Genomic DNA, 72,089 nt, shown 5'->3' on the forward strand with positions numbered 1-72,089 from the left:
TAGAAATGGCGCAGCAGAGGTCGACGTGTATCCCCACGCAGCATGTTTGACCCAGGGGTGCCCCAGGGTTGGTAATGGGGTCATGCATAGTTGAGATTGACCGTATTGTCATAAAAGAAGTTCAGTATCAATTAGAAGTGAATCGGTGTAGAAATGAAGAAGTTAAGTAAAAGGCAATTTTGGGTGGGTGTGGCCTATGTGGGTGGGGCGCCCCAGAGTTGGTAATGGGGCTATGCATAGTTGAGATTGACCGTTTTGTCATAAGAATAGTTCAGTATGAATAAGAAGTAAATCGGTGTAGAAATGAAGAAGTTATAGTTAAAGGCAATTTTGGGTGGGTGTGGCCAATGTGGGTGGGGCGTCTCAGGGTTGGTAATGGGGCCATGCATAGTTGAGATTGACTGTATTGTCATGCATAGTTGAGATTGACCGTATTGTCATAAGAGAATTTCAGTTTCAATTTGAAGTGAATCAGTGTAGAAATGAAGAAATTATAGTAAAAGGCAATTTGGCGTGGCTGTGGTCTATGTGGGCGGGGCGCCCCAGAGTTGTTAATGGGGCCATGCAATTAGTTGAGATTGACCGTATTGTGAAAAGAGAGGTTCAGTATCAATTTGAAGTAAATAGTTGCAGAAATGAATAAGTTAATGTAAAATAACGTACAAAATGAGTGAAAATCTCTGACCCGCCCGCCCAAACCCTCATAACTTTTGACCCATGGGTCAGATCAAAATTCCAAATAGTGCAGGGTCGCACATATGCTCATAGCTACCATGTGTGTTAGTTTCAAGGTTCTAGTGCCTAAGTGTAGGAGGAGATATTGGCCAGGACGGACAGACAGATGGACGGTGGAGATAACCACAACATCCCCATGCTTTTCAAAAAGCGTGCGGATAATGAAATAAAAAACAGAACGAAAATATAGAGGTGCGCAAGCTCACATGCCTGGTTACTGTACTCGTAAAATTCAGGAATACGTATTGAGTTATATACGACAGAAAAGTCACACGTATGGATGGAAGAGTGCAAATCTATATACCCCTAGCTATTAAGCCAATGAAAAAAGCATTCATTTATTTTCCATGATTGTGTTGAGCTCGACTATTATATATCAAATATATAGTGGAGCTATCATACTCACCCCGGCCTTGGCGTCGGCATTAGCATCTGCGTTAGCGTGCAAATGTTAAAGTTTTGTACTACCCCAAATATTTTCATTGTGCCTTATGACATATTGCTTTCATATTGCATACTTGTTAATCATCATGACCCCAACCTATCAACAAGAGCAGACAACTCTATCAAGCATTTTGTCATAATTATGGCCCCTTTTCCACTTATAATATGCAGCAAATGTTAAAGTTTGTGTACTACCCCGAATATTTTTAATGTCCCTTGACATATTGCTTTCATATTTATGCCCCCCTTCGAAGAAGAGGGGGTATATTGCTTTGCTCATGTCGGTCTGTCGGTCTGTCGGTCCGTCCACCAGGTGGTTGTCAGACAATAACTCAAGAACGCTTGGGCCTAGGATCATGAAACTTCATAGGTACATTGATCATAACTCGCAGATGACCTCTATTGATTTTGAGGTCACTAGGTCAAAGGTCAAGGCCACGGTGACCCGAAATAGTAAAATGGTTTCAGGATGATAACTCAAGAACGCTTAGGCCTAGGATCATGAAACTTGATAGGTAGATTGATCATGATTCGCAGGTGACCCCTATTGATTTTCAGGTCACTAGGTCAAAGGTCAAGGTCACAGTGACCCGAAATAGTAAAATGGTTTCCGGATGATAACTCAAGAACGCTTAGGCCTAGGATCATGCAACTTGATAGGTAGATTGATCATGACTAGCAGATGACCCTTATTGATTTTCAGGTCACTAGGTCAAAGGTCAAGGTCACAGTGACTCGAAATAGTAAAATGGTTTCCGGATGATAACTCAAGAACGCTTAGGCCTAGGATCATGAAACTTGATAGGTAGATTGATCATGACTCGCAGATGACCCCTATTGATTTTCAGGTCACAAGGTCAAAGGTCAAGGTCAAGATGACCCGAAATAGTAAAATGGTTTCCGGATGATAACTGAAGAACGCTTATTCCTAGGATCATGAAACTTGATAGGTAGATTGATCATGACTCGCAGATGACCCCTATTGATTTTCAGGTCACTAGGTCAAAGGTCAAGGTCACGGTGACCCGAAATAGTAAAATGGTGTCCGGATGATAACTCAAGAACGCTTATGGCTAGGATCATGAAACTTCATAGGTACATTGATCATGACTTGCAGATGACCCCAATAGATTTTCAGGTCACTAGGTCAAAGGTCAAGGTCACAGTGACAAAAAACATATTAACACAATGGCTGTCACTACAACGGAGAGCCCATATGGGGGGCATGCATGTTTTACAAACAGCCCTTGTTTGCATACTTGTTTACCAACATCACCCCAAGCTATAAACAAGAGCAGACCACTGTATCAAGCATTTTTACATAATTGTTGCCCCTTTTATACTTAGAATATGCATATTATTTATAAATATATGTTCAAGTTTGCGTACTTCCCCAAATATTTCCTATATCCTTTGACATATTGCTTTTATATGTTGCATACTTGTTTACCAACATGACCCCAACCTATAAACAAGAGCAGACCACTTTATCAAGCATTTTTATATAATTATGGCCCCTTTTACACTTAGATAATTGAAAATTTTGCTTAATTTGCCATAACTTCTTTATTTATGATCACATTTTATTATTACTTTGACAAAACAACACTTGGAATACCACAATGGATTCCATCCAAACAATTCCCCACACCCCTCCCCCTGAGAATCCCTTCCCCCTCCCCAACCTCCCCCCAATTTTTTTTTTAAACATCATCTAATAAATTACCCCACCCCACATTATACTCTCACCCCCTACCCCCCTACCCCCCCAACCCCCTTTTTTATTTTTGAAAGATTGTCTAATAAATGACCACACCCCACATTATACCCTATCTCAATCCCCCCCCCCCCCAAACAAAAAATAAATAAATGTTTTTTTCCTTTTTTTATTTTTGAAAGTTCATCTTATAAATTATTGATTATGAACAATTTCCCCATGATGGCTTATGTTATATTGTCAAGCACTCGAATAGTCAAACGCGCTGTCCTCTGACAGCTCTTGTTATTTGACACTGTATACTTGTTTGAAGCATTACATTATTTTACTGACTATTCCTTGGTATGTACATGTATTAATTATTTATTTCAGCAAGTGCAGTAAAATGACCCCGATTTCGGAGCTGACCAACTCCCAGCCCACAGACCTACAGGGACTGTCAGATGAGCTGGAAACTGTCATGGGGGGAATCAAAAGCCTACAGATAAATCAGGAGGCCAGTGTTCAGTCATTGCAGAGAACATACAAGGAACATGGGGCAGTCATGATAGAACAATTGCATGGCAATTTAAATACTAATATAGATAAGTGTTGTAATAGTTCTGTGGGTACATCAAACAAAAATTTAAAAGATAAAATGTGTTGGAGTGTTCTTTCTATCTTGAATGAATTTGATAATATTACTGTGAAGGAACTAAATAAGATGAAAGATGAAGTTATAAGCATAAAAGGGTCAATTACAAGTTCTATTCATAAATGCACCAGTCTTCACAATGACTTGTTGCAATTACTTGAAATCGTTCAGAAAATTGGAGATAATAAGGAGCTCTGCCTTATAGCCAGCATAAAATGTAAGCATATAATACAGCAGGCATTGACACTGCTTGGAAAGTCAGGCAAGGTGTTTAAGGTCCAGGGGAAGTCTAAGTACAATGTGAGAATACCAAGTGATTCAGTTACATGTGAGATCTCAGGCATATGTGTTCTTCCAGATGGACAGGTCCTGGTTGTAGACTGGAGAAATAAGAATGTCAAGCTGCTGAACCAGCAGTACCAGGTGGTGAGTCACTGGGATGTGAATGCTTGGCCATTTGACATTTGTTTGATCGCACCGAGTGAGGTTGCTGTGACTGTGAATGCTATCAACATACATGAGGTCCAGTTTATTACTGTCAACCAGGGAAAGCTTGTTCCTGGCAGGAAGTTTCAGTTACAACATGAATGTAGAGGTATTGCCCATCAAAATGGAGACCTTTTTGTCACCTCTGGTATAGAACTGTACAAATACACGCTGAATGGCAAACTGATCTGCAGACTCTATAAAGCTTTGGGTTATAATACAGGTAAGAATCATGGTGAATCCATCCTGATAACATTTATATTATGTACAGGGATTTTTCTAGCCATTGTGGGAAAAGGAGTCTAGTCAAATTGTGTTATTTTAAATCCATACAATGACAAATTTGGGAATTTTTATTGACTAAATGAACCGAATTGGGATTTATTTTTTTAATCAACAGATATTGACCCATAAGGCCTTTATCTTTTTTTTTTAAATCATATAAATTATAGTTATATACTTTGTGAGATGAAAATAAAATAAAATTCAGATGTCATAGCAGAAAACCCGCTGATGTATTATAAAATTTTTGTCCTATAATTCATATGTGCCCTTTGAATACTACATGTACAGTACATTGTAGCCAAAACAAGATTCAGAAATATTGATTTATAAACATGAGTAATGAAGTATTTTGACTATCACTACATGGCATGTCTATAAATAGAAACTGTGTTCCTGGGAAAGAGACACTTTCTGACCTGGTCTTAATTTTGTGGTTGTTTAATGATTGTACATGTACAATATGTTTGATAGATTGAACAATTTCATAACACCATATAACAAAGGTACTCTTGTGGTTGTATTCTTTTATGAAGCGTTCAAATGTATGTATTAATTATATTGTAATTATAGTAGTACAGTAATTTAAACATTTTGCTGTTGAAATTGGTTTGGTAACAAACTAGCTAGAAAAGTTTCAATAACTTTTGTTTTGAATATTATTTTTCTTGTTATAAACACTTGAAGAACACAAATAACGATGTAACACGGCACATGAATAATGTCTGCTTTGGTCAATTTCACTCATTTCAGAACATAGTTATCATATGTATACATGTGTGGGAAATATATTCATGCTGCACATAGTAACATGGTATAAACATGTTGATTGAACTGTGCAATTGTTTTTGTATGTGTAATTGTTTCCATCTGTGTAATTGTTTTGCTTCAATTTATATCTAACTCACCAGTCGCAATTAAACATGTCAAACGTTAACACAATACTGTAGCTCTGCTACTGAAGTTAATTGTCACTCGTAGCTATTGAATCATTGAAATGTATGCATATATTTTAGATGTGTAAAGGCCTCTTTATAGCAACATATGCGTAATACAATATCACTGCAGTATGTTTAATAAGATTATTTAACATTTACAGTAATTCAATATCTTGATGTTACTCTGTTTTGCAGTAGACAGGTGTGCTGTGAGTCCCACAGGAGACAGGCTGTACATCACCAGCTGGTACCCGCACAAGCTTCTCACCCTGGCCAGGGATGGCACACTCCTGGCTACATACACAGACCCAGCACTACGTAACCCACGTGGTCTACATGTGACCCCTGCAGGCCAGGTGCTGGTCTGTGGATGCTGGTCCGCCAATGTACTACAGGTGGGCTGGGAGGGAGAGAGTAAGCTGGCAACGCTGGCTACTCAGGAGGATGGAGTGTGGAACCCACGGTCAGTCTGCTACAGCAGCAAAACATCATCCATCATTGTGGGACTGTTGGTGGACGACAACATACTGGTGTTCAGAGTGGAATAGTGTGTACATGTATGTATTAGTTGTTGTAATTAGTGATTAGTATTTCAATGAAAATGTGTTGGTAAGCATATAAACATAGTAGTGTGTGATGTTGCAATACAACATTGTGTGTGTAGTTAAAGATACAAATAATTTATGTGCACATATTGTTATCTGATTATACAATGTGAATGTTTTTGTTGGAACATAAGATGTAATGCATATTATGTTATGTTGTCATAACGTTTTTGTCATTATGGTCCTAAATTTTAGTTCTTGTAAACTTTCCATGAAACAACAAAGCATTTCACATGAAATTTTAACATATAAATGCACATGTACATAGCAACTAGGGCTATTTTTAGACTTTCATTTCTATAAATACCATGCCATGTAAGAAATGTAAATGGATGAATACTTTCATTTATAAAATATGAAATTGTTTAAGTAATCTTTCGAGTAGTATATATTAATACTTTTCGCAATATTTACAGATAGGTAACACTTTTTATGCCCCCTTTCGAAGAAGAGGGGGTACATTGTTTTGCACATATGTGCGTATGTCCGTCCGTCCACCAGATGGTTTCCGGATGATAACTCAAGAACGCTTAGGTCTAGGATCATGAAACTTAATAGGTACATTGATCATGACTTGCAGATGACCCCTATTGATTTTCAGGTCACTAGGTCAAAGGTCAAGGTCACGGTGACTCAACTTAGAAAAATGGTTTCCGGATGATAACTCAAGAACGCTTATGCCTAGGATCATGAAACTTCATAGGTACATTGATCATGACTCGCAGATGACCCCTATTGAGTTTCAGGTCACTAGGTCAAAGGTCAAGGTGACTTGACAAAGTAAAATGGTTTCCGGATGATAACTCAAGAAAGCTAACGCCTAGGATCATGAATTTTCATAGGTACATTGATCATGACTTGCAGATGACCCCTATTGATTTTCAGGTCACTAGGTTAAAGGTTACAGTGCCAAAAAATGTATTCACATGATGGCTGCCACCGCAACTGACAGCCCATATCGGGGCATGCATGTTTTACGAACAGACCTTGTTAAATGTAGGATTTATTAATTTGTCGTATTTTATGTTGTTGAACATTTGTTATTTATTTTTTATTACATTTATATAAATATGTCTGAGTCCTAAATATAAATACAATAAATACATCAATCTATTCTGCTTTTCCAGTGGCTGCTGAGTCAGGACAACAATGATGAGGATGTGGTGGACAAGAATGACCTGAGTACGCAGAAGGTAAAATAGACGTTTTAATTGAAAGGCCTTTTCTTGGCTACTTTGGGAAAAAAATGCGATTTTGACATTTTTTGTGCGAAAAGTTCATTGATTTCAGCAAAACTAATATAATATAACTCTTTCTAATACTTTAAATTATGAAAATAAAATCATAGTATGATAGTAATATACTTTTCTAGATTTAATTGAAATATAATTGAGATATATTAATCATAAGGCACTTATTAAAAAAAGAAAAACGCTATTCGTATGGGTCCGTTTCACTTGCCCATAAATGTACAAGGAAAAGGCATGCTTGTTTATTTCCTATGTATTATGAATGCAAAACAGATGAGGTGGAAAAGAACAGTATGAATTTACATAAGGTAAACTATCCTTTTTAATTGTTTGTAAACTGTAAACCATTCATATTTGTCTGCATGAAATTTCCTGGTTGAAAAGACTTTCGTGGACACAGTAGTTAAGCGTGGATTGCTCAGTTTGGACAAATAAATGAGGAATTTGTGTCAGTGTGTTTGTGTTAAATTTGTGGATCTGTAAAGCCTTACAATCAATACACAATAATGTCCCAATTAAAATAATGATTTGACTGTGTACCTCCGTATTAAGAATAATAAAGATGAATTGGACAATACTGATACGATTTCACAAAAGGTAAAATGACTTATTTTACTTGAAGATCCATAACGCAAACCCTTCTTCAGATCGGGGCTTTCCAAACCTGAGTAACAGAGAATTTCAAAATGGAATTCAAATTAAGCATTGTTCTGTGAAAAGGGGGCTTGATGCATTCAAATTAATTCAGGGACAATATTTTCTGCTTTTGAGGAATTTTTGTTTAAAGGAAATTTCTTCTAAACAAAAATGAAATCTTAGCTGAAATTGTCGTCCCAGGTTAGCCTGTGAGGACAGCACAGGCTTATATGGGACGACACTTTATGCACATGAATTAAGCCCAATTTTCCCAGAACAAGGCTCGAGTTCTTAAGTCGAAATTTATTTGAAAAAAATGCAATAATGTATGTACAATAAAAAATGTATGAAGAGAACCTATTCATGTATTAGGACTTGTTCACAGATTAGTAGAATGGCAATTTTTTACTAATTATAATATTCAGCAATAAATATTAAGATTGTATTAAAACTAAGGAATACACCTGACTAAGAAACGAAAAAATGAATAAAATAAAGCATTACAAACACTAGGTCAAAGGTCAAGGTCACAGTGACAAAAACATATGTTTCATATTGGTTTCCTCCACATTACAGCAACTGCTCAGCACAGAAGATGACTGTCTGATGAAAAGGCTCAGCCGTATTACAGTCCAGTGATGAGGGGGGATGATGCGGTCGTTCCATGTCTTAAGATCACATCATGAAAGACATTTTAGCTGACACTTGGAAGGGAGAGAACTGAAGATCTGCAACAGCAGTGAGTTGTTTACCTGAAGTTACTGTTTAATTAATTTAGCTGACATTAACAAGGGAGAGAACTTTTGATCTGCACCAACAATGAGTTGTTGCCCTTGTTGTTATTAAGTTTATGAAGCTGACACTAACAAGGGATATAACTGTAGATCTGCACAAGCAGTGAGTTGTTGCCCTTGTTGCTATTAAGGTTATGAAGCTGACACTAACAAGGGATATAACTGTAGATCTGCACAAGCAGTGAGTTGTTGCCTTTTAGTTGCCTTCTAATTATGTCTGCCACTGTTTGTTGATTTACTTTTAAATGTTTGTCTATTGAAACATGTATCTAAAATAAAACACCTTTGGGGCATTTTAAAAGCTAAGTGATTAATTGAATAAGTACCATAAGAAAACATTACATTTTCCATAATATTTGTGTTGTTATGCAGGACAGAACTGGCAAACACAAATAAATGAGTCGTGCTGTGGGAAATTGGGGCTTAATGCATGTTCTCGAATTGTTATTCCATATTCGTCTGCGCAGTGCTCAGACTAATAGGGACAACACTTTCCTCTACAAAGGTATTTTTCGTTGAAAGGAATTGCCCTTTTTATAAAACTCCAGTCTAGTGGGAAAGTGTCCTACCTGATTAGCTTATGTGGACTTGACATGCTTATCTGAGACGACAACAATTAATATTAATGAACTGCATATTGGTTTACGAAATAACATCTCTTCAAGTTGAGAAAAAAACGTTATTATAAATTTACAGTTTAATATAACATTGACCAACACTTTTAATGATTTAATACGAAATGGTTTGATTGAATAAATTGTCATGCTTTGTATGCTCCCCCAACATTTATTTTGGGGGGGGAGCACATAGTCGCCGCTTCATCCGTCCGTCCGTCTGTCCGTCCGTGCACAATTTTTGTCCGGTCTATTTCTCAGCAACTATTGACCGGAATTCAATGAAACTTTATGGGAAGCTTTGCTACCAAGAGCAGTTGTGCATATTATCAGCGGGTTATGGTCAGATCTTGTCCGGGCTAATTGTCAGCAACTAAAATCTGGAATTCAATGAAACTTTATGGGAATCTTTACTACCAAGAGGAGATGTGCATAATATCAGCCGGTTCTTGTCGGAAGATTTTTCACAGAGTTATGGCCCTTTGAAATTTTTTATAAACTGTATATATAGTGCAATTCATGTCCGGGCTATTTCTCCCCAACTACTGACTCAGGAATTCAATGAAGCTTTATGGGAAGCTTAAGTACCTTGAGGAGATGCCCATGTTATTTGTGGGTTCTGGTAAGATGATTTATTAAGAGATTTATGGCCCTTTTAAATTTTTAAGTTGCTAAACCATCCATCGTATTATTTTGTCCAAAGTTATGCCCCTCAAGACGTTTCCTTTTATCTGAATATACCAAAAAACCTTTGGTGAGCATCACCCGTCTCCGACGGTTTCTTGTTTGGACAAGGAACCAATGAAATGCCTGATTTAAAATTGATGAGAATGAAATGTATCAGTTGAAAACCTTCACATCCAATCCAATTAAGAGGCATAGTTTGTTATAGAGTGTTATATGAACCTTTTTGTTAGCTTGTCTTTTTTTTCAAATGATGAGCTAATGTCAATCACCTTGGCGTCGGTGTCGGCGTCCTGTTAAGTTTTGTGTTTAGGTCCACTTTTCTCATCAAGTATCAAAGCTATTGCATTCAAACTTGGTACACTTACTATCATGTGGGGACTGGGCAGGCAAAGTAATATAACACTGGCGTACATTTTGACAGAATTATGTGCCCTTTTTATACTTAGAAAATTGAAAATTTGGTTAAGTTTTGTGTTAAGGTCCATTTTATTCCTTAAGTATCATAGCTATTGCATTCAAACTTGGTACACTTACTTACTTTCATGAAGGGACTGGGCAGGCAAAGGTAGATATCTCTGGCGTGCATTTTGCCAGGATTATGTGCCCCTTTTATACTTAGAAAATTGATAATTTGGTTAAGTTTTGTGTTTAGGTCCACTTTATTCCTATAGAATCAAAGCTATTGCTTTCATACTTGCGACACTTACTAACTATCATAAGGGGACTGTGCAGGCAAAGTTATGTAACTCTGACAGGCATTTTGACAGAATTATGCCCCTTTATACTCAGCAAATTGAAAATTTCGTTAAGAATTGTGTTTTGGTCCACTTTATTCCTAAAGTATCATAGCTATCGCTTTTAGACTTGGAACACTCGCAAACTATCATAAGGTGACTGTACAGGACAAGCTGCATAACTCTTGTTGTCATTTTGACGGAATTATGGTACTTTTTTGACTTAGCAACTTTAAATATATGGTTAAATTTTGTGTTTACATCCACTTTACTTGTAAAGTATCAAGGCTATTGCTTTCAAACTTCAAATACTTTCATACTATCATGAGGGTCAACTCTCAAAGTCAAATAATTAAATTTTGCTAAAATTGCCATGACTTCGTTATTTGTGATCAGATTTGATTGATACTTTTACAAAACAACTCTTACCTGACATACTACAATAGACTCCACCCAAACCATCCCCCATGCCCGCCCCCCCACAATCCCCCCCCCAAAAAAAAAGGTAATTTTTATTTTTATTTTATTTTTTGAAAGATCATCTTTTAAATTACCACACCCTCAAACTATACCCCCGACCCCCCCATTTTTATTTCATATTTTTGGAAGATAATGTAATGAATGACCACACTCCCAGACTATACACCGCTCTCCTCCCAACCCCTCCAATTTGTTGATTGGAGTATTGAGATAGGTCCCTTCTCCTTTAAAAAGAAAAATAGATGAGCGGTCTGCACCCGCAAGGCGGTGCTCTTAACTGTTTCATATCACCCATGGTGCTGTTGTTTTCAGGTGAGCATGAGCATTGTTATCGAGTTGACATGGCAATGGCAACAGTCGGACCCCAGGAGCCTCAGTCCAGGACAACCCTTCCCCTCCCCCCGACCCATAGGTCCTCCCCTTTGATCTCCTGCCCCATAGCGTCATTGAACAATACCGGTCTGCTGGAATATCTGAGCATGTTGAGTTTTCACAAGCTGTTCTCAACAACTGTCATCTCCGTGTTGATCGATCTGCACTCGAGCCTGAGTAGTTTGTTAAGTTCCAGTGCCGAAGAATAAAAAGTTGGATAACTTGTTCCATGCTTTGTGGGACTAACAGAGCAACAGCGAATAATGGGAGAAAATCAAGAAACAGTTGAAGAAGAGTTAAAATTCGAAGCATAAGCTATCCACGGGGGCTACTTCTGATTTCAATAGTTGTAGCATAATGGACCATCCTGATTTGTCCTCTAATGCGTCCAAAATGTTCAAAGTGAAAGTGCTTTTTACGCAGTTGCTGACAAAAAAAAACTTTGTTATGAACACTCATAGCATGATTAATACATCGGGTGTGGTTCAGGCGTAAATTCTGCACATCATCGTTTACAAGGTGCTTAAGGTGCACCCATCAGGGTTTGTTACGATCACTTCACACTCCAAGACAAAACGGCCTCGCATTGAATAGACACTAGATAAAGCGTTGAAAAATGACAGCAGTTTTGTTGTGTGGTCCAGTATGCCCTTTGACTTTCAACCCGACATTAGGTAGAACTCTAACTAGGCCCTCAGCAATATCAGCGAGGCCAGCACTTCGTCTCACCTTCTTGAGCCTCAGGTGAGACCTAACAGTTTTATTTATTTTGAAAATTGGGGCTGATTATTCAGTCCCATTCCTAATCTCAAAACGTCTATATTTTAACATAATTACTTGCTAAAGTTCCCAATTGGCGGTTTGCCATGACAAAGGACACTTTTCACAGAGCTAGCCCCTAGTTCTAGCACATGTCTAAGTCTTTTAGAAGAATAACTGGCTTCATAGTTATTTCACTAAGTTTTATTACTATTTTGAAGTTAAAGATGTTATAAAAAAAAATTATTTTTTTAAAAAAAAACTGTGAAACCATTTAATTTTCGTCAGTTCGAAATTGTGTGTTGAAGAAAAATGACTATTCATCAGCACTTCAATTTAATAATTTATGATTAAAAATATAAAGAAAATTGTTTCAGTCCATACCCGATTTGTTGGTAGTACATTTCCGCGATAAATTGCGGTGGGAAAAATGGGAAAACCCTTGAGAGTATAACTTGCAGGAGGTAGACCATGTTTAGCACATATAAATTTACTAGTCTTTTATTTCTTTTCTTTCGAAGAAATGGGGGCATATAGTGATCGGACTGTCCGTCTGTCTGTCTGTCCGTCTTTCCGTCACACTGTGGGTTTAGGTTTCGAAAAATGCTCATTATTTCTATGTCCCTTGAGATATAACCTTCATATTTGGTATGCATGTGTATATGGACAAAGCCTTTCCATACGCACACAAATTTTTACCCCTGTGACCTTGACCTTGAACTTAGGGTCCGCGTTTAGGTTTGGAAATCTGCGTTTAGGTTTCGAAAAATGCTCATAACTTCTATGTCCCTTGAGATATAACCTTCATATTTGGTATGCATGTGTATATGGACAAGGCCTTTCCAAACGAACACAAATTTTGACCCCTATGACCTTGACCTTGAACTTAGGGTCCGCTTAGGTTTCGAAATCTGCGTTTAGGTTTCGAATGATGTTCATAACTGCAATGTCCCTTGAGATATAACCTTCATATTTGGTATCACTGTGTATATAGACAAGGCCTTTTCATACGTGCACAATTGTTAAACCCTGTGACCTTGACCTTCAACTTCGGGTCCGTGTTTAGGTTTCAAATCTGCGTTTAGGTTTTGAAAAATGCTCATAACTTCTTGTTTGAATTCCACCTTAAATCTAGTGATAGGCGTCTTGCTTCCCAATTATCGGTGCAATTGTAGATGATGGCGTGCATTTTACACTAGTTTTATTGGCACAGGAAACGCTTACTGGTATTTATTGGTGTCTTCTAGAGCATAACTGTTTTGGTGTTATTAATGACAATCAATTTAAACAAGGTCTTTTCATGTTGCATTGTAACAAGAATAAAAAATAAAAAATACTTGTCGATTATTTAATTGGCACTTGGTAAAACTTACAAAAAGAAGACTTTCTATGTCCCCTTTCAAAGAAAAGGGGGCATATAGTGATCAGACTGTCCGTTTGTCTGTCCGTATGTCTGTCTGTCTGTCACATTTCGCGTTTAGGTTTCGAAAAAAGCTCATAACTTCTATGTCCCTTGAGATATAACCTACATATTTGGTATGCATGTGTATATGGACAAGGCCTTTCCATACGCACAAAAAATTTTACCCCTGTGACCTTGACCTTGAACATAGGGTCTGCGTTTAGCGTACGAAATATGCGTTTAGGTTCCGAAAAATGCTTATAACTTCTATGTCCCTTGACATATAACCTTCATATTTTATTGTGCATGTGTATATGGACAAGGCCTTCCATACACACAACATTTTTTACCCCTGTGACCTTGACCTTGAACTTAGGGTTCGCGTTTAGGTTTCGAAATCTGCATCAAGGTTTTGAAAAATGCTCATTACTTCTATGTTCCTTGAGATATAACCTTCATATTTGGTATGCATGTGTATATTGACAAGGCCTTTCCATTCGCAGAAAATAATTTACCCCTGTGACCTTGACCTTGAACTTAGGGTCCGCGTTTAGGTTTGGAAATCTGCGTTAAGGTTTCGAAAAATGCTCATAACTTCGATGTCCCTTGAGATATAACCTTCATATTTGGTATGAATGTGTATATAGAAAAGGCCTTTCCATATGCACACAATTTTTTACCCCTGTGACCTTGACCTTGAACTTAGGGTCCGCGTTTAGGTTTTGAAATCTGCGTTAAGGTTTCGAAAAATGCGTCCCTTGAGATATAACCTTCATATTTGGTATGCATGTGTCTATGTTCAAGGCCTATCCATACGCACACAAATTTTGACCCCTGTGACCTTGACCTTGAACTCAGGGTCCGCGTTTAGGTTCAAAATCTGCGTTTAGGTTTTGAAAAAAGCTCATAACTTCTATCAAGCGTTTATAGGGGGCATAAGTCTTCCTATTGTGACAGCTCTTGTTATCAGGTGAATGAGTTTTTTTTGTTATAGGTCCCCGTAGTAACTGGCCCTTATTACTGCATGCAATTAACAAGTTTATTGTTATGAATTAAGCTGATTGGTGGGACTGACTGGTTACATACAATTTTTCTAATATTATTATATATCCTTTAATGGAATATAATTACATCTTTTTTTTTATTCTGGCAATTTATGACAGAGAGTTTAACTGCATGTACATGTATATCAGACAATAATGTCAATAAATTAATCAAATTTGAATTGATACACAAACATTAGATAATAGTAAATGTGGGTAAGCGCAAACAATCAAACACACATTAATACGTTTTTAATTTCTTTGTAATAATAATGCAGAATCTATATCAGTCAGTTGTCGATCATAAAGCGTTCTTGTCTTTGATCCAGATCCGCCGCTTCCCTGCAACACCTGAAAAACACACAACGGATCATACAGTTGTAAACAATTAGCGCTAATCATTACTATTGTACCTTAGTGAAGTCAATGTTTTCAATACAGCTTTTGTATTGTAATTGGATTTGATTATTATTTAAATCAGAGCCCAGATGTTTGCCAGAAACAATGGTGCTGTATTGCTTTAATATCCTAATGCACACAATTTCAACACTAGAAGTGAAACTTCAAATCTAAGGTGTGTCCTACAAATGCCATATAATGTAGACACACGTTATAACTGCATGTTGTATCTATTCAATATCACTTACATTGCATAGTTTTAACCAGAATAGGCTGATAATAGGCAATAATAACTATTAATATTATAAAAGTCCCCTTTAGCAAGAAAGAATGTGGTACACTGAATTAACCATAGACGTCCATCTGTATTACTGTATCTGTTTCTAATCCATAGCCAAACGTGTGTGATCCAATACTCATACACTTACAGTATTCAACTCACATCTATTTGTTTCTGAAGATATGCTTTACAGTTGTATAGTCCCACATTTAAAGTTGAAAAAAGTCTCACATTTAACGTTGTATAGTTTCACATTTTAAGTTGTATGGTTTCACCTGTAAAGGTGTACAGTGTAACATTTTAATGTGTATAGTCACACATTTAAAGTTGTAAAGTCTCAAATGTAAAGTTGTATATGTTCACCTTTAAAGGTGTACAGTCTCACATTTTAAGTTGTGTAGTGTCACATTTAAAGTTGTATTGCTCATACTCATATTAAAGGGGTCATCCAACAGATTTTGGCATGTATTGAATGAAGCATGTCATTAAATGCTTTATGTTGATAAATTTAAACATTTGACCCAAATATCTCCAGAAAAAACACACAAGAATACAACTTTAAAAAAAGGAAAACATGTCCCCATATATATGACCTTTGACCTTGAAGGATGACCTTGACCTTTCACCACTCAAAATGTGCAGCTCAATGAGATACACATGCATGTCAATTATCAAGTTGCTAAGCTTCAATATTGCAAAAGTGACATTAAATGAGCGATTTTGACCAATATAGATTTGACCTTTGACCTTGAAGGATGACCTTGACCTTGATCTTTTACAACTCAAAATGTGCAGCTCCATTTGATACACATGCAGGCCAAATATGAAGTTGCTATCTTTAATATTGCAAAAGTTATGGCAAATGTTAAAGTTGGAGCAAACCAACAGACCAACAGACAGACCAACAGACAGGGCAAAGACAATATGTCCTCCACTATAGTGGTGGGGCAAAACAAAAATAACCCTCAACAGGGCTCGAACAACTGATCCCTGGAGTCCTGGAGTTAAAAGTCTCCCGCCTAGACCACTCGACCATCCATGTTCATGCTTAGAGCGGATGTATTTTTACCTATATAAGCAATCCTCTTATTTTCCCAAAATATGACTACAACAACTGTTACAGAACTTTCCAAATTATTCAACCGTTTCACGTCGCACGACGCTTTATAATTTGTCTTCAAATTGTCAAAAGATGCATATAATGGAAATTTAAAAGCATTGTTAATTGTCAGTATTACTATTTCCTAAAAAATATCATAAAAAACGAAAATTTGTGAATCTGAAACAACTTTTTTTAATGATGTCAATGTACCAATCTGTTGGACGGCCCCTTTAAAAGTTATGCAGTCTCACATTTGAAGTTGTTTTATCTCACATGTTAAGTTTTTCTTTTCAGCAAACAGTATTAGCCAACAAGACAAATATCGTTGAAGTAAATGTTGATGGCAATTCGCACCCCCTTCTTTAACAAATACTACAACTCGCTGAAGAAATTAAGTAGCAAGAGGTCTTGCATCAGCCTAGCACGCCACATCTTCTCCAATGTTGGCTTCAAACACCAGAGCCTTGATGAGTTCGACTTTTGTCCCATTCAATGCTGGACATGGACAACTTGTTCCAGACGAGTTGCTGAAGTGAAAAAGATTTGTCATTATACAGCAGATATAGCAGGCATTAAGTGACTTTCTGTAATTGTGACTGACCTCGATATGTTGCTCTGAAATAATGTGAACCTGACGCCCAAGGAGCAGTCTGTGATTGCCATTTAGCAGCAGCTGTTTACTGACATGCCAGGTTTTGGGTTTGTTGACTTTGGCATCTGGACTTGCACCATCTCTGTCTGTATCCCATTAATGGCAGCCGCAGCATTAACAACAACAGGTAGTATTTCAGACTCATTCTGGGAAAACAGGGCTTAATGCATGAGGATAGTGTTGTCCCAAAAAAAGCATGTGAAGTTTGCTCAGGCAAATCAGAGACAACACTTTGTGAATAAACCTTTAAACTAAAAATCACATAAAAGCAGATAATGTCATAACTGATTAGATGTACAGACTGCACAGGCTAATCTGGGACAACACTAGCCACATGCATTGTGCCCCGTTTTTGCATTTTGCGTGAATTGGTAAATAACTGTGTTTACCTGTAATGGAAAATGTCTTCACCGAACAGCCTTTTAACTGATATCGTATGAAGTAAGCAGTATGTTTAATGTTTTTACTTTTTGTTCTACATCATTCTAGGTTAAGGGTTAAGGTAGCATAGCTTTGGCGTGGTATTTAACAATCATGTTGTATTAGTCATTGATACATAGGTCGCTTTATATATTGCATTATATTATCTGATCGTCCATGCGATATTTTAAGTTTCTCTAAATTTTCGCCACATTATTTTTTGTTTCTATATTTCCGGACACCTGCAGTTTTGGAATATGTTTGGTATCAACATTTTTGGACAAACATTCATTTTTATTTTGTTTAACTGTCTGAAAACTTAGATTTATTACGGTAGTATAGATTCAATATCACTTACAGTGAATAGTTTTAAGCAGAATATGCAATATTAACACGTAAAATTATGAAGGCCCTGTTAGCAAGATAGAGTATTGTATACTGAATTAACCATAAACGTCTATCTGTATTTCTGCATTTCTGTCTAATCCATAGAAAACAACGTGTGTGATCAAGTACTCATACACTGACAGTATTAAACTCATATCTATTGATTCTTATGATATGCCATACAGTTGATAATCTTAAACTTTAAAGTTAGAAAATGTTTTACATTTAAAGTTGTAGAGTTTCACATTTAAAGTTGCTTGACTCATGTTAAACATGGTATACTCTAACATAGTGTCACATTAAAAATTAGATTGTCTCAAATTAAAAATTCTGCAGTTTCACATTAAAAATTGTATAGTATCAAACGTAAATTTTTCCTTCTTTGCAAATATTATTAACCAACAAGATGAACATTAATGAATTTTAGAGGTGCATATCTTCATGAAACATATATTATATACTTTAAAAAATTTCTTAATAAAAGAAACGTACGATAGGGAGATTTTAGGTCAAATTTGAGAAAATATTTACTTTTTTCAATTAGGAATGGGTCCCTTTAAGGCTCTACATTTGAATGAAAAAAAACTACAGTATACTTTTTATGCCCCCCTTCGAAGAAGAGGGGGTATATTGCTTTGCTCATGTCGGTCTGTCGGTCCGTCGGTCTGTCGGTCGGTCTGTCGGTCCGTCCACCAGGTGGTTGTCAGACGATCACTCAAGAACGCTTTGGCCTAGGATCATGAAACTTCATAGGTACATTGATCATGACTTGCAGATGACCCCTATTGATTTTGAGGTCACTAGGTCAAAGGTCAAGGTCACGGTGACCCGAAATAGTAAAATGGTTTCCGGATGATACCTCAAGAATGCTTAGGCCTAGGATCATGAAACTTGATAGGTAGATTGATCATGACTCGCAGATGACCCCTATTGATTTTCAGGTCACTAGGTCAAAGGTCAAGGTCACAGTGACCGGAAATAGTAAAATGGTTTCCGGATGATAACTCAAGAACGCTTAGGCCTAGGATCATGAAACTTGATAGGTAGATTAATCAGGACTCGCAGATGACTCCTGTTGATTTTGAGGTCACTAGGTCAAAGGTCAAGGTCACAGTGACCCGAAATAGTAAAATGGTTTCCGGATGATAACTCAAGAACGCTTAGGCCTAGGATCATGAAACTTGATAGGTAGATTAATCAGGACTCGCAGATGACCCCTGTTGATTTCGAGGTCACTAGGTCAAAGTCACAGTGACCCGAAATAGTAAAATGGTTTCTGGATGATAACTCAAGAACGCTTAGGCCTAGGATCATGAAACTTGATAGGTAGATTGATCATGACTCGCAGATGACCCCTATTGATTTTCAGGTCACTAGGTCAAAGGTCAAGGTCACGATGACCCGATATAGTAAAATGGTTTCCGGATGATAACTGAAGAACGCTTATTCCTAGGATCATGAAACTTGATAGGTAGATTGATCATGACTCGCAGATGACCCCTATTGATTTTCAGGTCACCAGGTCAAAGGTCAAGGTCACGGTGACCAGAAATAGTAAAATGGTTTCCGGATGATAACTCAAGAATGCTTATGGCTAGGATCATGAAACTTCATAGGTACATTGATCATAACTGGCAGATGACCCCTATTGATTTTCAGGTCACTAGGTCAAAGGTCAAGGTCACAGTGACAAAAAACATATTCACACAATGGCTCTCACTACAACGGAGAGCCCATATGGGGGGGGGGGCATGCATGTTTTACAAACAGCCCTTGTTGAGATTGGAAATCTGCCCCAAAAGTGAGCAAAAAATCCAGTGGTATCAATCCCAACTTACATTTTAAAGGGAGCACTGCTGAAAAAATATAATATGCCCTCAGGGCATAAATATACCACCTTATAGTCATTTTTGTAAATCGGAAATTCCAAAACCAAACAGTGCAAATAAAGCAGAGAGGAAAATGACAAAAAATATATACTACACATCTGTGTTATATTTATATGAAATTTGTTAAAATTTTAAATAATGCCATCCCAGCATCGATTTTACTTAGCAACAATTTAATGCTGTGAATCGACAAATTGTTCCAGACGAGTTGCTTAAACAGAAACTATCTGATCCAACAGATAGAGCAGGCGTTTCGTGACTTGTTCCTTATTGCGACTGACCTCGATAAGTTGCTCTCGAATAATGTGAACTTTATGCCAGTATGCGATTGACACCATTTAACAGCAGTTGTTGTTGAGAATTCCCGGGTTTGAGGAGACAACTTTGGCGTTGGGACTCGCTCCATCTCTGTCTATGGCCCGGTCAAAGCAGCAGCAGCAATAAGAACAACAAGTAGTATCTGAGCGATGCTCTGGGATACTGGGCTTCATGTATGTGCTTAAAGTGTCATCCCAGAATATCCTGTGCAGATTGCACATACATAAAGTCCTTTTAAAGTGTCATCCAAGACTAGCCTGTGCAGACTTCACATACATTAAGCCCTATTAAAGTGTCATCCCAGATTAGCCTGTGCAGACTGCACATACATAGAGTCCTATTAAAGTGTCATCCAAGATTAGCCTGTTCAGACTGCACATACATTAAGTCCTATTAAATTGTCATCCAAGATTAGCCTGTGCAGACTGCACATACATAAAGTCCTATTAAAGTGTCATCCAAGACTAGCCTGTGCAGACTTCACATACATTGAGCCCTATTAAAGTGTCATCCCATATTAGCCTGTGCAGACTGCACATACATAAAGTCCTATTAAAGTGTCATCTCAGATTAGCCTGTGCAGATTGCACATACATCAAGTCCTATTAAGATGTCATCCCAGAATATCCTGTGCAGATTGCACATACATAAAGTCCTTTTAAAGTGTCATCCAAGACTAGCCTGTGCAGACTTCACATACATTAAGCCCTATTAAAGTGTCATCCCATATTAGCCTGTGCAGACTTCACATACATTAAGCCCTATTAAAGTGTCATCCCAGATTAGCCTGTGCAGACTGCACATACATAAAGTCCTATTAAAGTGTCATCCAAGACTAGCCTGTGCAGACTTCACATACATTAAGCCCTTTTAAAATGTCATCCCAGATTAGCCTGTGCAGACTGCACATACATAAAGTCCTATTAAAGTGTCATCTCAGATTAGCCTGTGCAGACTGCACATACATTAAGTCCTATTAAAGTGTCATCCCAGACTAGCCTGTGCAGACTTCACATACATAAAGTCCTATTAAAGTGTCATCCCAGATTAGCCTGTGCAGACTACACATACATAAAATCCTATTAAAGTGCATCCCAGATTAGCCTGTGCAGACTGCACATATTTTAAGTCATATTAAAGTGTCATCCCAGATTAGCCTGTGCAGACTGCACATACATTAAGTCCTATTAAAGTGTCATCCCATAATAAGCCTGTGCAGACTGCACATACATTAAGTCCTATTAAAGTGTCATCCCAGATTAGCCTGTGCAGACTGCACATACATTAAGTCCTATTAAAATGTCATCCCAGAATATCCTGTGCAGACTTCACAAACATCAAGTCCTATTTAAGTGTCATCCCAGAATATCCTGTTCAGACTGCACATACATCAAGTCCTATTTAAGTGTCATCCCAGAATATCCTGTGCAGACTGCACATACATTAAGCCCTATTAAAGTGTCATCCCAGATTAGCCTGTGCAGATTGCACATACATCAAGTCCTATTAAAATGTCATCCCAGATTAGCCTGTGCAGATTGCACATACATTAAGTCTGTTTAAAGTGTCATCCCAGATTAGCCTGTGCAGATTGCACATACATTAAGTCCTATTAAAGTGTCATCTCAGATTAGCCTGTGCAGACTGCACATACATTACGTCCTATTAAAGTGTCATCCCAGATTAGCCTGTGCAGACTGCACATACATTAAGTCCTATTAAAGTGTCATCCCAGATTAGCCTGTGCAGACTGCACATACATCAAGACCTATTTTCCAAGAATGAGGCTCATATAGTTCACTTAACGTCAGTCCTTTTTCTGCCTGATTGAAGAAAAGCTCCTAACATCAAATGTGAATTCACGTTTTTAAATTGATCAAACTTGGAAAATAAATAATAAATAAAAGTTGATCTGATATCAGTTTTAGTCATAGAAGGTCAGAACATAGTTTTGTCTATTTTTGGGCCAAAATTCAAAACCTGAACCAAAAGTTTCTCCTTGCATAATTAAAATATCTGCTTAAATCGAATTGTTGAATTCTCTTTAATTTGAGTAAAAAAATATTTAAATGCATTCAGCACATTTAAATATTATTTTCTTCATTTATTTTCAATATTTAATTTAATTCCTGCATTTTGTTTTAAGAGCCTGTTCCTCCTGGTCCAGGACCTTTGGACAAATGTTCAAATAGTACTACCCACAGGATGAAGCCACTCTGAATCCGGGGCTCCATACTTTCATGGCCAGGGGCCAAGACTACCTCGTCATTAAGGTATGTTGGTAATGTAATTTACCATGTATAATGTGTAGTGTTTTACTCCAAATGTCAATGAAAATAGTTTGTGTGTGTTTAATATTAATAAAACTATATTCTTACTGCTAACTAAAACAAATCATTTATGTAATTGTAAACTATTTATAATAGCTGCCATTTGTATTGCCTTGAAAGGGCTTGGTGGGAGTGGGAGCATACAAATTTGTCCTTGTCTGTAATTCTCCCTGTCCTTCCTTTCATCCTTATTAAAGTCCCAAAGGGACATATAATGTTTGTATCAAGTGTTTAGTTTATATCTCATTTGTATGAAGATCCATCAAACATACTTTATTTCTTAAATATTGTTTTAATCAAACAACATTGATTGACTTCTAATATAACTGATGCCATTATTGAGAATATTCAAAAGCAATAAATAAACGGAAAATTTGTTTGCTTTTGGGGTAAGACAGTCAGTTATTGTTTTCTGTGGTCCTGGAGTGAGGAAGTTTACATGTTTCCACAGGTGCTCGTAAACATATCTATTTTCTTACTTTGCTGAGAATAAGAATTCACAGTATTACCCCAAAAGCTAACACATTTCCCATTTAAGTTAAATTTACAAGGACTATTAACCCATTTATGCCTAGTGTCTTGAAAAAAGGCCTTGGTGCAGTGTTGACCTGATTAATAGAATAAGTACAAAAAAAATAAATGTTTAACCAGATGGTTTTCCTTCTTTTTGTTATGCAGCAAAAAATTTGCTAATAGATAAATAAGCTGTGATGTGGAAAAATGGGGCCTAATGCATGTGCTTAAATTGTTGTCACAGATAAGCCTGTGCAGTTCACACAGGCTTATCATGGACAACACTTTCCTCTTAAAGGTATTTTTCATTGAACAAATAATCCTCTTTATGAAAACCCAGTCTAGTCAGAAAGTACCCTCCCTTCTTAGCTTATGTGAATTTCATATGCTAATCTGGGACAACACTTTCTAACATTAGTGATACGCATATTGGCTTATGAAAATACATCTCTGAAAATGGAGTAAAGATAATAGATATAAATGTACAGATAAGTATAGCATTAGCCAACACTTTTCTTGTTTTAATACAAAATGACTTAATTGTATTTATTTTCATGCTATTAAGGACAAGGAACCAATAAAATGCAAGATTTGAAATTCATGCTGTTCAAAACCTTCACAACCTGTCAAGAGGCATAGTTTGCTATAGATAATAATATAATTTGTTACAAGTTCCTATCACCCACTGTGTTGTTGTTTTCAGCAGAGCACCAGCATTGATATTGAGTTGGCCCAGCAACCGCACGAGTCCCGCCTGCAGGAGCCCCAGTCCAGAATGACCCTTCCCCTCCCCTGACTTCTAACTTCTCCCTCTTGACCTCCTGACTCAAAAATTCAGCATCGTTGAACAACTCCGTTCTGCAGGAAATTCTGAGAATGATTCTGTTCTGAACAAATGCAATGCCCACGTCAACTTGTCCACACATAAGCCTGGGCAGTTTTGTTAAGCTAGAGTTCCGCGTGGGCCTGAGAGGGACGAGTTTTACAGACACGAAAAGTTATAGCAGTAGTTATGGTAACGCTAACAGTCAGTTGCTGCTGTTAGACATCACAACAAATATCATGAAGAATAAAAGTGTAATAACTTGTTCCAATCTTTATGGGACAAACATAAGTTGAACGGGAGAAAATCAAGGAACAACAAAATCGTAAGCTCTCCTAGTGGGATACTTCTGCTGTTGATAGTTTGGACGACAGTAGGGTTACGGACTTCCCCAGATTGTCCTCTCAGCGGCCAAAATATCAATAGAACGGACTTTTTGCAATGTTACTGACAAAGAAAGGCAGTAATGACTTGGTTGTGAATACCCAGAGCACGATACATCCATGCTGACACAGAAAGACGGTAATGACTTGGTTGTGAACACCCAGAGCCCGATACATCCATGCTGACACAGAAAGGCAGTAATGACTTGGTTGTGAACACGTCGAGCACGATACATCCATGCTGACACAGAAAGGCAGTAATGACTTGGTTGTGAAAACCCAGAGCACGCTACATCCATGCTTACAAAAAAGGCAGTAATGACTTGGTTGTGAACATCTTGAGCACGCTACATCCATGCTGACAAAAAAAGGCAGTAATGACTTGGTTGTGAATACCTAGAGCACGATACATCCATGCTGACAAAGAAAGGCAGTAATGACTTGGTTGTGTACACCTTGAGCACGATACTTCCATGCTGACAAAAAAAAGGCAGTAATGACTTGGTTGTGAACACTCAGAGCAGGATACATCCATGGGGTGTGCATCAGACGCGAATTCTGCATATTATTGTAAACAAGTTGCTAAAAGTGAACACGTCTGGTTTTGTTATGAGCACTTCCCACTCAGAGCCCAAAGGTCCTCGCATTGAATCGATGCAAAAGAAGACTTTGAAAAATGACAGCAGTTGTGTTGTGTGATCCAGTAATCCTTTCAACTCTCAACCTGAAGTTTATCAAAACTCAATCTCAGCCCTTTGCAATATCACACCTTGCAACACAGTGTACTTTGCCATGAATGTTTCGCGGTTTAAAACACCAAAAAATTTCAATTTAAAGTTTGAGCGCTTAACATATTGATACATTGCTATTCTGAGTTCTAATTGCGATATCCTAAATAGCAATACTAGATGAAATGTTTGGCATAAAAAAACGGGTTTGTAAAGTAATTTGTTACAGTGCATATTTATTTGTCACTAAAAAAAATCAGGGTTTAGTTTGCTTGTCATTTCCTTTTTAGCAAACATTATTAGACAACAAAACAAACGTGGTTTAAGTGAAAGTCCAAGACAATTCCAACCCAGTTTGGGCACAAATACAACTAATTAAAAAAAAATCAGTTTGTCTTGCGTCAGCCTACATGTAGTAAGCCTCTTATAAACATCCCCCAAGTTTGCTACATCAATGCTCCCAACAGCGGAGCTGGTCATCGACACTTTGTTACGAACAAGTTGCTCGAACTGAAACGATCTGATCCAACAGAGAGCAGGCTCTGCGTGACTCGTCTGTTAATGTGACTGACCTGGATATGTTGCTTTCCAATAATGTGAACCTTACTCCAGATTAGCTGTCTGCGATTCACGCAATTCAACAACAGTTGTTGTCAGGAATTTCCGGCTTTGGGATGGCGATTTGGCGTCTGGGCTTCATCTCTGTCTTTGGCCTGGTCGCAGCAGAAGCAGCAACAAGAACAACAATTAGTATAAGAGACGTGATCTGGGATATGGGGCTTCATGTATGTGCTTAAGGTGTCATCCCATATAAGCCTGTGCCGACTGCGCATACATTAAGTCCTATTAAAGTGTCATCCCAGAGTAGCCTGTGCAGACTGCACATACATTAAGTCCTATTAAAGTGTCACCCCAGATTAGCCTGTGCAGACTGCACATACATTAAGTCCTTTCAAAGTGTCATCCCAGATTAGCCTGTGCAGACTGCACATACATTAAGTCCTATTAAAGTGTCATCCCATATTAGCCTGTGCAGACTGCGCATAAATCAAGTCCTATTAAAGTGTCATCCCATATTAGCCTGTGCAGACTGCGCATACATCAAGTCCTATTAAAGTGTCATCCCAGATTAGCCTGTGCAGACTGCACATACATTAAGTCCTATTAAAGTGTCATCTCAGATTAGCCTGTGCAGACTGCACATACATTAAGTCCTATTAAAGTGTCATCTCAGATTAGCCTGTGCAGACTGCACATACATTAAGTCCTATTAAAGTGTCATCCCAGAGTAGCCTGTGCAGACTGCACATACATTAAGTCCTATTAAAGTGTCATCCCATATTAGCCTGTGCAGACTGCGCATAAATCAAGTCCTATTAAAGTGTCATCCCATATTAGCCTGTGCAGACTGCGCATACATCAAGTCCTATTAAAGTGTCATCCCAGATTAGCCTGTGCAGACTGCACATACATTTAGTCCTATTAAAGTGTCATCCCATATTAGCCTGTGCAGACTGCGCATACATCAAGTCCTATTAAAGTGTCATCCCAGATTAGCCTGTGCAGACTGCACATACATTAAGTCCTATTAAAGTGTCATCTCAGATTAGCCTGTGCAGACTGCACATACATTAAGTCCTATTAAAGTGTCATCCCAGAGTAGCCTGTGCAGACTGCACATACTTTAAGTCCTAATTAAGTGTCATCACATATTAGCCTGTGCAGACTGCACATACATTAAGTCCTATTAAAGTGTCATCCCAGAGTAGCCTGTGCAGACTGCACATACATTAAGCCCTATTAAAGTGTCATCCCAGATTAGCCTGTGCAGACTGCACGTACTTTAAGTCCTAATTAAGTGTCATCCCATATTAGCCTGTGCAGACTGCACATACATTAAGTCCTATTAAAGTGTCATCCCAGATAAGCCTGTGCAGACTGCACATACATTAAGACCTTTTAAAGTGTCATCTCAGATTAGCCTGTGCAGACTGCACATACATTAAGCCCTATTTTCCCAGAATGAGGCTCATAAACTACACTTAACATCAGTATTTTATGTGCCTGAAAAGTTCCTAGCATCAAATGGGAATTATGTGCTTTTAAATTGATCTCACATAGGAAATAAAATGCAAATAGCACTTGATCTGATATCAATTTTAATCATAGAAGGTCAGGGCATTAAGTTTTGTATATTTTCGATCGAAATTCAGCCCCTGAACCAAAAGTTTATCCTTGCATAAAAAACTGCTTTAATAGAATTGTTAAATTATATTTAATTTTAGTAAAATAATTATGTAAAAGCCTTCAGATCATTTCAAAAATTATTTTCTTCATTTATTTTCAATATTTATTAAAATACCTGGATTTTGTTTTAAGAGCCTGTTCCTACAGGAACCCATGCAATCATAGATCGGTACCTAGCTGAACAATAGGCTGTCTTGTCAGCTGGGCCCAGACGCCCACTGACACTTCCGGGCCGAGGACCTTGGGGCAAATGCTCAACTAGTCCTACCCACAGGGTGGAGCCACACTGAACCTGGGACTCCATACTTTCTTGGCCAGGGGCCAAGATAACATCGTCAATAAGGTAGGTTGGTAATGTAATTAATCATTTATAATGTGCAGTGTTTCACTCCAAATTTCAATTTGAACAGTTTGGGTGTGTTTAATATTGATATAACTCTATCCTGGCTGCTAACTTAAACAAATCATTTATGTAAGTGTTAAATATTTATAATAACCGCCATTTGTATTGCCTTGAAAGGGCTCAGTAATTCACCCCGTCCTTCCTTTCAACCTTCCTTATGTCCGTCCCACCTTTTAGTGTTGCACCTAACTTAATAAATATTGGTTCCAGAGGGACACAAAATGTTTGTATCAAGTGTACAATATATAGAAAGCTATGTTTGTATCAAGTGTTTAGTTTATATCCCATTTGTTTCAAGATCCTTCAAACACAATTTATTTCTTACATATTTTTTTACTCAAACAACATTGATTGACTTCTTATACAACTGATGCCATTTCAGAATGCATTGAATTATTTGGTTTACAGGGACACATTCCTAGTATGCCCTAAGGTTTTTCTATCTGTTCCAAGAGGTCTTATACTCACAAGTTCAAGCCCAGTGAGCGATGTTCACATTATCAAACTCTGCATCTCAATAGGTAAGTCACCTTGCCATTGCAAAAGGGGCCACTGTGGCAAAGCATTCAGAAGACCCAGTTGTAAAAGCCTAAACCTTTTGATGCAATAAAGCTTTCACAAATACCCAATAGGTAAAATCCAATACACTGGGGTTTCTGCTCTTCAATTAATTGACCAGTTTATCTAATCTAAGTTTAAGGGTTCAGCCACAAACTACTTTATCTTATAAAGAAATTTGATTTCAAGTTAAACCCTCAAATTTGCATTTTAAATTAAACATCTAGATTTATATTAAAACTCAAAACCACCACCACAACAACAACAACAGCAAACAATTTATCAGCTACAAAATCATGTTCCATATCAACTGTAAGTATGGTTCTTAAAATAACATTGAATTACGAAGAGGGGTCAGTGATGTTTTAGTTTAGGGGGTATATAGGAGTGAACTTGTCTGTCTGTCGGTCTGACGGTTGATCCGTATTAAGTGTTCGCTCTCAAATTCAGGTTGTTTTCATCCGATCTTCACCAAACTTTGTCAGAAGTTGTATCTAGATGGTGTCTTGGTCAAGTTTGAATATGGGTCATGCAGGATCAAAACCTAGGGCATGGTATCACTTAGTGTGTTTTTAACATTCAGCATATTGTCTGCTCTCTTAATAAAGTACTTTTCATCCAATCTTCACCAAACTTGGTCAGATGTTTTATTTAAATGATCTATAGGAAACAATTGAACATGGGCCATGCCGGGCCAAAAACAAGGTCACAGGATCACTTCGTGCGTTTTACGTAATCAGTCGGTGCCCGCTCTCTATTTCAAGTACTTATCATCCGCTCTTCACCAAACTTCGTCAGAAGTTTTTTTATAGATGATCTCTAGGTCATTCTCGAACATGGGCCATGCCGGGCCAAAAACTAGGTCATTGGGTCATTAAATGGGTTTTACACATTCCGTTTGGTGTCCGCTCTCTATTTCAAGTACTTATCATCCGCTCTTCAACAAACTTGGTCAGAAGTTCAATCTAGATGATCTCTAGGCAATGTCCGAACATGGGCCATGCCGTGCCAAAAACTAGGTCACAGGGTCACGGGTTTGTTTTACACATTCAGCATTTCAAGTTCTTTTCATCAGCTCTTCATGTGGGGGTGCTCGACACATCTATGACAAAGCTCTATTTTTTAAAGTTAATGGCTTTTTCAGAGAGTATTAAGTGTGTTTCTGTTGCCAGGGTTGAACCCGCATTTTGATACTTGACAATTTTTATGAAATGCTAGTAAAGTCTTAACAATTGTTGTCTTTATTAACACATGACCAACTTAATTGCAGAAACCCGCATAGAAAAGCGTTGGTTGGTTTTTGAAGCATTTTAACCAGCAACAGTCATCATTCGAGTTTCTGGCATGTCTATGGTATGGAACCCTCAGTCTATGAACATCATTATTAAACAGCACATGAACCAGCAGCAGTCATCATCTCAAGATTCTAGTATATCCAAGGTACAGGTCCCGTAGGCTGTACAGATCTTGCAGAACAAACTTCAGGTGAGTGTTCTTGTCGTGTTGATGTTTTTTACATGCTCCAAAGTTCAGAGATGTGTGAGTGCATGTAGATGTACATTTGTTCGTCCATACAAACATCCAGCTGTTAGATTTGTATGTCAAGTCTAAACTCAAAAAGTATTGCTTCTAGTGTGATTAAACCAAAGATATTTTCCATTCTGTGAACTTGCCTACTTGTGTATTTTGGTTCTTTTAAATTAGTGGAATTTTGAGACAAAAGCAAAATGTTGGTGCATGATGGCAAACCTGTTTAACTATTTATTATCTATCATTATTTTATAAATAGTCTCAGGACCATCATTGCCTCAATGGATTCAAATCAGATTAGTTGTAACATTCTGAATCAAGTGCTGTGCTTGTTCTTGATTTGTCATCGGTATAAAATAAAAAAACTGACATCTACAGTAACGAGTCTTTCCTTTTTTCAGATGCAATTTGAGGAAATGAAACCATCCAATCAGAAACACAGCCAGTTGCAGCAATTGTTAACATATTGACCCCAGTCAAACCTAAGAAGCTCAGAGTTACATACTGTTTTAGATGTGCTAGTCTTCACATACCTCCTGGTTTGTTCAACACTTACTCTGAATCTTTGATTGTTATGACGACTCTGAATCTTTGAATGTTATGACGGGTGAAAATGAATGACCTTGTTCAGATCGAAATGGCAGAATGACACATCACAACAATTCAAGTGGAAAGCCACAAAGTCATGTCAACAGCCACATGTTGTATGTTGCCAGCCAAGTTGTATTAAAAAACACAATAGCTTACGTTTTATGTTATATGTGACCAACCATGTTATATTCATACAAAAACAATAGTTTATGTTTTATGGGAATTGTTATGCTGTCAGTCTTTATGTTGAAATATTGTGTTTAAAAGCATGCATAGTGCACTTATATGCAATCTCTTTGTCTATATTATGATATCACTACATATTGTGATCCTGATAATGGTAAACTAATGGGAAATACACTTTTATCAAAGACTTTCAAAGTGCGACAAAGCTGTTTAAATGAGGTTGGTAACTTGGACAACATTAAAAAAATATTGGAGTATTTTCATGTTATAAAACATGTTTCAGTTTTCTGTTTTTTACCCGTATTATAGATATATCTAGATAAAAGTAGTGTTAAGAAAGGTTTAGAAGTTTTACGCTTCAGCTTTTTCTGTTTATCAATCTTTCTAAAAACAATATTTGTCATTTTGCTCATTCGGGTCGGTATTCAATCATGAAACTTAATTGTTTAATAGCATACTATTTCATGGGAATATAAATAGATTCTTGGCAAAACTATTTGATCTACCTAAATTGTTGATTCTGTATTTACTACCAGAACTTTGTTGATTTCAATGGATATTTTTAATGATTTGGGTATGACTCTTGGGTTATTGGAAAAGTTTTTAATGAAACTGAGAATTAGAAATAAATATTAAAATTGTTTTAGAGTTTTATGACAAATGGCAAAAGTTATGAATGTTAAAGGGGCCTTTTTACAGACTTTGACATGTATTGAAGTTTGTCATTAAATGCTTCATATTGATAAATGTAAACATTGAATCTTAAAATATCCATTAAAAATCAAGAATAAAGTTCAAAAAATGAAAAAAAAGTAACTCTCATCAAGGCTCGAACCAAGGACCCCAGGAGTAAATGTCTACCACTTAGACCACTCGGCCATCTGTGCTCATACAAGCAGTGATGTATTTTATACTTTATATAAGCAATCCTTGTATATTCACAAAATATAACGACAACAACACAACTCTCCAAATTATTCAATTGTTTCGCGTTGCAACACTTCATAACTTTCAGGTTTTTAAATCGTAAAAGATGCATGTCACGGCTATTTGAGAGCATGTTAAAAGTTCAGTATGTCTGTTTCCTCACAAATATCATAAGTAAAACGAAATTTGCGAATCTGAAAAACTTTTTTTTATTTTGTTAATTTACCAAATCGTGAAATGGCCCCTTTAATTTGTGTTGTTAGATCATAGACTTGCATGCTCATAAGTGGTAAAATTTGTTATCGGACGCAATAGTTTATTATGCTTTATATTTGTATATTCACATGAAGACAACCAGATTGTATCCTCTTTAATCAGTGAGTAACTTAATCAAGATTTCTTGACCACTGTATAAATTTAATTTTGTTTTACATTTATATCTATAGAAAAATTAGTATCTTGTATTTTGAAATATCTGTCAATTACAAATTAATGGATAGTGTTGTAATATGCTAACAATTGTCAAGAATTGCAATTCTCTCTTTTGGTTAAACTAGAGAGCAATATTATTTGCTTAAAAAATAAAATCAAAGATGTCTGCTTTGTAAGTTATAAATTATGTTTACTACTTAACATAACAAGTAAATACCTTCAGAATCACAAATTATTTCACACTTTAAAGTCTAGTATAATTTTGTGGAATAAAACACTTACACAAATATATGTTCTTATATTAAATGTGAAAAGTATTGACATATTGATAACACTAATGTTTGCTTTTTTAGCTCATCTATTTTTTGAAAAAAAATTATGAGCTATTGTCATCACGTCGGCGTCGGCGTCCGGTTAAGTTTTGCGTTTAGGTACACTTTTCTCATAAAGTATCAATGCTATTGCATTCAAACTTGAAACACTTACTTACTATCATGAGGGGACTGGGTAGGCAAAGTTTGATAATTCTGGCTTGCATTTTGACAGAATTATGTGCCCTTTTTATACTTAGAAAATTGAAAATTTTGGTTAAGTTTTGTGTTTAGGTCCATTTTATTCCTAAAGTATCAAAGCCATTGCTTTCATACTTGCAACACTTACTAACTATCGTAAGGGGACTGTGCAGGCAAAGTTATGTAACTCTGACTGGCATTTTGACAGAATTATGTGCCCTTTTTATACTTAGAAAATTGAAAATTTGGTAAAGTTTTGTGTTTTGGTCCACTTTTTTCCTAAAGTATCAAAGCCATTGCTTTCATACTTGCAACACTTACTAACTATCGTAAGGGGACTGTGCAGGCAAAGTTATGTAACTCTGACTGGCATTTTGACGGAATTTAGGGCCCTTTATACTTGAAAATTTGGTTAAGTTTTGTGTTTTGGTCCACTTTACCCCTAAAATATCATAGATATTGCTTTCATACTTGGAACACTCACAAACTATCATAAGGGGACAGTAAAGGAGAAGTTGCATAACTCTGGTTGTCATTTTTACGGAATTATGGCCCTTTTTTGACTTCGTAACTTAAGTATCAAGGCTATTGCTTTAAAACTTTAAATACTTTCATGCTATCATGAGGGAACTGTACCTGGCAAGTTTAATTTTACCTTGACCTTTGATTGACCTTGACTCTCAAGGTCAAATTATTAAATTTTGCTAAAATTGCCATAAATTATTTATGTATGATTAGATTCGATTGATACTTTGACAAAACAACTCTTACCTGACATACCACAATTGAGTCCGTCCAAACCATCCGCCGTGCCCTTCCCCCCTCATTCCCCCCCCCCTGAATCCCACCTCAACTCCCCGTTATTTTTTTTAATTAAAGATCATCTAATAAATGACCTCCACACCCTCACAATATACCCCCACCCCCACCCCAAAAAAATCCTTTTATGCCCCCCAGTAGGGTAGCATAAAGCAGTTGAACTGTCCGTCAGTGTCAGTCAGTCTGTCTGTCCGTCCGGAAAAAACAACAACATTGGCCATAACTTTTTCACTTTTTAAGATAGCAACTAGATATTTGGCATGCATGTGTATCTCATGGAGCTGCACATTTTGAGTGGTGAATGGTCATCCTTCAAGGTCCAATGTCAAATTTATGGTGTCTGTCCGTCCGAAAACTTTAACATTGGCCATAACTTTTCAATATTGAAGATAGCAACTTGATATTTGGCATGCATGTTTATCTCATGGAGCTGAACATTTTAAGTGGTGAAAGGTCAAGGTCATCCTTCAAGGTCAAATGTCGAATTTATGGTGTCTGTCCGTCTGAAAACTTTAACATTGGCCATAACTTTTTCAATATTGAAGATAGCAACTTGATATTTTGCATGCATGTGTATCTCATGGAGCTAAACATTTTGAGTGGTGAAAGGTGAAGGTAATCCTTCAAGGTCAAATGTCAAATATATGGCGTCTGTCCGTCCGAAAACTTTAACATTGGCCATAACTTTTTTAATATTGAAGATAGCAACTTGATATTTGGCATGCATGTGTATCTCATGAAGCTGCACATTTTGAATGGAGGAAGTTCAAGGTCAAGGTCATCCTTCAAAGTAAAAAAAATAATAAATCAAAGCGGCGTTCTCATGAAGCTGCACATTTTGAGTGGTGGAAGTTCAAGGTCATCCTTCAAGGTCAAGGTCATCCATCAAGGTCAAAGGTAAAAAAACAAATATAAAATTTCAAAGCGGCATTATCATTAAGCGGCACATTTTGAGTGGTGGAAGTTCAAGGTCAAGGTCATTCTTCAAGGTCAAGGTCATCCTTCAAGGTCAAAGGTAAAAAAAAATCAAAGCGGCGTTATCATGAAGCTGCACATTTTGAGTGGTGGAAGTTCAAGGTCAAGGTCATCCTTCAAGGTCAAAAATAAATTAATAAACAAATTTCAAAGCGGCGTTCTCATGAAGCTGCCCATTGTGATTGGTGGAAGTTCAAGGTCAAGACCATCCTTCAAGGTCAAGGTCATCCTTCATGGTCAAAGGTCCAAAAAAATAATTCAAAGCGGCGTTCTCATGAAGCTGCACATTTTGAGTGGTGGAAGTTCAAAGTCAAGGTCATTCTTCAAGGTCAAGGTCATCCTTCAAGGTCAAAGGTAAAAAAAAAAATTATTTCAAAGCGGCGTTATCATGAAGCTGCACATTTTGAGTGTTGGAAGTTAAAGGTCAAGGTCATCCTTCAAGGTCAAGGTCATCCTTCAAGATCAAATGTCAAAAAAATAATATTTCAAAGCGGCCTTCTCATAAAGCTGCACATTTTGAGTGGTGGAAGTTCAAGGTCATCCTTCAAGGTCAAAGGAAAAAAATCAACAATTAACATTTTCAAAGCGGCGCAATAGGGGGCATTGTGTTTCTGACAAACACATCTCTTGTTTTTTTCCAACATGGTTAAAAAACACAAATATTTATTTTTATTATTTATTTGAAATACCGTCCAACCATCCCACCCAAGAATCCCTCCCCCTCCCAAAAAAAAACAAAACTTTTTTTTGCATTTTTTTTGCATTTTTGGAAGATAATGTAATAAATGACCACACCACCACACTATACACCCCTCTCCACTCCAACCCTCCCTCCTTTGTGATTGAAATTGAGATAGGTCCGTACACCTTTATAAAGAAAAATAGATGAGGGGTTATTAGTTATTAGTTTTATTAGTTATTCATGCGGCGCAGTAGTGGCAATGGGTTTCTGACAAACACATCTCTTGTTGAGTCACTAGGTCAAAGGTTACAAAGGTCAAGGTCACTGTGACCTCTAAAAAAAAAATTCTGACAAGCTTTCGCAGCCGAGCGTGGCACCCGTTATGCGGTGCTCTTGTTTTAAATTGTGTGGTAGATTGATAAAATTTATACATCAAAATAACAATAAAGATATTTGGAAACAATAGAAGTATTGGTCTATATTTTTAATTCAGTATTAAATTCAATTTTAAAAATAATGTGTTTATATGTTCGTCTACTCCAAATAATCATTTTGAATAAGCAAATATAGGGTAATAATCTCTACGGAAAGTACACGTAGGAACTTATCAATCGCTTGTGTACTTCATATTGATCAGGGTCTTTGTAAATTATTGCATGATTGTTTATGCCTATGTCTTAATTGTGTAAATATCTTCAAAAGCATTAGATAACTGTTAAGGGGATTTTAATTTTAAAATGTTAAAATATTATCTAAACTGTAACCAGGCATCTGTTGCATTTATTTGAACGTGTTTAAATTTTCTTGCATACTGAATGTTATATTGTCTATAAACGTTCGTATTTTTACTTTTTATTGTGGTTGTTTTGTTAAGACAAAGTTCACTAATCCTGTTGTTTTGTTCAACCATTTCTATAAAAAATGTTGTATGTAAATAATTGAACATGTTTATGTTGGTGATATGCATTTTACGATATAAGTTTGTTGTTGCACTCTCGATAAAGTGCATAGCCATTCATGTGTAATATTATTGATTAGTGACACTTTCTTGTTATTACAAATAAAAATCTCCAATGATTGTCTTTCCATTTATATTTAACTGTCCTCTATTGAACCTGGGGAGTGCATTTTGTTTTACTGTAACAGTCCACTCGTCCATAAGTCCTCTATAACACTTTTGTCACTCTTCTTTATTCTTCAGAATTTTAAGAAACTATTCCTTACACACACACATATTTCACATGATGATTAGTCGTCATCAAGATATAACTATTTTTGAATTACAATTCATCAAGTCATGGTCACAGGGGTCACTTATGTCAAAATGGTAATAATGACGGGGTATAGATTTTCGTCTTTTCTAAAAAAGATTGAAAGTGACACTTTGAGTTCAAAATCAAGTACAAACAATTACTTCAGCTTTCATCATTTTAAATAGCTTGCCAAATATATTCGCCTTGTGAGGACGATGTGTATAGGACAATGGTCCTTAGCTCAAAGGTAAACATCACACTTGAACGTTAAAGGTAAGATGAGCATTATTTAGGGTGTCTAGATTGCACCTTAATTATTCATCATAAAACTTGAAAATAACTCGCAATAAATGTTCACCATGTGGCCGGTTAAGTCCTGTGCCCCTTGCAAAAAGATAAATATTATACTTAGTGATACAAATGCCAAACAAGGGCTTCCTGCACTTGTTAAAGAATTACATGAATTGTTGACAATGTGATTGTTATTATTCCCGCAGTAAAATTCGTATGTTTTAAATGTTTGCAAAACTATTTGATGTTAATATTGTAAATATTACGTAAATACAATTGGTCCTTTTTAAGTGTATTGTTGCGATGTTTAACTATCATCGTGCAATGTTTATCGCACTATATACTGTACAATAGAAACATGCAAACAGAACTATTTCTAGCTGCGCCAGTGGTTATTCGGGTTTTTAGACAATTTTGGTAACCAGAATTTTGCTACAAATGTTTTACCTAAATTGACCATACGGAACGTATATGACTTTTGAATCTTACAAGAAATCTCAAAACGGATTTTATATTTGTGCTCAGCAATGCAGACGTCACTTAGACATGGATATTTGGTGGATGTCATTGAACTTTTACATTTTGACCCAAAATTTGACCTGATGCATACATGTGGAAAATGTTTAATTTTGGTGTATAGGTCCCTGCCTTGACACAAAACATTAAACTGATCAGATCAATGTACGGATTCAACGCTGAGCACGAATCCGGTGCTAGTGTTTGGATATCTTGACACCTTCAAGAATTACGGAGCTACAAATGTTTGACCTAAATTGTCCCTACCAAATGTGTACAAATTATAAATCTTACAAGATATCTGCAAACAAACTTCAAATTTGTGATCACCGATGCAGATGTCACATCAAAATGAGGTTTGTTTGATGTACTTTAACTCAGACATTTTTTTGCAAAAAGTTGACCTCATCAGGGAAAATGTTGATTTTTTTGTAAAAGCATGACCTTGACACAACACATTAAGCTCTTCAAATCCTTGTATGGATTTATCGCTTGGCACGAATCGGCTGTTTTTTTATATTGACCCCTTTATGTATCATGAAGCTTCAAATGTTTGTCCTAAATTTACCCTACGAAACGTGTATAACTTTTGAATATTATATGATATCCTTAAGCACACTTCAGATTTATGCTCAGCAATGCAGACGTCACATCAAAATGAGGTTTGGTTCTTGTCCTTGAAATTTGACATTTTTTTAACCAAAATTTGATCTGATGTTTGCATCAGGGAAATTGTTGAATTTAGGGCAATACCGTTACCTTGACATAAAACATGAAGGTTTTCAGAACAATATATTTATCGCTTTGCACGACTCCGGTGTTAGTTTTTGGACATCTTGACCTAATCAAGAATGAGGGAGCTATACATGATTGACTTAAGTTGACCCTACAAAGTTGACCCTACAAAGTTGACCTTACAAAGTTGACCTTACAAAGTTGACCCTACACAGTTGACCTTACAAAGTTGACCCTACAAAGTTGACCTTACAAAGTTGACCCTACAAAGTTGACCCTACAAAGTTGACCCTACAAAATATTTATATCTTTTGAATCTTATAAACAGACTTAAAATAATATTATATTGTTATATAATTACTTCCATCAACAAAATTTGCCACACGAAGGTTAATTTCAATTAGGAAGACCATACAACAATAAACATTTGTGTAAAAATGTCAAAGTACAAACATTCTGAAATTTTTAGCATTTAAAAATCGCTTCACAATGTCGTATTGTTTCCTTTTACGGATGATCTCGAGTAAGGATCGGATTTATTTGGTTTGAGTTAATTTGCATAATTTCGAGCGCACATGCCTATACTTTCATTTGGTAAGTGCTCTATTATAATAGCTAACAGGCAACTTCAAAATCATGTGACAACACCATTGTTTCCTTGACGCACGTCATCGTTAATGTCAGCTTTAGGATCGTCATCTTAGTAAATCTGTCAATTCGTCATCGTTAATGTCAGCTTTAGGATCGTCATCTTAGTAAATCTGTCAATTCGTCATCGTTACTGTCAGCTTTAGGATAGTAAGCTTAGTGAATCTGTCGAATCGTCATCGCTAATGTCAGCTTTATGATCGTCAGCTTAGTAAATCTGTCAATTCGTCATCGTTAATGTCAGCTTTAGGATCGTCATCATAGTAAATCTGTCAGTTCGTCATCGTTTATGTCAGCTTTAGGATTGTCATCTTAGTAAATCTGTAAATTCGTCATCGTTAATGTCAGCTTTAGGATTGTCATCTAAGTAAATCTGTCAATTCGTCATCGTTTATGTCAGCTTTAGGATCGTCATCTTAGTAAATCTGTCAATTCGTCATCGTTTATGTCAGCTTTAGGATCGTCATCTTAGTAAATCTGTCAAATCGTCATTGTTAATGTCAGGTTTAGGATAGTCAGCCTAGTAAATCTGTCAATTCGTCATCGTTAACGTCAGCTTTAGGATCGTCATCTTAGTAAATCTGTCAATTCGTCATCGTTAACGTCAGCTTTAGGATCGTCATCTTAGTAAATCTGTCAAATCGTCATCGTTAATGTCAGCTTTAGGATAGTAAGCTTAGTAAATCTGTCAATTCATCATGGTAAATGTCAGCTTTAGGATCGTCATCTTAGAATATCTGTCAATTCGTCATTGTTAACCGCAGCTTTAGAATAGTCAGCTTAGTAAATCTGTCAATTCATCATCGTTAATGTCAGCTTTAGGATCGTCATCTTAGTATGTCTGTCAATTCGTCATCGTTAACGTCAGCTTTAGGATCGTCATCTAAGTATATCTGTCAATTCGTCATCGTTAACGCCAGCTTTAGGATCGTCATCTTAGTATATCTGTCAATTCGTCATCGTTTACATCAGCTTTAGGATCGTCAGATTAGTAAATCGGTCAATTCGTCATCGTTAACGTCAGCTTTAGGATTGTCATCTTAGTAAATCTGTCAATTCGTCATTGTTACTGTCAGCTTTAGGATCGTCATCTTAGTAAATCTGTCAATTCGTCATCGTTAATGTCAGCTTTAGGATAGGCAGCTTAGTAAATCTGTCAATTCGTCATCGTTAATGTCAGCTTTAGGACCGTCATCTTAGTAAATCTGTCAATTCATCATCGTTAATGTCAGCTTTAGGATAGCCATCTTAGTAAATCTGTCAATTCGTCATCGTTAATGTCAGCTTTAGGATCGTCATCTTAGTAAATCTGTCAATTCTTCATCGTTAATGTCAGCTTTAGGATAGTCATTTTAGTAAATCTGTCAATTCGTCATCGTTAATGTCAGCTTTAGGATCGTCATCTTAGTAAATCTGTCAATTCGTCATCGTTAATGTCAGCTTTAGAATCGTCAAGCTTCGTGAATCTGTCGATTCGTCATTGTTGACGTCAGCTTTAGGATCGTCAGCTTCGTAAATCTGTTAACTCGTCAAAATTGTATATGTAGTCAAGCGCTCCGTTATTCGGTGTCAGTCATGTTGGCAGTACATTCTTTTATTTGGATAAAGATAACCGGAGTCAAATACCTTAGCTAAATCTGAAACTCAACCAAAACTAGCTTCTGTTCGGGTGTCAATTTTTTATACAATCACTAACCAAAGCTTGTATCCTAAATATAAGATAACCAAAAGTTATACACTGGATAAGATACTTGTTGTATATTGCATTATATAATTGGCTACAGGTAAGTACCACTGACCCCACAACATGCGAGTTATTGTGTGTGTAATTTTATATGCCACAAACTGGGGACATTGCCCTATACAATTGGCTACAGGTAAGAACCACTGACCCCACAACATGCGAGTTATTGTGTGTGTAATTTTATATGCCACAAACTGGGGACATTGCCCTATACAATTGGCTACAGGTAAGTACCACTGACCCCACAACATGAGAGTTATTGTGTGTGTTATTTTATATGCCACAAACTGGGGACATTGCACTTTACAATTAATATATTGTGTATTAGAACTAAACTAAATTGTCCATTTGTAATTATTACATATTACATAGCACAAACATTGCTAAGCCATATCTTGTTTGCTTCACCGTTAATTTGTGACATTCACAGACCATTTTTGCATGGAATAATATTTTTTAAACATTTATCAACAGGTCTCTTCATTTCAAATATTTTAAACAACTGTCAAACATATTCTTAGTTTGTATATGTTTACTTAAGGTTGTATTTTGAATAACACAGGAACTAAATACCGTTACCGATGAAAACATGTAAAACTGCGTTATTTGATTCATGGAGACAACAGTTTCACACTTTATATAAAGTCTATAGAACTTCCGGTTCTCACAATGTCTATAGAATACCTAGAAATACGTATTAATACGTTAAACAGTATTTGCATTTTGTTCCAATCTTCCGTAATCATCAAAGAACATGGATTTGAAAAATCATGTTTAATTTATCGTTGTTAAAAATGTACACATACAATATAAAATGTACATTAAAGGGAAACAACTCTTGTTAAAACAACCATACAATACAACTATAATAACATATTAAATAGTATACACGAATGAATAAATGATTACCTATGGTCTCTAATTTGCATGCATGCACATGCTGTCTTAAAATACAATATCTGCAACTCTATTTAACAAATATCAATAAGTTTCAGTCAAATAAAAAATATTGCAAATACAAGGAAAGTTGGCAAAAAGGGGTGGGTGGGGTGTTATGGGGGGAGGTGTTTCTTTAATGGCGGAAACTACTGAATGTAAGGATATATCGATAAATACCGTAGCAATTTGTATTCCAGTACCAACCGGTTTTGGAATGCTGCCAAATAGTTTATATTCGTTGGCAAGAAATAATGTTATTTTAAAAAAAATGGCTTTTGCAGACACATTATTTCATGTTTTTTTATTTAAGAAAAAAAAGACTCAGGAATTTGCGTTGGTCATTTTCCGATGTGTTTGTGATAAATTCGCGGATTGATCAACTCACGAAATCAATGAAAAAAATCATGTCCAAAAAGTAATAATGATTTGACAGAACATGGTTTCCATCTCTTGAGTATTTTTACAGCGGCAGTTTGGGGGATTTAACACTCAAGTTTTAAATTAACAGTTCAAAGGTTAAACAGTTTGCAGTAAAAAAAGTCAAATAAAATATACATACTTATATTAAAAAAAATATTGTCAAACAAAATCAATAGCTAAATTATCGATGATTGTATTTGAGTCTCTGTGTCAATATAAAGTTCATGTCAACGACATCAAGTTCACAAAGTTTCACCTTCTTAACAAATATATTGCAGTTGAATACCCTTTATCAGAATTGCGACATTTTGAACTTCTGTCTATACACATAATCCTAAACACTCCAATGTCAATGACCAAACATAGCATCAAATCCCTCAAGGTCAAGCACAGGTCAAACCCCAACCAAGATTTATTTTCAAAGTAAAAACCAAGGTAAATGGTTAAGGTCAAAACATAGTAAATACTCAAGTTCAAGGTCAGGATGTAGCCTGTCTGTTTCCCCTATCCCTGAGGGACGACAGATCAGGTGAACTTCCCCTGAGTCGCTCAGCCTGCAGCCACGACTGCATGTTTGCGTGAGGCACAACGTTGGCACCAACGTTCGGTCGCAGTTGCTCCCAAGCCGACTGTCGTTTCACATTTGACAAGGCGGCGTCCATTGCTAAAATATTATTGCTATCACTTGTACCACCCACTGTATGGCGACGACGTTTACACTGCTCGTTTCGTTTCCTACAGAATACAGGCGGCGATGCAGACCGAGTTTTTGGCACACTCTCACTAACCGGTCCACGACTGGCAGCGTCAGATTCCTCGGCTGCTCTGTTTTTCTCTAAGCTCTGAGATAGTCTCACATTCACTTCTGTCTTTTTTGATTTTGTAATGGGCCGGTAGTCTGGACGTTTTGATGGGGTTTCTGTCCTTAAGGGGTCACCATGGAGACCGTCATTCTGCGAGTTTAAGAACGACTTTAGCGGTGACTGGTATGCAGTGAGAGGTTTAGAGACGTGTTGCTGTATTGCCATGCGACCGCTGCTGTCAGCAGACATTATCGATGGACTGGAAATCACGACCATGACTGAAGCAACCCTTGAATCACTCTCAGACCTTCCAATCCCCCTAGAAGCAACCCCATGAATTGAAGCACTACTCTCGGAACGTTCCATCCCCCTAGAAGCAACCCCTTGGATTGCAGCGTTACTTTCAGAACGTTCCATCACCCTGGAAGCAACCCCTTGGACAACAGCGCTATCAGCCGAGTATGTAACATCACAGTGCAGGTTGATACCACTATTGTTGCTACCTGACCAAACCAGAAGGTTAAGACTTGGCTCACTGTGGCCTTCATAGAGAGGATTGTGAGTGGTGCTTCTCTCAAATCTGGTCGCCAATCCTATCTTCGCGTCTGATTTCGGTGGCGTCCTGTGTAGGCTGGGATCTCTGTACTGCTTTCCTTGACCCTGATTATCTGCCTGAATGGCTGCTTGCCGAGATAAGTGGGACAGGGGAGGCTGTGGAGGGAGTCGGTGCTGCGCCGTCTGAGCTGCCGGGGAATCGCCTGCATCAGGTAAAGCGCCATTACTTACACTGCCACCATTCGAATTCAGACCCCACTTAGGAGGCTTTGATGATGATGCACAATTGGACATTTTAGCACTAGATAATGTTTGCAATTTCTTATCGAAAGTTGAGGTTAGCGTAGCTAGCAAATCAAATCCCTCACCGGAGTCTGTGGAAGCCCAGGACATACGGTTGTCCCGCCTCTCCAGCAAGTCAATCAGGGAATCCAGAGAACCGCGCCGCACTGAACCTGTCCGGGTTAAACCCGCACTTCGCCGCTTTATCTCTGCTGAGTCCCTCTTAGACTGAGCCTTCACCTGGGCGGTGGGGAGGTTAATAGCACTTGGAAAGCTGTGTCCGTCCGCCATATTTTCCACTGAGCCCGTTCGTTTTGCTTGCGATGACAGCGACCCTGCGCTCGTCTGTCGGGGCTGCCGCGCTGACCGATAGTTAGAACCAGCATTACTCTTCACAACAATATGCTTATCACTCCTGTGTGAGTCTCTACCACCGTACCGTTTTGTTCTACCCGATTCTTCTGGCGTGTCTCCGTGTGGGTGCAGACTCAGTGAATATCCAGTTGTTGCTTGGAGCAGATCTTCCACACTATGCCTGTCCTCAATCTCTAGCTCACGCTGCGTCTGCAGGATATCTGCCTCAATTCTTTGCCGCTCAAGTTGACGCTTCTTGTCCTCCCGCTGTCGGCGCTCTTCCCGTTCTTCCCGTTCCCGAATGGCACGCGCCTCCAGCTCAATGCGCCTCAGACTGTCGATCGTCTTACGTCGGAGTCGGTTAAAACTCCCGTGGAGTGATGTGCTGCCGTGGGAGAGCTCCAACTCGTCGTTCCTGTCCAGAAGAGACTCGTCCGAAAAATACTGCGTCATCGGCGTAAGAAAAGCCACCGAATTTTCCTTCTCCGAATCGATGAAATCGAAGTCAGAAAATTCGCGGTCTACAAAGTCTTGGGACTTTGCCATGCGTCTGTCTGGTAGATCCGGTAATGGTTTCAGGAGGTCCGTGCTATGCTGCATGGCTGCTAGATTCGGGCTGCTGCGGGATGTTGTGTCGATCTTTTGCGTCCTAATGAGAATCTCATTGTCTATGTTTCGCTCGTTGTAGCCAAGGGCTGGGTCTGACACTGACACGCTTCGTTTGTCCGGCGGCAAGACGCGAGCTGGGCTTTCACCCCGAAGTTTTCGATTGGCTGCTGAGACGATACTTGAAACAATCTCACGTGGGTTTAACTCTGAAAGAAGAAAAATATCAATGTTGATTGAAATACGCTTTTAGAGGATTGCACATAAACGATCTTATCCAACAGCATAATGATTTTATAGGAGGAAACTCTGGGTGTCGTTTAAACTTATGCTTTACATGTCGACACATGCCTACCAGCCTTTACTCTTCAATTACATGTAAATAGTGGACTACATTTTTGACATTTTATTTCCATATTTGCATTGGATGTTTACATTTTATATCAATATACCGTAAAAAATAAAAGCCATATTATTAATCTAACAATGCTTATCTTTATTTCTAACATGAAAAGACACTTCAAATTGATACTGAACATCTCTTATGACAATACCGTCAATCTCAACTATGCATGGCCCCATTACCAACCCTGGGGCGTCCCCTGGGTCAAACATGCGGCGTGGGGATACGGTCCGGCCTCTGCCGCACCATTTTAAGTTCTTTTTTGTTTCAACAGAAATTGATGGATCAATTAAAGGGTTATTTCTTCAATGAAAAGGCTGTTCCTCAGATAGTTCATCGAATAATGTCTTTCCACCAAAAAGCCTTCTCACACTAACTGTGAAAATGAAATGACGATGAACAAATGTATCGTGTGTGCAATGACTCATCATGGAAGGAACCAAAATTAGACAAAAATAAACATGATGCATTAAATCTATATACAAACTTTGGTAAGATTATAAAATATAGGTTTGACTTTACAGTTGAATTTCTAACTACTAATTGCATACAAAATGAATAAAAAAAATACAAAAAAGTAATTTGTATCATTGAATATCAGCCGGTCAAACCAATTTTTGTTTTCCGTAACAACGCATGTTGTCACACGCCGTGTCTGTTTTGGTCGAAGTATTGACGCTCGTGATGTGTTGAGCCTTCACCATTAAAGATCTTAAGCAAAGAACATTCCTTTAAAGTTTCATTAAACCTGACTCAAGAGCAAAAACAAACTGGCTATATGCAATAAGCATTAAATTGCAAAAGCCTGCCACAGTCTGGTCAGGTTTTATGATGTTTGCAACTCATCAGTATCACATGATTTGAACCTAAGCCTTTAAAACTATAATCTATATTTTATTTGATTTTCTAAAGGACTACAAACACGTCAAAGTGAGTATCTCAGTGGTAATGGGTGAATGAACCTGTCCATACCAGCCTCCTCTCTCATGTTACTGCTGGAGGGCGCTGACACCAAGGACATGCACTCTGCAGCCTCGTCATCTGTGGGGACGCTGCTGTCCATGTCCCAGGAGCCAAAGATCCACTCACACTGAAACAAACATGTAGCATGTACAGGAGCCAAAGAACCACTCACACAGAAACAAACATAAAGCATGTAGCAAATCATTGTAAAATAACAATCCCTCAGCTGACTGCAGATGATGCCAATACTTAATAAGAAAATGTCATCATATGGGTCTGCTTTCCACTGGTCTTTAGGCGCACCCAAGCCTTTTTGAGCAAACTTCCCTGTAACCTTCTAGCCTCAAACCCACTGGCCTCAAACCCACTAGCCTCTAACCCACAAGCATCAAACCCACTAGCCTCTAACCCACTGGCCTCAAACCCACTGGCCTCTAACCCACTAGCCTCTAACCCACTAGCCTCTAACCCACTAGCCCCTAACCCACTAGCCTCAAACCCACTAGCCTCAAACCCACAAGCCTCTAACCCACTAGCCTCTTACCCACTAGCCTCTAACCCACTAGCCTCTAACCCACTAGCCTTAAACCCACTAGCATCTAACCCACTAGCATCTAACCCACTAGTATCTTACCCACTAGCATCTAACCCACTAGCCTCTAACCCACTAGCCTCAAACCCACTAGCCTCTAACCCACTAGCCTCAAACCCACTAGCCTCTAATCCGCTAGCCTCTAATCCACTAGTTTCTAACCCACTAGCCTTTAACCCACTAGCCTCAAACCCACTAGCCTCTAATCCACTTGTTTCTAATCCACTAGCCTTAAGAATTGGATGTTTGCTGTTAGCTTGGGGCAAGTGAAGATTGTCCTAATTGGTCTTATTGTGTAGTTCTTTTTACTTTCTTTTTATTTCACAAAAGATTCTTATGGCAGATTATAAATAACAACTGCATTCTTGCAGTTGTGAAATATGGTAGCAGTTAACCAACTAGAAACATAACAAGTTACACACAAACAAAATAAATATAATTCTTGATAACTAATTAAACCCACAATTAAGCGAAGTTCATAGAATTTTCAATAAGCTGCATTACAAGACAGCTGGGTAAGTTAAAGGTCTTCAGAAAAGTGATTTTGTAAGCCTGGTGCTCTGAAAAAATCAGGTGAAGACTGTTTGTGGTCCTTGACATTTCAGTGTTCCGTAAGTTATTATAGTTTTACACCACAATATTTTACTTTCCAGAATTGGTGCGCGTTATACATGGTTGTGCCTTATATATGCTTAAGTACAGTACATACATGGAGAATGATGCTTTCTATGATCTTGCAGTGGTCCGACATGTCTGTCACCATGGCTACCATGTTGTCGTCGGCCTTGCGGATCAATGTTGGCCCAAACACGATAGCAAGGTTCTTGGCCTGCATCTGAAAGAATTACCAGACTACTGTAAAATCATTTATCTTCGTCACACATTAATTTTCTTTGATTTTTTGGGGTTTACTGATCCACGAAATTTAACACAAACACATCGAAAAGGTGGTTATTGTTCTTTCTAAAGTCAATGTGTCCAGGAATGTCTTTTTTTAAACCACGAAATTGAATGCTCCCAAGTATAAATGATTTTACAATACTTGGAGCAGGTTGCATTATGACTCTATACATTTTTGTAGGCAATATGACTCCAGACTTATCAATTCCTATTCATGTCAATATTGTGGTGACAAACACATATTATGCACACTTTTCATGTGTCACTTAACATTTAAGATATATGAAGACCGATGTAACTAATGGAAAAATAATGCAATAATTATTATTATATTCTGACCATTATTTTTGCAGAGAAAAATATATAAATCTTAAATATTCCTGGGTAATAGATATTTTTCAACAATAAAAACATATATTCCGCTAAAACCATACAATAAAACCATCTCTACTTTGTTGCAGGGGTTGTCAAAAGAAACAAGAGCTGTGTTTGTGAAACACAATGCCCCCTACTGCGCCGCTTTGAAGCCATTTTTGACCTTTGACCTTGAAAAATGACCTTGACCTTTCACCACTCAAAATGTGCAGCTCCATGAGATACACATGCATGCCAAATATCAAGTTGCTATCTTCAATATTGCAAAAGTTATGAACAAGGTTTAAGTTTTTGACTGACACACACAATGACAGACAGACAGGCCAAAAACAATATACCCCCGTTCATTTAATCCGGTGGCATAAAAATCACTATACCGTGTCTTCAAATTGCTTTTTAATTAACATTTTTCAACTGCTTTGGGACAAGAACCCATCAAATGATTTAGTTTTACCTACAGACTATTTTGCCATTCCTACATAATATTTTTAAGTTGATTCAAACTGTTGCAGCTCTAGTTTGAATACAGAATAACAACAGCATGTAGAGGCTGTCAAAGTAATTATTCAAACAAGAGCACTGCATAACGGGTGCCAACACTCCGCTGCAGGTGCATTTTTTTATAAATGAAAGCTTGTCAGAAATTATTATTAATTTTTTTAGAGGTCACAGTGACCTTGACCTTTGACCTTGTGACCCAAATATGGGTCAGGCGTATAGAACTCATCAAGGTGCAGCTACATATTAAGTTTCAAAGTTGTAGGTGGAAGCACTTAGATTTTATAGCCAATGTTCAAAACCTCGACAAAATGTTAAGGTTTTAGCACGACGTAGACGGCGGACGACACGACACGACGAGCTGGCTATAACAATACCTCGGGTTTTCTCCGAAAACAGCCGAGCTAAAAATGACTTACACCCAAACAACCCTTTGTCAGCTAACATTCAATGATAACAAACTCATGAGAGTTTGGACCATTCAGGATGATAAAAGAGCAACAAACTCATGAAAGTGTGGACCATTAAGGATAAAACAAGGGAAAATAACCCAGAAAAGTGTACATTACTACAGATAAAACTAGGGAAAATAACTCAGGAAAGTGTAAATTACTACAGATAAAACAAGGGAAAATAACTCAGGAAAGTGTACATTACTACAGATAAAACAAGGGAAAATAACCCAGGAAAGTGTAAATTACTACAGATAAAACAAGGGAAATTAACCCAGGAAAGTGTAAATTACTACAGATAAAACAAGGGAAAATAACTCAGGAAAGTGTAAATAACTACAGATGAAACAAGGGAAAATAACTCTGGAATATGTAAATTACTAAGGATGAAACACAAACAAATAACTCAGGAAAGTGTGTATCACTAGGAAATAAACAAGGGCAAATAACTCAGGAAAGTGTGGATCACTAGGAAAGAATTAAGGGCAAATAACTCAGGAAAGTGTGTATCACTAGGAAAGAAACAAGGGCAAAAAACTCAGGAAAGTGTGGATCACTAGGAAATAAACAAGGGCAAATAACTCAGGAAAGTGTGTATCACTAGGAAAGAAACAAGGGCAAATAACTCAGGAAAGTGTGGATCACTAGGAAAGAAACAAGGGCAAATAACTCAGGAAAGTGTGGATCACTATGAAAGAAACAGGGGCAAATAACTCAGGAAAGTGTGGATCACTAGGAAAGAAACAAGGGCAAATAACTCAGGAAAGTGTGGATCACTAGGGAAGAAACAAGGGCAAATAACTCAGGAAAGTGTGAATCACTAGGAAAGAAACAAGGGCAAATAACTCAGGAAAGTGTGGATCACTAGGGAAGAAACAAGGGCAAATAACTCAGGAAAGTGTGGATCACTAGGAAAGAAACAAGGGCAAATAACTCAGGAAAGTGTGGATAATTGACTGTAATGGGCACAGGGTGGGTGCTCATTTGGTTAACAAAGTCCATGGATGTGTTTATCCATTTCTGAAGTTGACCAATATAGTCATAACGGAAAGACAATGTTGGAATAAATGTTGACCACAAGAACAGACTTGTGTCCACAGTCTTCGTCAATTTATTTATAATGATATAAAACAGTTCTATTGGACAGATCGATGTCGCAAAATATATGTCTGGATCCGGAACACGAGATTTCGGACTTAACGAGGGAAAATACTGCATAATTAATCCGTTCCCCTTGACCTTCGTCCAAATTGCGAGTTTTCCGGACTATCTAATTCTGGATTAACGCGGTTCACTGTAATTGAATAAGAAAAATAAAAATTTGAGTAAGTTTCCAGGGCACGTGTCCATCCCTACAAATTATACACAGTTTGATAAGTTTTAGTGTCTTAATTACTTATTATAAAAAGCAGGTTATCCGCAGTTGGTAAGACTCTTTAAAATGTTTGTATAAGTTTGTGGTTGAACCTACTTCCACATATCTCAAGCCATCAAGCATCGCAGTTTTATGTTTTATTTTCATTGCCTTTAACACCCTTGATTTGTAACTATGTGAAGTTACCAACTTACAGCTCGTGTGCCACCCATGGCAACATCTTTTCACTGCGGCAGTATCACACAAGATACACGCAGTCCTCATGGTGTGTACATGTACTACAACACGGTTTAACAGTTACGCGTTTTTGTAATTATATTGTTTAACAACATTTGATTTTTTAAACTAAATAAATGTCTGCGTAACAAGAAAATATCATTCTTGATGCGAAATAAGCATGTAAATGTACGTAAACATCAGGTGTTTGTCATAGGGTAAGTATTAAACTCTTGTCAAAACTGCACTGGTTTGATAATCTGGAAGATTCGTTAATCCAGAAATTTCTGCCGGAACGGACGTTTCCGGATAAAAGCCGGTTCACTGTATTAAGATCCAAATGTCACAACTTTGGAAAGTCTGAAAAACAAAATATTGCCCCCTTGGTGCAAAAAAAGTGTAGTTGAAATTAAATGTCACACAGTACCTTTGTTAGGTGAGGATGTAACAAACACTGACCTCATTGTTGGCTGAGGGTGTAACAAACACTGACCTCATTGTTAGGTGAGGATATAACAAACACTGACCTCATTGTTAGGTGAGGGTGAAACAAACACTGACTTCATTGTAAGGTGAGGATGTAACGAACACTGACCTCATTGTTAGGTGAGGGTGTAACAAACACTGACCTCATTGTTGGCTGAGGGTGTAACAAACACTGACCTCATTGTTAGGTGAGGATGTAACAAACACTGACCTCATTGTCAGGTGAGGGTGTAACAAACACTGACATCATTGTTGGGTGAGGTTGTAACAAACACTGACCTCATTGTTGGTTGAGAATGTAACAAACACTGACCTAATTGTTGAGTGAGGGTGTAACAACACTGACCTCATTGTTATGTGAGGGTGTAACAAACACTGACCTCATTGTTATGTGAGGGTGTAACAAACACTGACAGCATTGTTAGATGAGGGTGTAACATTCACTGACCTCATTGTAAGGTGAGGATGTAACAAACACTGACCTCATTGTTGGGTGAGAGTGTAACAAAAACTGACCTCATTGTTTATGTGAGGATGTAACAAACACTGACCTCATTGTTGGGTGAGGGTGTAACAAACACTGACCTCATAGTTGGGTGAGGGTGTAACAAACACTGACCTCATTGTTGGGTGAGGGCAGACAGTCCTCCAATGGCACCTCGAACATCCCTCCGGTCTCAGGTACGACTGCAATTTGCCCGGTGGACGAACTCGAGCCCATGTGCTTCTTAATGCTCTTCCCTAGCTTACCCTTCCACGTCTTCGGCTTCCCGGTGTCCTCTATGAATGAAACAGACAAGGATCCCTTTGAGCCTGCAGGGGTTTTTATGCTATGTAAAAAAAGGCCTTAAAATGGACCCAATCCCAAATTGGTTATTTTTATCTGAAATGTCAATAACAAGTAACACATTTTCCCCAGATTGCTGTGTAATAACAACTCACCAAGTTTATCCCCGGACACTGTCTTGCGTCGCTTGATGCTGGGAGACTGCGGCACCTTCTGTTTGATAACAGAGAGTTTCTTGGTGATCTTATGGGCGGGGGTTGGGGACGTGTTGTTCCCCAGGGTTGGTCCCGACTCGGTAAGCTCCTGGCTCTTGCGGATAATCAGCTCGGCGTTTGTAACACCATTGGCCTGTCAAATAAACAACAGTATATTACACACCATTGGCCTGTCAAATAAACAACAAGAGTATATTATACACCATTGGCCTGTCAAATAAACAACAAGAGTATATTATACACCATTGGCCTGTCAAACAAACAACAGTATATTACACACCAATGGCCTGTCAAATAAACAGCAGTATATTACACACCATTGGCCTGTCGAATAAACAACAGTATATTACACACCATTGGCCTGTCAAATAAACAACAGTATATTACACACCAACACCATTGGCCTGTCAAATAAACAACAGTATATTACACACCATTGGCCTGTCAAAGAAAAAATGGTATATTACACACCATTGACCTGTCAAATAAACAACAGTATATTACACAAAATTGGCCTGTCAAATAAACAACAAGAGTATATTACACACAATTGGCCTGTCAAATAAAAAACAAGAGTATATTACACACAATTGGCATGTCAAATAAACAACAGTATAACTCACACCATTGGCCTGTCAAATAAACATCAGTATATTACACCTCATTGGCCTGTCAAATAACAACAGTATATTACAATCCATTGACCTGTCAAATAAACAACAGTATATCTCACACCAATGGCCTGTCAAATAAACAACAGTATATTACACACCATTGGCCTGTCAAATAAACAACAGTATATAACACACAAATGGCCTGTCAAATAAACAACAGTATATCTCACTTCCTTGCCTGTTGTTTGCCTTAAACAACAACATGGGATGTTTGTATCTATGTTTGCCTGTCAATAAAACAACACTGTTTGTCCGATCTTTTGCTAGTCAATTTATCAACAATATTGTTTGTCCCTCCCTTTTCCTAAAATTAAACAACAACATTGTTTGACCTTATGTTTTTCAGTCAATTAAACAACATTCTACAGGTGTGTGATTTTGGAACCATCTCTCGGAAGTAAAATGCTATACCCTTCTTATAGAGTTGACAGTGATTTATTTCAGCTAAATTGCATCGGAATACTAAAGCTTATGGAAACACTGGTCCTTTTCCTGACTTGGCCTCTTTGGGGAAGATCTAAAGAACGCTTCCACAGTGGGGATAGAACCTGCGACCTCCCCTCAGTATAGTTGACAAAACATTTCACTTTTAAATAAATCCAGAAAAATTAGTACTTTTTTATCAACCCTGAGCGATAAAGGGTTAACCCATTCCCACTAAGAGGCAAAGTGGAAATGGCTTTGGCTAAGTAATTTGCAGTCTGTTCAAGTTTTATGCTGTTTGCTGGTCATCAGTATCTTAATTTTGGAAATAAAACCATTAAAACTTGAATCTAGTAAGAAAGGTTATTTATTAAGTTTAACCTTTTTTTAAGGGGCTACAAACGCGTCAAAACACGTATCTATGTGGTCAAAATATGCATCCTGGTGGTCAAAATATGCATGTAAGTGTTTAACTGTTAGTATCTAAGTTGTAAAGGGTTAGTACCTACATGTAAGTGGTAAAGCTGAGTATCGAAGTGGTAAAGGGTTTGTATTTAAGTGGTAAAGGTTAAGTATCAAAGTGGTAAAGGGTTATTATCAAAGTGATAAAGGGTTAGTATCCATGTGGTAAAGTGTTATTATCTAAGTGGCAAAGGGTTAGTATATAAGTGGTAAATGGTTAGTATCTAAGTGGAAAAGGGTTAGTATCTAAGTGGAAAAGGGTTAGTATCTAACTGGTAACTGGTTAGTATCTAAGTGGTAAAGTGTTATTATCTAAGTGGTAAAGTGTTATTATCTAAGTGGTAAATTGTTATTATCTAAGTGGTAAAGGGTTAGTATCTAAGTGGTAAAGGGTTGGTATCTAAGTGGTAAAGGGTTAGGATCTAAGTGGTAAAGTGTTATTATCTAAGTGGTTAAGGTTTAATATCTAAGTGGTAAAGGGTTAGTATCTAAGTGGAAAAGGGTTTGTATCTAACTGGTAACTGGTTAGTAAGTAAGTGGTAAAGGGTAAGAATCTAAGTGGTAAAGGGTTAGTATCTAAGTGGTACAGGGTTGACTCACGTCAAGGTCTGGATTATTGTTGGCGCTGATGTGTCGTATCCAGACTAGCATGTCCATCTGGTCATCGGCCTGGAGCAGGTACTCCGACCCGTTGTACGTCTTCAGTCGGAACACGTTCTTGCGCTTGGTGTAGCTGTGGGCAATGTCTACGATACAGGACTTCACGGAGATTGGCTGCTCTTCGTATGAGAACACGCTCGTCTGAAACAAGACACGGTAGTTTGTTTGTTTTTCTCTCAATTTTTGGAGCGGGACCAGGTCCCTTTGATTTGAAAAAAAAGCCTGTCATTTTAACTAAAATTGAGAAATTAATGATGTTGTGGGGTTTTTTGCTAACAATTATTGAGAATACAAATTAATAATTTATTATGTTTCAATCAATGCAGCTGGATAGAGATGAACTGTAAACAATAAACCGTCGGAGACAGGTGTTGCTCCCCAAAGGTTGTTTTTTTTGTCACAATATTGAACTATATATTCAGATAAAAGGAAAAGTAGGGACAAGAATTGCACTATATGCACAATTTATAGAAAATTTCAAAGGGCCATAACTCTGTGAAAAATCATCCAACCAGAACCGGCTGATAATATGCACATCTCCTCTTGGCAGTGAAGCTTCCCATAAAGTTTTATTGAATTCTGATCATTTATTGCTGAGAAACAGTCCGGACAAAAATTGTGCATGGACGGACGGACACACACGCACAGACAGACGAAGTGGCGACTATATGCTCCCACCAAAAATTGGGGGGGGGGGGGCATAAAAAGAGATTAATGATTTGTTTACTTTTATTTTGTTGTAAAAACCTTCAACTGGGATTTTTAGGGCGTCATTTGGGAAAAACAAATATACGTTTTAAGATTGGATATTGGGCAAAATTTGGGTCCCATATCTGACCAAAAAAACACTGTACCTAAATGTCATCCTTTGAGTGTCAGCAAGGTTAACTTAACCAAGTATTAGCTTTGCAATATACAATTTGCATAAAGACCTGTTTTCCCAGCGTGCGTCTAATGTAATAAAACCAATATTGATGTTTACCTATTATGGACTAAGCAGTGAAATATAAAACCAATATTGATGTTTACCTATTATGGACTAAGCAGTGAAATATACAAGGGCCTATGCAGTGATAAATTCATGGGAGATAAATTAGTTTTTTACTGTGGTTTATTTGTTACTGAAAAAATAGAGTAAATTAATAAGTTGACAATTCTTGATTTCAATGGCATCAAATTTTGAAAAAACTGTGTTATATGTATCACAAAAACGTCATCCCCCACCAAACAAATTATGTTTAAAAAAAGGCTTTAAAAGCATTTAGTTTAAACTTTTTTATTTAAGCTTGATTGCATTGAAAGTACTTACTTCTTATTTGAAACGCTCTCTAGTCCGTTTCCTGGGCCTAGTACTAGTACTTGGTATCTTTTGGGGAGATCTAAACAATGCTCCCACATTTGTGATCAAACCAGTGACCTCCTGGTCGATAGACGAACACCATTACCATAATACCACCTTGACCATTTTATCAAAAGCATTTAATAAAAAGCTTTCCTTTTTGTGTTATTCTGTGGGGGATAACACTCATATCATTCCTGATACACTGACACCCTGGTTGCGTTCCAAATAAATTGATGAATTCACACTGACACTTCAAACAAGGTTCTTAATTGTGCAGCACCGTAATAGACATGATCCTCACTCTGCAAAAATGCATGTGTGTAAAGTGCTATCCAAGATTAGCCTGTGCAAACCACACAGGCTAATCTGGGACCAGACTTTCCACTTTTATGCTATATGTTTCGTTTTAAGAAAGTCTCTTCTAAGCAAAAATCCAGTTTAAACGGAAAATGTTGTCCCTGATTAGCCTGTGCAGACTGCACAGGCTGATATGGAACAACATTTTAGGCACATGCATTAAAACCCCTTTTCAGAAAGTCTGACTCAAATAAAAGTGCAGGAAAGTAGACATGTAACTAGCCAACAAAAGGCAACAGATTTGGTTCGTGGAATCTGAAGAATTTCAAGCAAAAATAAACCAAAAGTCTTTTGCAAAGAAAATCATCCAATCACACAAATTTGCTGTTTGAGAGAAACTACATTTTTCTGCAGAGCCCAAATTTGCTATAAAACAAGATGTGTTTGTGAAACACAATGTCCCCCTATATGATGTTTGACCTTGTAGGATGACCTTGACCTTGTTAAGGATGACCTTGACCTTTCACCACTCAAAATGTGCAGCTCCATGAGATACACATGCATGCCAAATATCAAGTTGCTATCTTCAATATTGCAAAAGTATTCATAAAATAAGCGATTTGGGCCACATGTATTTGACCTCTGACGTTGAAGGATGACCTTGACCTTGACCTTTCACCACTCAAAATGTGCAGCTCCATGAGATACACATGCATGCCAAATATCAAGTTGCTATCTTCAATATTGCAAAAGTATTCATAAAATGAGCGATTTTGGCCACATATATTTGACCTCTGACCTTGAAGGATGACCTTGACCTTGACCTTTCACCACTCAAAATGTGCAGCTTCATGAGATACACATGCATGCCAAATATGAAGTTGCTATCTTTAATATAGCAAAAGTTATTGCAAAATGTTAAAGTTGGCGCAAACAGACAGACCAACAGACCAACGGACCAACAGACCAACAGACAGGGCAAAAACAATATGTCCCCCACTACTATAGTGGGGGACATAAAAAGGGACACGCCCCCATAGCAAAAGCTGGCCAAAGGATACAACTATGCAACAAAATCTCCGCAAAGGGAAGCAACCCTTCAGCAAAAGCTGACAAATGGACAGAACCCTGCTACAAAAGCTAACAAATACCTTGTGCAAAAAACCTACAAATGGATGCAACTCTTGAACGCAATATGACAAAGGGACACAACCTTGCAGCAAAAACTGGCACAGGCACTGACACTGGTGCTAAAACTGGCAAAAGGGAAGAAACCTTATTAGAATCGCCAATTCCTCACAAAGGGACACATATGTGGTGCAAAGACTGGAAAACAAAGGGACATAAGCATTGCTTAAGCTGACAAAGCCAAAACACCTGACCTCAAAAATACAACAAAAGCACCACATAACGGGTGCCACGCTCGGCTGCGGGTGCAGATTTGAATAAATGAAAGCTTGTCAGATTTTTTTTGATTTTTTTTTAGAGGTCAAAGTTACCTTGACCATTGACCTAGTGACCCAATAATGGGTGTGGCATGCAGAACTTATCAAGGTGCAGCTAAATACAAAGTTTCAAAGTTGTAGGTTGAAGCACTTTGATTTTAGAGCCAATGTTCATAACTTTGATAAAATGTTAAGGTTTTAGCACAACGCGGACGACATGACACCACGACGACAAGCTGGCTATGACAATACCTCAGGTTTTCTCTGAAAACAGCAGAAATAAAAAAAACCACTCAGTAAGCAAAAGCTTGCAAAGGGAACAAATATCTGTACAAAAAACGCTTGCTTTAAAGAAGAATAAGGCTCAAACCCAACGCAAAGCTGGAAAAGGGAGACAACCTGTGTGCAATACAAACCTGGGATCCCGCACGCACTTTCACGGGAAGTGCATGGGCTACAAGCTGCAAGAGTAAAGTAGGAAAAATCTGAAACTGGAACTTTAGCCACCAACATAGTGCATAGTGGTGACTATATATATGACTGAGTATGGTGACTAGTTCAGCCAATACATGTAAATGAACAACAAGTGAATTCGTTCCTTTGATATCCCAGCCAATTTTAAAATTGTGTAACTGACTGACAGACCGAGGGACAGACAACCCTAATTTTGTTTCCCTCCGCGGGAGATAATAATAAATGTGGTCAATGAAATGTTAACAGTATTTCACAATAGGCATGCTACAAATATTGTACTGCCTCCTGTAAGCCAAGTTGTTCAAAGCACTGAAGCATTTTGTGTACTCGACAAAGATATCATAAAAACAAATGTTCTAACCAAGTTTCAAGAAGATTGGACATCAAATGTTACAACTACTATGTTAACGAGCTTTTTCTTTTAATTTAACCTAGTGACCTTGTTTTTGATCTCATATTAGTTTTTTCAACTTGACCAAGATGTAATTGGGCCACTTTTTCTGACCAAGTTACATGAAGATTTGAAGATAAATGTGGCCTCAAGAGTATTAACAATATACATATTGACAACGCACAACCCACAAGCCACATTGTGATCAGATGAGCAAAAAAAAAAGAACACAAAACATCAGGTCCTGGTGTCATAAACATAATTAAAGCATAAAACACAGACGTATTATGAGGTACTGCGTTTCATCACAGATCGATCAAGATGTACTGCATATAACACTGACTTACAATGCTGCACTACATTTAACACCAACTGATAATGATGCACTGCATATAACACACACTGGCCATGATGTACTGCATTTAACACAGACTGATCAAGATGTACTGCATTTAAAGCCACATTCATACTCAAAATCAACGAATATGCCATACAATATTTCATAAAAGAAAGATAACCCATAAATAAAGTGTGCCTTACAGCAATAGCCAAAATTTCAACGCTAGATGTGGTATGGTTACATGTTAATTTCTCGCAACAATATCCTTAAATTGGCAATCAAATGCTAGATTGGCTTCTGGCAGCGTTGGACACACAACGTAGTTCTCATGAGCTGCCCGATGCTTTTATTTAGTCAATGCTCTGGATCAACTGTTAGTTGTTCTATTTTTTTATGAGTTTAATCATAACGACCAAAAAGGTGTTCACAGGACCTTTTGAAGTTTTGAGTCTGACCCAAATCTGAGTTTGCCCAATGATTTATAAGGCTATAAGTCAATGTTCGGACTCAACTTTGAGTTTTTTCTCATTTTTTTACATGAGTTTGACCATAATGCCTGATTTGATACTTTTTGAGTTCGAGTCTGACTCAATTCTGAGTTAGAGGAAGAATAGACACATATTCTTATAGCTTAGATTTAAGAAAGTTTGTGAGCCAACAGACATTCTCAATACTCAGCTAAGTGGATTTGAAATCTCATCTTCTGAGTTGAGCTAACAAGTTGAGAATGATACTGGGCCACTGGAGCACATAACACTAATGAACTTGACTGCAACTATCAAAACTCATTGCGATACAACATAAAACACTGGAGCACATAACACTAATGAACTTGATTGCAACTGACAAAACTCATAGCGATACAACATGAAACACTGGAGCACATAACACTAATGAACTTGACTGTAACTGACAATACTCATAGTGATACACTGGGCCACTGAAGCAAATAACACGAATGAACGTGACTGCAACTGACAATACTCATCGTGATACACTGGGTAACTGGAGCATATAACACTAATGAACTTGACTGCAGCTGACAATACTCATAGCGATACACTGGGCCACTGGAGCACATACCACTAATGAAGTTGACTGCAACTGACAATACTCATAGTGATACACTGGGCCACTGGAGTACATAACACTAATGAAGTTGACTGCAACTTACAATAGACATAGCGATACACTAGGCCACTGGAGCACATAACACTAATGAACTTGACTGCAACTGACAATACTCATAGTGATACACTGGGCCACTGGAGCACATAACACTAATGAACTAGACTGCAACTGACAATACTCATAGCGATACAACATGAAACACTGGAGCACATAACACTAATGAACTTGACTGTAACTGACAATACTCATAGCGATACACTGGGCAACTGGAGCACATAACACTAATAAACTTGACTGCAACTGACAATACTCATAGTGATACACTGGGCCACTGGAGCACATTACACAAATGAACTTGACTGCAACTGACAATACTCATAGTGATACACTGGGCCACTGGAGCACATAACACTAATGAACTTGACTGCAACTGGCAATACTCATAGTGATACACTGGGCCACTGGAGCACATAACACTAATGAACTTGACTGCAACTGACAATACTCATAGCGATACACTGGGAAAACTGGAGCACATAACACTAATGAACTTGACTGCAACTGACATCACTCATAGCGATACACTGGGCCACTGAAGCACATAACACTAATGAACTTGACTGCAACTGACAATACTCATAGCAATACACTGGGCCACTGGAGCACATAACACTAATGAACTTGACTGCAACTAACAATACTCATAGCGATACAACATGAAACACTGGAGCACATAACACTAATGAACTTGACTGCAACTGACAATACTCATAGTGATACACTGGGCCACTGGAGCACATAACACTAATGAACTTGACTGCAACTGACAATACTCATCGCGATACAACATGAAACACTGGAGCACATACCACTAATGAACTTGACTGCAACTGACAATACTCATAGCGATACAACATGCAACACTGGAGCACATACCACTAATGAACTTGACTGCAACTGACAATACTCATAGCGATACACTGGGCCACTGGAGCACATACCACTAATGAAGTTGACTGCAACTGACAATACTCATAGTGATACACTGGGACACTGGAGCACATAATACTAATGAACTTGACTGCAACTGACAATACTCATAGCGATGCACTGGGCCACTGGAACACATAACACTAATGAACTTGACTGTAACTGACAATACTCATAGCGATACACCGGGCCACTGGAGCACATAACTCTAATGAACTTGACTGCAATGACAATACTAATAGCGATACACTGGCCACTGGAGCACATAACACTAATGAACTTGACTGCAACTGACAATACTAATAGCAATACACTGGGCCACTGGAGCACATAACACTAATGAACTTGACTGCAACTGACAATACTCATAGTGATACAACATGTAACACTAGAGCACATTACACTAATGAACTTGACTGTAACTGACAATACTCATAGCGATACAACATAAAACACTGGAGCACATAACACTAATGAACTTGACTGCAACTGACAATACTCATAGTGATACAACATGAAACACTGGAGCACATAACACTAATGAACTTGACTGCAACTGACAATACTCATAGTGATACACTGGGCCACTGAAGCACATAACACTAATGAAGTTGACTGCAACTGACAATACTCATAGCAATACACTGGGCCACTGGAGCACATAACACTAATGAACTTGACTGCAACTAACAATACTCATAGCGATACAACATGAAACACTGGAGCACATAACACTAATGAACTTGACTGCAACTGACAATACTCATAGTGATACACTGGGCCACTGGAGCACATAACACTAATGAACTTGACTGCAACTGACAATACTCATCGCGATACAACATGAAACACTGGAGCACATACCACTAATGAACTTGACTGCAACTGACAATACTCATAGCGATACAACATGCAACACTGGAGCACATACCACTAATGAACTTGACTGCAACTGACAATACTCATAGCGATACACTGGGCCACTGGAGCACATACCACTAATAAAGTTGACTGCAACTGACAATACTCATAGTGATACACTGGGACACTGGAGCACATAATACTAATGAACTTGACTGCAACTGACAATACTCATAGCGATGCACTGGGCCACTGGAACACATAACACTAATGAACTTGACTGTAACTGACAATACTCATAGCGATACACCGGGCCACTGGAGCACATAACTCTAATGAACTTGACTGCAATGACAATACTAATAGCGATACACTGGCCACTGGAGCACATAACACTAATGAACTTGACTGCAACTGACAATACTAATAGCAATACACTGGGCCACTGGAGCACATAACACTAATGAACTTGACTGCAACTGACAATACTCATAGTGATACAACATGTAACACTGGAGCACATTACACTAATGAACTTGACTGTAACTGACAATACTCATAGCGATACAACATAAAACACTGGAGCACATAACACTAATGAACTTGACTGCAACTGACAATACTCATAGTGATACAACATGAAACACTGGAGCACATAACACTAATGAACTTGACTGCAACTGACAATACTCATAGTGATACACTGGGCCACTGAAGCACATAACACTAATGAAGTTGACTGCAACTTACAATACTAATAGCGATACACTGGGCCACTGGAGCACATAACACTAATGAAGTTGACTGCAACTTACAATACTCATAGCGATACACTGGGCCACTGGAGCACATAACATTAATGAACTTGACTGCAACTGACAATACTCATCGTGATACACTGTGCCACTGGAGCAACTAACACTAATGAACTTGACTGCAACTGACAATACTCATAGCGATACACTGGGCCACTGGAGCACATAACACAAATGAAGTTGACTGCAACTGACAATACTCATAGTGATACACTGGGCCACGGGAGCACATAACACAAATAAATTTGACTGCAACTGACAATACTCATAGCGATACACTGGGCCACTGGAGCACATAACACTAATGAACTTGACTGCAACTGACAATACTCATAATGATACACTGGGCAACTTGAGAACATAACACTAATGAACTTGACTGCAACTGACAATACTCATAGTGATACACTGGGCCACTGGAGCACATAACACTAATGAACTTGACTGCAACTGACAATACTCATAGCAATACAGCATGAAACACTGGAGCACATAACACTAATGAACTTGACTGCAACTGACAATACTCATAGCGATACACTGGGTCACTGGAGCACATACCACTAATGAACTTGACTGCAACTGACAATACTAATAGCAATACACTGGGCCACTGGAGCACATAACACTAATGAACTTGACTGCAACTGACAATACTCATAGTGATACAGCATGAAACACTGGAGCACATAACACTAATGAACTTGACTGTAGCTGACAATACTCATAGCGATACAACATAAAACACTGGAGCACATAACACTAATGAAGTTGACTGCAACTGACAATACTCATAGTGATACAACATGAAACACTTGAGCACATAACACTAATGAATTTGACTGCAACTGACAATACTCATAGTGATACACTGGGCCACTGACGCACATAACACTTATGAAGTTGACTGCAACTTACAATACTCATAGCGATACACTGGGCCACTGGAGCACATAACACTAATGAAGTTGACTGCAACTGACAATACTCATAGCGATACACTGGGCCACTGGAGCACATAACAATAATAAACTTCACTGCAACTGACAATACTCATAGTGATACACTGGGCCACTGGAGCACATAACACTAATGAACTTGACTGCAACTGACAATACTCATAGCGATACACTGGGCCACTGGAGCACATAACACTAATGAAGTTGACTGCAACTGACAATACTCATAGTGATACACTGGGTCACTGGAGCACATAACACTAATGAATGTGACTGCAACTGACAATACTCATAGCGATACAACATGAAACACTGGAGCACATAACACTAATGAACTTGACTGCAACTGACAATACTCATAGTGATACACTGGGCAACTTGAGAACATAACACTAATGAACTTGACTGCAACTGACAATACTCATAGTGATACACTGGGCCACTGGAGCACATAACACTAATGAACTTGACTGCAACTGACAATACTCATAGCAATACAACATGAAACACTGGAGCACATAACACTAATGAACTTGACTGCAACTGACAATACTCATAGCGATACACTATGCCACTGGAGCACATAACACTAATGAACTTGACTGCAACTAACAATGATCATAGCGATACACGGGGTTGGAGCACATACCACTAATGAATTTGACTGCAACTAACAATACTCATAGCAATACAGTGGACCACTGGAGCACATAACACTAATGAACTTGACTGCAACTAACAATACTCATAGTGATACACTGTGTCACTGGAGCACATAACACTAATGAACTTGACTGCAACTAACAATACTCATAGCGATACACTGGGTCACTGGAGCACATAACACTAATGAACTTGACTGCAACTGACAATACTCATAGCGATACACTGGGCCACTGGAGCACATAACACTTATGAACTTGACTGCAACTGACAATACTTATAGTGATACACTGGGCAACTTGATTACATAACACTAATGAACTTGACTGAAACTGACAATACTCATAGCGATACAACATGAAACACTGGAGCACATAACACTAATGAACTTGACTGCAACTGACAATACTCATAGCGATACACTGGGCCACTGGAGCACATAACACTAATGAACTTGACTGCAACTGACAATACTCATAGTGATACACTGGGCCACTGGAGCACATAACACTAATGAACTTGACTGTAACTGACAATACTCATAGTGATACACTGGGCCACCGGAGCACATAACACTAATGAACTTGACTGCAACTGACAATACTCATAGTGATACACTGGGCCACTGGAGCACATAACACTAATGAACTTGACTGCAACTGACAATACTCAAAACGATACACTGGGCCACTGGAGCATATCACACTAATGAACTTGACTGCAACTGACAATACTCATAGCGATACACAGGGCCACTTGAGCACATCACACTAATGAACTTGACTGTAACTGACAATACTCATAGCGAAACACTGGGCCACTGGAGCACATCACACTAATGAACTTGACTGCAACTGACAATACTCATAGCGATACAACATAAAACACTGGAGCACATCACACTAATGAACTTGACTGTAACTGACAATACTCATAGTGATACACTGGGCCACTGGAGCACATCACACTAATGAACTTGACTGCAACTGGCAATACTGATAGTGATACACTGGGCCACTGGAGCATATCACACTAATGAACTTGACTGTAACTGACAATACTCATAGCGATACACTGGGCCACTGGAGCACATAACACTTATGAACTTGACTTCAACTGGCAATTCTGATAGTGATACACTGGGCCACTGGAGCACATAACACTAATGAACTTGACTGCAACTGGCAATACTGATAGTGATACACTGGGCCACTGGAGCACATAACACTAATGAACTTGACTGCAACTGACAATACTCATAGTGATACACTGGGCCACTGAAGCACATAACACTAATGAACTTGACTGAAACTGACAATACTCATAGCGATACACTGGGCCACTGGAGCACATAACATTAATGAACTTGACTGCAACTGGCAATACTCATAGTGATACACTGGGAAAACTGGAGCACATAACATTAATGAACTTGACTGCAACTGACAATACTCATAGCGATACACTGGGCCACTGTAGCACATAACACTAATGAACTTGACTGCAACTGACAATACTCATAGCGATACACTGGGCCACTGGATTACGCGTATGCATTAAATCCGGGTTTCCCAGAGCGAGGTTCATATATTGAGATCGTGTCGTATAATAATAATAATAATAATAATAATAATAATAATAATAATAATAATAATAATAATAATAATAATAATAATAATAATAGTAATAATAATAAGAAGAAGAAGAATAATTATAAGAATAATAATAATAATTATTATAATCTCTTTATTTTCCGAAAGTTAACTTATTAAGACAACACATTGACACAAAGTCAAAGTTTAACAATGGTAATCTGTATTTCAATGAGGCCTTCACCCGTCTGTAGTTCTGCCATAGTCATTAGCACTTTTCTATGGAATTCCATAGACAATATTATGGAATTCTACGGAAATCGATGGAAATCCATGGAATTTGATGGAATTCCATCCACTTGCCAATTTTCCATCTGAAGCTGTAATGAAATTCCACTGAATCTCGACTAAAATTCCATGCATTTCCACGGAATGTATGGAAAACACCATGGAAAGTTGGACTTAGCCAATTTTTTCAACGGAAATCGTTACGGAAAATAACTTATACATTTTCTTGGATGGAAATCAATGGAAAATAACTGATTTCTGAAATGTGTTTGTAGTTTAATACATGTATGAATTTATTTGCATCATGTATTTTGTATTTAAAAGAAAATGCCATTAAGATAATTATAAATTTGTTCTAGAAATTGGAACAGTTCTGGAACTGTTCCATATTTTTTTCTAAAACGTATGTTCTGGAATTGTTCCAAAACAGTTTTTTAGAATAAATCCAGAACATTTATGGAAAATGGCTTAGGACTGAAACTGTTCCAATAATTTCAAGAACCTTTTTAGAACATTTCAAGGACAAAATATGGTCAAGACATTTCTAAAAATGTTTAAAAATGTAGTTCTAGAACACATTTAGAATGCTTTAAGAACCAGTAAGTTTTACAAAAGTTCTAATGTGGAATAAGAACACATATAGAACACATTACACTTACATATAGCCAAATAGACTTCATAGTGGCGACAGCAGCAGCAGTAGTAGTAGTAGTAGTTGTAGATGTAGTAGCTGTATAAGTAGTAGTAGTTGTTGTTGTAGTAGTAGGTGTTGTTGTTGTAGTAATTGATTTGTAGCAGTAGTGTTTTTTATATCAGTAGAGGTTGTGGTGGTAGTAGCAGAAGTAGTAGCATTCTGTTTCTGTAGCAATAGTAGTAGCAATAGAAGTAGCAGTAGTAGCAGTTGTTGCAGTAGTAGCAGTTGTTGCTGCTGTTGCTGCTGTTGTTGTTGCTGCTGTTGATGTTGTTGCTGCTGTTGCTGTTGTTGTTGCTGCTGTTATTGTTGCTGTTGTTGTTGGTGGTGGTGTTGTTGATGCTGTAGTAATTAAAGTAGTAGTTCTGCAGAAGTAGGAGTAGTTGTTACTTTCAAAGCAATTTCTACAAGTTAAAATTCTTTAACCCTGTCCAAGTGGTATACACACTGTTTTTTCTCAATATCAAACTCAGCCAATCCATGTTGTCAAATAACAATCTATCTGATAAGCCCAGCGTGTGCTGTGAGTCAGATGTTGGGTATGTTTGCTGCAAATCTATTGGTTATAAGATATAACAGCCTTTTCTAATTGGCTGAATTCAAATACAGAATGTTTACCTGTTAGATTGAAACATGAAACATGGTGGACAATGTACTGGTTTAACTTGTAAAAATAAAGTTAAAGAAATTTAACAAACAGAAGAGTTCATTAGTTTTTCCATAAAAAAAACACTTTCTTAAAATACTTATGTATTTATATCATTTGGAAAGTGACATGAAATATTGTTAAAGAATGATGCATACAGTGTTTGAGCAGTCTGTCTAGGAATAGAACAACAACTGAAGGTTTGTGATTTTTATTATTTCTAAATATTCCTTTAAATTCAATCTTCTTATGACATTATTGTAGACCTTTTTATGTGATATTTGAGGTTTTAGTATGGCAAATATTTAGTTTTAAAGCAGCTGTCACCCAAATTTTCACTAAGTGGAGTTTGCAGGTTGAAAAAGGAAGTAATAAGACCTATGTGGAGAAATTAATAACGTTGAATGTAGTATCGGAATTTTGTCATGCAAGGTTATAGAACTGAGGCTAAGGAAGTTTTGTACTGTGCATGTTGAGCACTCAATGCTCATTAATGGTGTTAATGTTTATTATTATCCCCCGCCATAGGCGGAGGGATATTGTTTTGGCGTTGTCTGTCCGTCCTTCAATTCTTCCGTCTGTCCGTCTTTCCATCTGTCCGTAGCCATATCTTGGAAGTGCTTTGGCAGATTTCACTGAAACTTGGGGTGAGTATGTATATGGATATGAGGATGATGCATGCCAAATGGCATTGTACACCATTGGTTAATAACATATTTATGGCCCTTTGTATCTTGAAAAAATGCTTTTTTGTGTGTCCAAGGCCATATCCTGGAAGTGCTTTAGCGGATTTCATTGAAACCTGATTCGAGTATATATATGGATAAGAGGATGATGCACGCCAAATGGCATTGTACACCATCTGTTAAAAACGAGGTTATGGCCTCTTTTTATCTTTAAAAAATGCTTGTTTGAGTGTCAAATATGATACTTTTGTGTCCAAAAGCACATTGGCGGGGATATCAATTCAACGTATTTGCTTGTAAATAAAAAATTTAACCAATGGAATTGGTTTTTAGGTATCTGAGTGTGCAATTTCATACCAATAGAATTACACATCATTCTAATTATAGCAATAATAAATTTGTACTAATCTGAACTTCTGTTATCATACTGAAAGTGTTCTAGAACTAATAAGGAACAGTTGTTAAACGTTAAAATTTATGAGAAAAAACTCTAGAACAATTGTGCGTGATGTGTGTGTGCATGTAATTGTGTGTGTTTATGAACATATGTGAGAAAGGAAGTATACTTGTCATAAGAGAAATGTAAAATTCTACTTCTATGTTTGATATTGTGCCTTTTATAAGTTTTTCTTTTCTCACCTGTATATGCATGCATGTTTATGGATGTGTTTTTGAATGTGTGCATGCATGCCTGTGGTTAAGAGAGTTGGAACTTTATGTACTGTGACTGCATGTGTGTGGTTAATGATTGATGCTAGATCTTGTTCTTGTTTAACTTCTATGATGAAACCTTTAGTTACATTCACATTTTTTTTTTCAAAATCAATGAAATGCCTTTAATCTATAATCTGTTTTTTTCTATTTTATTCCAGCTTTTTATTAAATTCCATAGCTTTTCACAATGGAATTCCACGGCAATCTATGGAATTCCACGGCGTTCTATGGAAAATTACACGGCATTCTATGGAATTCCACGGCATTCTATGGAATTCCACCGCATTCTATGGAATTCCACGGTATTCTATGGAATTCCACGGAATTCTATGGAATTCCACGGAATTCTATGGAATTCCACGGCATTTTATGGAATTCCATCCCATATCAAGTCCCTCTTCTGTTTTTTTTTTCACTTTTCTATTGATTGCATGGAATCGGATGGAAAGTTAGTGCCAATACTCCACGGAATTCCATCTAACGATTTTCATTGAATTCCATATGATTCCACGGCAGATCTGCAGACGGGAAAACGACTATGGTATGTATAATGCATTTCTACATTATAATGCCAATATGTAGACTTTGACGGACACAAGAGTACTGTAACAGTGTAATAAGGGTCATAAAAAGCAAGTATATTATATGACTTCTCTTATATTATTATTTTTTTTCCAATATTGAAATGGTCTCAGGGAACAAATATTTATTAACAGAAGGTATTTAAGATATATAAATGTATTGTTGATTACATTTTCCCATATGCACACACTCTAACGCACGCACGCACACACACACAAGCGCACACATACACACACCTATACACACACTCACTTATACAATTACCATATCTTAATTAACACGACCAATAACAATAACAAAAAGTTAACAAAAACAGCCGCGTACATTATTGTTCAAAGTCAGAGTTTAAAAACGTGGAATACATTATTCTTGAAATAGTTTACGATTGACAGAAGTGGCTGATATACACACATATTATATTTACAGAAAACAATATTCATGACCAGTGTTGTTCACAATAGGATATAAAATTACACAACTGTTATGAAGAATAACCTGCACCTCCTTGCTATATAAATAGTTAGAAAAAGCAATATGTATATTTGTTTGCAGAAATTAAATCTTCAGTAATCATTGCGTCTCTCTCATGTATGTTGTTGTTGTTGATACCTTTTTCAAGACAATTACTCATACAATAAGAAACTCTTGCCTTTTTGACTTGCGAAACACTATTTCTAAACCACTCTCCGATGACAAGTTTCAACATCGCGCTTTATCTGTCCAAGTACAGACAGTAACTGCACACACTGTCCTATATCGCGCTGTTTCTGTCCAAGTACAGACCGTAACTGCACAAACTGTCCTATATCGCGCTCTATCTGTCCAAGTACAGACCGTAACTGCACAAACTGTCCTATACAGCGCTTTATCTGTCCAAGTACAGACCGTAACTGCACAAACTGTCCTATTTCGCGCTGTATCTGTCCAAGTACAGACCGTAACTACACAAACTGTCCTATATCGCGCTTTATCTGTCCAAGTACAGGACGTAACTGCACAAACGGTCCTATATCGCGCTTTATCTGTCCAAGTACAGACCGTTACTGCACAAACTGTCCAATATCGCGCTTTATCTGTCCAAGTACAGACCGTAACTGCACAAACTGTCCTATATTGTGCTTTATCTGTCTAAATACAGAACGTAACTACAAAAACTGTCCTATATCGCGCTTTATCTGTCCAAGTACAGACAGTAACTACACAAACTGTTCTATATCGCGCTTAAACTGTCCAAGTACAGAACGTAAGCGCACAAATGTGTGTTTTCAGAGTTTATTTACAGGTCCTTCTTGCTACTTCATTATGTCATTAGGGTCCGACCTCAGACGATCAAAGACGCCCTTTCTTCTCCTCGCGCGCTGCGCCGCCTGTATGGCCACTCCTTCCGTCACCAGCCGTCGCCTCGATACCCGGAACGGTTTACCCAGTGCGTTGAGCGTACTGAGTACCGCCGCCCCGTGTTCTCTCCATAAGGCCACCTCCTGTATGTTCTGGGGTCGCCCAGACCCAGGTGCGCCCCGTATGTCCTCTACACTGGTAAGTTCGCTGTCCCGCTGCTCCCGTCTCTCTTCTGGCAAGTCTATTGTGATAGCCACACTATCTCTTCATCCCCTTGCATACAGCATGGCCTGGGGCCCCGATCATCAAGTTCTGGTAGACAGCGTATCCCCGTCAATCAACAGCGGTTGACAAGACCGCTGTATCTTCGAGGAGACAGCGAACCTAGCAGTGAAGAAGACGTTCGGCTCGAGGGTGGTGGACTTAGCTGGATTAGCAGAGCTGCCCGCAGAAGTTCCCCTATATAAGGAAATATATACAGTTGAGAAAATCTTCGGCGGGTGACTCTCGCGTCGGTCGAGACGAGTACGCTCCAGCTGCTGACCGAGTAACTGTACAAACTGTCCTATATTCGCTTGTATTGTTGCCTGATTAGTTGTTAGGCTGCCCTACATGCAATTGTACTCTTGTGATTACAACAGCTGCATGCAAACTACCTCCGGGGTAGTGTGGACTTCATGATTTGACATAACAGTGTGCCCTAAGAAGAACGCAAAATAAAATGCCATTTATCAGGCGGAATTGATAAGAACAAAAACAGGAGAAAGCAGACGACCAGTTACGTATTATATTCCGGCTGTCATCGTCAGCGTTATTCGATGATTGAGGGTAACGTTCAACACCTCCACATTACAGTTTCTATTAAGGGTATTCAACAAAACTTCCCACTTGTGTTTGGAGTCATTGTGTAAGGACACTGACCTAGTTCCATAAGTCTGACCTGCAGCAGAATTTTAACCCTTTATACTTATTTATGTTAAACGTTTGCATGTAAATACACACTCTTTATATAACTACAATATTATTTTAACACTTTATAAATGTATTCAATATCTTTATTAAAATTCACCAACCAAGACTGCAAGTTGGACCCGTTGTTAAGCAGGATTATGCCTTCCTGTGTACTTAAAGAAGTTCGGTTTGCATGCATTGAATATGAAAACATCATTTTACATTGGCAGACTATTGACCTATTAACATGTAACGACCATGCCAATACTTCGGGAAATTGGAGATTTTAAGACGCGTAGTCACGTTTTCCATGCGCATAAGGTTTGCGGACGTGGCGATTGCTGTTCATTCTTATGTTACCTTTAACAATAAATATCAACACAGTCGATAGCTAACGATGCTAGCAGTGACCATATTTGCGGACATTGATGTAGTGTCACGTACAACTAGCAGGCACTCAATGAAGCATATTGAGAACTAACAAGCGGAAATACAGTCCGCATTCGCGTGTTAGCGTTTAAATTATAAACACGTAACCATGGAAATAAAAGCAAGTGCTTGCGTGTTTGTTTTGGAGTTGGTGTTTATTGACGGTTGCTATACGTACGATAGACATGTGACAATAATGGAGGTTCAATTACGAACCCAGCATTCATTCTGCATGGGGCTCGTATGCTCTATTGACTCTTACAGTTAATGATCTCAAGCATGCATCTGTATTGAACGTGACTTGCAATCTATGTGAAAGACCTTTGAACGATGGGTTCAGTGAACAATACGCATTCAAATTGAAACGGATCAATGGAAAATGATTAGAAGCGAGCGTAGAAAGTAAAAGACGGAAGATTGTTGTTGTTACTTAAAGTGCTTATGGTAAAGGAAAATTAATTGGGTAAATAGACTTATTAGCAATCAAACGATCGTGCATGTTTGAAGTTTGATTCGGAAACGAGATAACATATTGAGTATACTTACCGAAATCAGCATCTGTGATTGCAAAGTGCGTGTAGACGAGTAATGCGTGTTGTAAATATTTATGTCGTTATAGTATGTATTCCGCACTTGACTGGATAATTTATTTTGTGTGTGAATTATTCAGTTTGTATGTAAATTTGGTTAACATTAAAGCGTGTTTCAATGCGGACGTTAACTTACATGTGTAGGAGAATGTTTCAACTCACAAGTTGCACATGACCAGCATGTGCAAAGGTCATCTTGTATCAGCAGTTTTCTTTTAGAATTGTTTCAGTCGACCCCTCATTTTTAAGAATGTAAGATGTTTTATGCACGTGACATGCGTATATAATATGCAGAAAACACAAGCTGAATATAATAGTTGTTAAATGGGCCTATATGTCACCATAACAAAGTTAAGAACAATTTTGGCTGATTTTTATTGAAGTCTGCATTAGAACAATACCAAGACTTACATATTCGAGTCGTTTTAAGTGATTTGCACTTTGTGTGAATTTGTGCAGTCACGTATATGGCGAATACAAACCGACTACAACCACAGTTAAAATAATGTTAATTATGCCTGACCGCTACGTGCAGCCGCTATCTATGAA

General features: G+C 37.8%; 2 protein-coding genes and 2 long non-coding RNA genes across 4 annotated transcripts; 2 read left to right on the forward strand and 2 right to left on the reverse strand.

Moving 5' to 3' along the window:
* Positions 1–6,715: 6,715 nt before the first annotated feature.
* Positions 6,716–30,380, forward strand: LOC127881656 (uncharacterized). The gene is made up of 11 exons (XR_008050181.1): positions 6,716–6,837; positions 6,969–7,034; positions 8,304–8,466; positions 11,349–12,152; positions 16,688–17,172; positions 22,206–22,332; positions 23,606–25,586; positions 27,216–27,426; positions 27,940–28,007; positions 29,315–29,529; positions 29,976–30,380. It is a non-coding gene; the product is annotated as an uncharacterized LOC127881656 (long non-coding RNA).
* A 2,713-nt stretch (positions 30,381–33,093) lies between these two features.
* Positions 33,094–35,776, forward strand: LOC127881767 (uncharacterized). Its single transcript, XR_008050264.1, has 2 exons — positions 33,094–33,345; positions 33,495–35,776. It is a non-coding gene; the product is annotated as an uncharacterized LOC127881767 (long non-coding RNA).
* Positions 35,777–41,723: 5,947 nt separating this feature from the next.
* On the reverse strand, positions 41,724–50,351 carry LOC127875985 (uncharacterized). Its single transcript, XM_052420817.1, has 4 exons — positions 50,316–50,351; positions 46,512–46,637; positions 45,220–45,337; positions 41,724–44,053 (listed from the first exon to the last, which is right to left on the reverse strand). The coding sequence occupies exons 1-4, from the start codon at positions 50,349–50,351 to the stop codon at positions 41,724–41,726; spliced, it is 2,610 nt and encodes an 869-aa protein (XP_052276777.1).
* Positions 50,352–50,690: 339 nt separating this feature from the next.
* Positions 50,691–58,797, reverse strand: LOC127876042 (rho GTPase-activating protein 21-like). The gene is made up of 5 exons (XM_052420930.1): positions 58,789–58,797; positions 56,826–56,870; positions 53,266–53,466; positions 51,047–51,239; positions 50,691–50,884 (listed from the first exon to the last, which is right to left on the reverse strand). Exons 1-5 carry the CDS (start codon positions 58,795–58,797, stop codon positions 50,691–50,693), a joined length of 642 nt encoding a protein of 213 aa, XP_052276890.1.
* Positions 58,798–72,089: the final 13,292 nt, after the last annotated feature.

The sequence above is a fragment of the Dreissena polymorpha genome, chromosome 1 (genome assembly GCF_020536995.1).
Source record: "Dreissena polymorpha isolate Duluth1 chromosome 1, UMN_Dpol_1.0, whole genome shotgun sequence".
NCBI lineage: Eukaryota > Metazoa > Mollusca > Bivalvia > Myida > Dreissenidae > Dreissena > Dreissena polymorpha.

Excerpts from the sequence above, each read along its gene's own strand:
- LOC127875985 (XM_052420817.1), bottom strand. The coding sequence starts at position 50,351 with ATGTCAGTGTTTGTTACACCCTCACCTGACAATGAG. Across the intron at positions 45,338-46,511 it reads TAGAAAGCATCATTCTCCAT|TGTGAGTGGATCTTTGGCTC; the intron begins GTATGTACTGTA and ends TGTTTGTTTCAG. Across the intron at positions 44,054-45,219 it reads TAACATGAGAGAGGAGGCTG|AGTTAAACCCACGTGAGATT; the intron begins GTATGGACAGGT and ends TTCTTCTTTCAG.
- LOC127876042 (XM_052420930.1), bottom strand. Across the intron at positions 53,467-56,825 it reads AAGTGCGTGCGGGATCCCAG|ACGAGCGTGTTCTCATACGA; the intron begins GTTTGTATTGCA and ends GTCTTGTTTCAG. Across the intron at positions 51,240-53,265 it reads ACAATAATCCAGACCTTGAC|GCCAATGGTGTTACAAACGC; the intron begins GTGAGTCAACCC and ends TTTATTTGACAG.